We start from the raw sequence: 72089 nt of genomic DNA on the forward strand, positions 1-72089 counted from the left end.
AAAACTTTAAACGTAAAGCTCGTGTCAAAGGTCTTTTTAAAACCTAAAAATAGAACAATTCCATCTATGTTTAATGTTTCTGTGTAGTCTATAATATCTTGAATTTGTCTAATGTTATACCCTATATATCTGTTTTTATATAGCCTTGTTGGTCTAAACTAACGATTGTTGGGAGAACATGTTGCAATCTTTTTGCTAAAACTCTATCTGCTATTTTATAATCGACACAAAGAAGGGAAATAGGCCTCCAATTTTCGAAATTTTCTGGATCACATTTCTTTTAAAATAATGAGAATTCACTTTGTCTTTGGTATTAGATAGTCACCCATTTTCATATCGTTCGTTTAAGGAATGAGTCACTAACTTTCCAATTAAGTTCCAAAATTTTAGATAAAATTTGACGGTTAACCCAATTAAACCTGGACTTTCATTAAGTTTCATATCTTTTAAAGCGAATAACATTCTTCGTGAGAACATTTACCATCACATATTTTAGCTTGTTCATCTTTTAGGACATTATCAGGCATTGCGTTTTGCAAGTTAATATCAATATCGTTATCTTTAATACTTGTTTTAGATACATATAATGACTTTTAAAAGTTGACCTCTGCATTTACTATATCTTCTGTTGTTTTTTTGCTATTGAATTATTATTAATTTAAATTGATGGTGTTACCTTTTTCGTTTGTCTAGATTTTTCTAAGCTATTGAAATATTTTGAATTTCGTTCACGTTCTTCAAGGAATTTTAATCTTGACCTTATTTGAGCACACTGTTTTTTCAGGCTGCATAACAATTCAATCTCGATTTCTAGTTTATTATTTTTTCTCTTCGTATTTTCCTCTAGGTTTGCATTAGGTATAGAAAGTAATGTTTTTAGTTCTTTTTCGAGTTGTTATAGTCTGTTGTTCCTTGGTCTAGCTTTTAACTTTGAGAATCTTATTGAAGTCACGTATCTCTATCTGGCATAATTCCCATTTTGTTTGAAAGCTATTTGTTTTAAAGATTTTACAGATTGAATTGATAATGTTAGTTATAATAGTCTCATACTCTGGATCATTTAAATGAGCATTATTTAATTTCCAAAAGTTTGTACATTTAAATTGCCATGTGATCAGTGTGCTGAATAAGAGCTGGGCGAATTTCGGTTCTGAAAATAAGAGGCATTATCTTTTTTCATTTTCAACAAGCCAAAAATCAAACCTACATTTTTCTACACTATTTTTCCTTCTCCAAGTAAATTGAGATTATTATTATTTTTATATTTCCATATATCAAGTACATTTTGAGACTTGATGATTTTTTTTCAAATTTGTTACAGGAACATTCTTTAATTTATTATTATTTGATTTATAAATACAATCATTATGAGATAAAACATCATAATTTTTGCCCGTATAACTTTAACTCTTTGGCATGAACTTATCAATAAATCGGTCATTTCTCTGTATAATGAATTTCTATTCCTTAGGTTACTCGACAATGCCACAAACGATAACTGTTGAACGACTACAAGAAAAAAGACACAACTTTGGTAATGAACAGATAAGCCAAAACACAATCACAAATGTCTCTTTCCTGTTTTTCCTTTTCAAATTTTATAGAAAAGCACTTAAATATTTGTACTGGCGTTGTACATATATAGCGATTGTTTTTTTCATATTGCCTACCATAGTAATAATTACATAACATTTTATATATCACGCAGCTGTTTTGTTCACTGTCTTTTCCACTGTCTTTCGGTGTAAAACATAATCGCATCCTTTCATGATTTAGATATAGAACAAAATTTAGTAAAATAATATTTTAAGCAATTCGTATTAGGTTTTGATTGATAACTCCGAACATAGCTCATAAAAGTTAATCTGGCTTTCATCGGCTGAACAAATTTTTCTAATACATCTATTAATTCTACTTTTAGTAGCAGTGTTACTCAACTGTAGATTATCACTTGCTGTTCAAGGGACGATAATATAATATATTTTCAACTCATATTGAAAACCCTACTCTCGTGAAATAAACGAAGTACATTTAGTGTAACTGAAACCTATGTTTTCTTAATTGCTTAATATATTACCTTTATATACCACAGGTTACTTTTATATCCGATGTTACACTTACGGTTATCTTGAGTACAACGTATGGAAGAACATTTTTACTTGCTATATTTTTCATTCATATAATACTACAGGACACTGTTTAACGTGAACAATGTAACATTAGCTGAGCCCAAAAGCTAATGTTACAAACAGGTTAATCGTTTTTTGCATACGTACAACAGCTTGATAGCATGGTAGATTGATCTTTTATAAAAATAGAAAGAAACAATATGCTCTAATCCATATCATGCTGTACACGATTGTTTCTGCCTTTGCGACCAGTGTAGATCATGATCAGCCTGCACATTCGTTCAGTCTGATCGTGATCTGCACTGTTCGCCATCCAGTCTGTATCTTTTTGGTATACACTCCTTTTAAGAGTTAATGGTACTGTCCAAATTCAACTGACAATTTCATTATAGAAAGGTCTTGGTTCACTAATATATGAAAATGGCACCGAATTTAGCCATATTATACAATACTTATTCTACATCGATACATATGCTGTCCGTAACAAGTAAGCATCGTGCTTCAGTTATAAGTAAATAACTTTGAAAAATAATGTGTTGTTGTGTTTATATATTACTCCAAACATGACCCACTTTTCAAAAAAATGGGAATTTTCTATGAAATTTGAGCCTTTATTTATGATTTTCGCCTTGGCGGCATCCTTTACCAGTCTTAATATTTTAACCACTACTTTGTACATTAAAAACCAACAAAGAGTGCAAAAATCATCGCTGGTGAGCAATGCCGCCATATTCAAAAAACGAAAAAACGTCCGTTTCCGAGACAGATTTCCTTTCCGCTCTTTATCTCTTTGTGGTCAACAAATGGCGTCTGTAGCAACTGTCAACGATGTAAACAACGTAGAATTATCGTCATTTTTTCATTGACAAGGTAGTCTTTTCTATCATTATTTAAAAGAATAAAGTCAGAGAAGGTAACCTTTAGTTACGATTTATTTTTTCAATGATAATATATGTTTACTTGGCATAGAATCATATACTACTGCACCGTTGATGTTGCGGTTCACAAAATGCAAGGCAAATCTCAAGCACGATTTTTGTAGTCTAAGAAAGTACGTGAACCGTTGAAAAATAATCAAAAGTGCTTAAGTGGCATGAAAAGGTACAAAGAAAAAGAAATTAGACAAAAATATAGTAGAGAATCGTCTGCAAAGTCCTGATCGTAAAGCGTTCAAGTAGTGTTATTTCACCATTTCATTATGTGTAGGTGCAGTGGCCGAGTGGTTAGAGCGTTTGCCTTGTAAGCTAAACTTCGTGGGTTCGAAACCTTTCTTTACCATTTTTTTTTTGTTATGCACAATTGTGCATCTTTTTTTAAAAATAGTATCTCATTATAAATCTAAATGTTTACAAATGACGGAGTTTATACATGTACAAAAAAGGTTGTTTACGATTGTTTTCTTTTTCAAACATAATTTTGGTATGGTGATGTGTTATCTAGATGGAATACATGTAACATACCGTAATTTATAAGCTCGGAAATATATTTTTTACAGATGCCAGGGATTAGACTTCCCTTCAATTGTGTAGTCTGTAACATACGAACAACTCCAAAAAACAGACGTAAAATCAATATACAGCTTAAACAGCAAATATTAAAACGCTTTCCAGTTACAGTCAAAGAAACTGATGTTATCTGCAATAAATGCCGATTAAAGCACTTCTGCAAATCGCCACCTGTTTCTTCCTTAAGATATGAAGAAGTAATCAGTGATCTTAATAGTGATGATGACTTTAATCCTCCAATTTCTAAAAGATGTGCTATTGCAAGCCCACCGTCTGTAAGGCTGAGCATTTCAGCTACACCAAAGTCACATTCAAGGTGCTTTATCTGTAAAAGGCCGGGACCAAAATTAATAGTCGTTCCAGCTGAGGCTAGATTTTCAGCTTTTGCTGAACATAACTTTATGATTAAGAGTGGTACGCGATGTTGCCCAGTACATATGGATGAAAGTAAATTAAAAGATGATGCACTAAAATCAGCAAACAAGGCAGAATCAGCTTATGTAAATCGCGCTACCGTTCTTGAACTGTTGACAAAACTGAGAGAAGCATGTAAGAGATGTACCAAACGTTTTGATTTTTCGTCACTTACTAATGACGAATATGTAGATTTGACGGGAATAAGCCAGACAGCGTTCGATGATATTTGTTCTTGTGTCGAAGATCACATACGAAATACACCGACCAGAGATGTTCGAACAACTCTTGGAATATTTTTCTTCAAGCTGCGATCTGGTCTATCCAACAAACTGCTTTCGGTGATATTTGGCATTACAAAGTCAAGCATACGGAGAGCCATCACTTCCGTCAGACTGACGTTAATGGCAAAGTTTGTACCCCACAATCTTGGTCCGCAGCATATTTCCAGACAAGACTTAATAGAGAGGCATACACGTCAGCTGGCGACAATACTATTCACAAATGGATCTGGCGATTCTTCACGTCTAATTTTAGTACTTGATGGTACATATATTTACATTCAAAAGAGTCAAAACCACCACTTCCAACGAAGATCGTACAGCATTCATAAAGGCAGACCACTAGTTAAGCCGATGGTTATCGTTACAACAACAGGATACTACCTTACAGTCGTTGGTCCTTATCTTTCGGATGGGAAGAATAGTGATGCTAAAATCCTCAACCATATACTAAATGGGAATATGGAGGACATAAAATCATACATACGCCCGGATGACATATTTGTTGTCGACAGAGGCTTCAGAGATTCCCTTCAACTCTTAGAGGTATAAATATTTTAAAACATTACTTTATAAATGCACAGTCACGTACATACTATTTTGAAGTGCTATTGGATCCAGTAATAAAATGTATTTTATTTATCACCGCACAGAAATAGCTCTACTGGTTTTAATTCTGACATGTATACGCGAATAAAAATCAAATATGTAAATAATTATGAGTTGCTTAATTAGACATCACAAAATATTAATTGTATCGGCAATGCATAAAGGTTTGGGTCAGAATTCTGTAATAATTATGTTATTCGGCGGTAACGGTAAAAAGTTCAAAGATAATCATTATAATATTTACAAATGAAAATTACCAACTATTTATTTGTGTTTTTTTATCTTCAGGACTTGGGAATACAGACAGAGATGCCTTCATTTTTACGGAAAGGTCAATCACAGTTTGATACGGAGGTAGCCAACACTAGCAGACTAGTCACAAAGGTATTTTCGTTATACCAGTATGTCTATCAGTTTCACTTAATTGTGTCGTCTGCTAGCAGAAACACATATCTGGCCTAGGTTTTCGTCTGCCTCATATTACAACCAGCCACCACTTAAAAGGTCGTCTGCCATTCTTTGTTTTGTTAAAACGTTTATGTCATAAAATATGTTCACATTAATAGGAAGGGGATAAAATTATTTGTTTATAATCATAGTGTTGCTATTGCTGCACATAATAGAATTAGTATTTGGCGGGAATCACATGATCAAAATAACTTCTAAACAATTGTAATAATGAGCCGTGCCATGAGAAAACCAACATAGTTGGTTTGCGACCAGCATGGATCAAGACCAGCCTGCACATCCGCGCAGTCTGGTCAGGATCCATGCTGTTCGCTAACAGTTTCTCTAATTACAATAGGCTTTGAAAGCGAACAGCATGGATCCTGACCAGACTGCGCGGATACGCAGCCTGGTCTTGATCCATGCTGGTCGCAAACCCACTATGTTGGTTTTCTCATGGCACGGCTCGTATTATCTTTTAAATTAACCTCTCAGTTGAACTTTAATTCTACATAATACATAGCCTATAATTTGGCCGAGAAAATGTGTTGCATGAAATGTGCAACCATTACAAACTTCTAATAATTATGGACACTTTCAAGTTCCATGATGTGCTTCAAACAATCAGACTTAATCATTGCTTTAGTCTAATTGTAATACATCTACACGTGCATATTATAGGCTAATATTTTTCCTCTTTTTGTATTCTAGAGATTTTTTTCATCATGTTATTTTCCACAGTGAAATTAATATTTGCATTTTATTTTTTTCCAGATCAGGTGGGTAGTTGAGTCAGCAAATGCTCGAATTAAACGATGGAAGTATTTTGATCGAGTGTTGCCTAACAGTCAGGTACCATTTATTGGCGATTTCATTAAAATCATTTGTGCTGTTTGTAACAAATATCTACCGTCACTTTCATCCTCTACTGAGGATGATGAGCTCCAAGCACAGCATATGTTGCAGTTGGCAGCAAACGTAAACGCGTTGCAGTCTGAGATTGAAGACGGTAACCTAGAAAAACACCGTGTTGTTTGGGTACCAGTGCACGCAACAGAGCTAGAGGAATTTCCACGGTTGAGCGAAGATGAGCTTCGAAACCTTACATGTGGAGTCTACCAGCTGAAACTGAGCCCTGGTTATATTCAGGAACATTTGCAAGGTGACGCAGACATTCATGTTCACAAGGAATACAGTGGACTTATTCGTGTACGACTGCAAAGTCGCCACATCTCTGCAAAGCAGTACACGCTCTGGATTAAGTTTAATCCGTCTGAAGTGATTGGATGGTATTGTAAATGTCGGTCCGGGGCAAGAGTTGTAGGCATGTGTGCACACTGTGCTGCTGTAATGTGGTATCTGAGTTATGCTAAACAGCGTTATGTGAATGGGATTGGTGTCCGAGATTGGTGCGAGTACCTTGATGACGCCAGTGTTATTCCGCCTACCATAGACAGCTCAGATTCGGAGAGTGATTAACTTGTACATATTAACTGCTTAGCGGAGTATACAATACACCTTTGTTAATCATATGCTCTGTAATTGTAAGATATATGGTGGTAATGTACATTTTTGTATACCAGACGGGGACTTCCGGTATTTTTAACGGTGCTGGAAAAATCCATCTTAAACCCGGGACTCCCGGGGTGTAAATGACGTATTACGAAATACATATATGTAGAAGATTTATGTAGTAAGTTATAATTTATTTAAAAACCGGAATAAAAATTCAATACCTTAACAGTTCCTACAAGTTCCTGATAGTATATTTTTTCGATTCAAATCACGTTATTTTATCAAATATTCATAACGTTAGGCTGCATCTGATAAAACAAAGCCGGAACTAAACGTTGTTATTTGTTTTTAAACGTCACGACGTCTTTCCTGTTTATGGGCGTTGGTTTCCCGCGCTTTGTTTAAATACACTGCTATAAGAAATAGTTCTAAAAAGAAAGCCGTTCGATTCATTTTATTTTTATTATTATTTCTTGAAATTGATATGCAGGAAAAAGATACTTTCACTGTTTATAGGTGCAGATGGAAATATCCGTCTCTGGGTAACTGTTTAGGTGGTAACTCGGCAGGGAGCCTCGTTACCGCATAAACAGTTACCCTCGAGGCCGGATATTCCCATCTGCACCTACAACCAGTGAAAGAATCTTATATTTTTGTCATTATGACAGTAAGATTATATAGATCTACGAATATTTTCTGCTGTATTCAAGCTGCATGTAATCATTTCAGTCGGCAGTATCAATTTCATACATTCCCTTTTCGTGAACAATTAAATTAACTGTCTGAAATCACAAAATATGTATTATCTGTAAAACATACATTGGATTATTGTAGAAACAATTAAGTGTTTGTATTATTATGCATTATTGCAATTAGTATCATTTAACTCTTTTAATACGACTAAGACATTTAATAAGGCAGTTTTCTAAAACTAGTATTGTGTTTTAAATGAGGTTATGTAGTATTATGTTTGAATTAACTGCGTAACCATGGTAACATATTTCTGTTGTTCTATATTATTTTTTGAAAAAGTAAATATTGTTTGCAGATCACTTTTCAGTGATGCATTTTTTTTTAAATTTTTACATGTAATGGTAAATGCTGAAAGTGTTCTACAATTATTTACCAGAAACGTCATTGTTGTCTCATTGAAGCATATACTGTAACTCCATTGTAACCATAGCAACAGAAATATATTATATTATTTATGAATAATGATCTCCACAAACAAAGTACCTATGTTACTTTTTAAAAGAATGATATAAATTGGACTTATTCCATAAAAAAGCAGACATAGCAAATATTCTCATTTTTATCTCTGTTTCCATGGCAACCGTATTTTTTTGGCCTCAAATTATATGTGTTGCTTAGAGTTATATCTTGACACATGTGAATGTTAATTATACGCTCTGATATAATTATTATAAGCGATTTTTCTGTTTCCATAAAAAAGATCAATTGGTTGCCATGGCAACAGCAGAATTTCAAATGAGTTGAAATACGAGATTTTGCATTATGAGTTGTTGATCATTCATTATAATAATATTTCAACAACATTTGATGTTGTGCCATTTTCACCTATAAGTGAACCAAGCCCTTTAGCAGCTTAAGGATTGGTTAATTGATACGCTTTTAAGTCCGTGTACTTATTTCTGGAATTTTATTAAGAAATAAATGGCATGTTACCCCGCTAATGAGTTTAAGCAAAACCCAGATGTGAAACTGCATGAATAAAGATATTTGTCCAGGCAATCGCACATTTCAGACGTCTAAACGAATAAGTCTCATAGCTTATGCTATTTGTTATTTGTTGGAACATTTTTCTCGGGAGCAGGGATCAAACAATTTCGGAGATTATCTATATGCATTGCTTTATCACGTTGCTTAAATTTAGAATAAATAATTGAAGATGTTATTTTCCCCGGTGGGATTATTGTTAAATTCGTTCTCTGTATCTGGGAAAACAATATCTCAGACGAATAGTCCGGCCAAAATTGACCTGATAATCAATACATGAGCAATACAAAAGTAAACATGCATAGGTTGCATAATAGTAAACGACGAATTATATTTATCAGAATAATTTGTATATTTGATATATAGATTACTTAACACATTAAGCACAGATAGTGCTTGACTCCCTTTCCATGCTATCTTTGCTATAATTATTGTTGAATTGTTGTTAATAATAGAATTTGGGTCATTTGTGGCTGATTTGGGTTCATTATCTGAATGAATGGGTCCCAGCTTCACACATTATATCATATACAAAAGTTAAAGGAAACCAGGTATTTGATAGAGCAAGTACTCGTTGTAAAACGTTATGTTTAAATTTGGACCAATCAGAATCAAGTTCTAAAAATAGCAAGTCTGCTGGGGTATAATTAGGTAGATGGATGACAGAGAGATCATTCGGTATCCAGCGGTCGCAGAAGACACATGGCGGATTCAACTAATAATTTATCCCAGTACCTTGATAAGGAGACTATTGCAGTTACCCTGTCAGGGCGGATAAATTATTAAAAAGAAGATTTTGGAAGTTCGTAGACTAAAGAAGAGTTGTAGAATTTCAACCATGTTTCGAGCTATAGGGCCAGCGCATAGAAGTTTTACCTTAAGGGTAGTTGAATGCTGTATACGATAGCATATATAGGCTGAGCATCGGGAAGCTGAGACAGAGACCCAGAGTTAAAGAATCTACTGAGATAGTAGGAGAGTTCCAGTTACAGACGGTTCAGCGTTATTGGCGAAGTATGGCCAAGACATCGGGGATATACTTATATAGTAGTTGAATGCTACATATGATAGCATATAGGCGCTGAGCATCCAGGAGTCAGGGCAATCATATAGAGTTTGAGAGGACAGAGGTCAAGCATCTATGCGATAGGACTCGTATGTTGTTAATTCAAAGACATTGTCTGATGGGAACTTCAACAAAAAGACCAGTCAAGTATAGAGTCTCCAGCTTATAGGAGTTTGAGCTAATCATTTTTAATTGAAGATTGCTAGTTTGAAACATTTAGTGATTTGCCTGATCCCTGAAATTGTCTAGCTCATAATAGAACTCATTTACAAATCATTGGTACACGAATCATTTAGGCAAGGTAGCCAGAGGAAAATTCTATATATGAGATATTTGGTCTCACCAGCTATACGTTTTAACGAAGGACATTCTACATCGTTTATCAGTTAGTCTAAGACATAGTCACCTTAGCGATTGGACCCAAACCATTGTTCAAGATACTAAAGGCGTAGGCACTTCTCTGTGTCATATAACCAGTATCCTGACAATATTTATTATATTTACAACATGAAAGCATCTGTGTGTAACCCGAATTTATTTTCTCTTCCTATCTGCATAGTGACATTCGCCTGCAAATTTATAAATTTAGAGTGACAATAACGACTAGATGATCAGATAAATGTAAAATCCCCTCTGTCAGTCTCTCAGTACCAAAATTTAATTCTGGTTTATGCTGGCTTTTAAAAAGAAAATTCCTTAAACATTATAGACAAATCGTCTGAAAACTATTCATTAAATAAAGTCACAGTATGGTGCTAGGTTCATTTCTTCCAGAGTAAACGAAACAGGAATTTCTCGATTACCAGATAACATGCATCCAGTGTATTTAAGTACATGACATAATGGCGGATGGAATAAGTTTGATAATGTCTGTAAATATGTGCTTATTGGTAATTGCTTCATGATAATAATTGTTGTAATAATTACTCGTATTATTATAGTACTGGAGAGGTAAACACACGCACACGTGAAAGTTAATCATACTTTTTTGTAAGTAAGTACCAACCATAGGTAAATTGAACTTAATCAAAAATGTTTATTAGTACATTAATTTTAATAATTCACCCCCTTTAATAATGACAATATATTGCATCAAATAACTGTCTAGTGTCAATATGATATAAAGTTGAATTCAAATCATAGGTTACAAAACAAACAGGAAGATTTTGAAAATGAATGGTAGTAATTAAAAATAATTATTTTGAAACACAAGTTTCCATCGATTCATGTACATTTTCGATTCCAAGGTCAAGCTTGTTATACATTTATATCAGACGCATCTGTGGTTCCAGCTGTTGTAGTTTCCAGAGAAGAAAACATTATCGTTGTTTACTGTAAGTCAGTGTAAAAACTAAGTGACATCCCTAGAGGAAATGTCACTTTTGACCGCAGTTCATGATTTGTACAAAAATTATAAGGTAATGGTAGATTTCCCGGAAGCACAGATCATATCATATACGATGCCATATTCAATTTTTTTTATACAAGATTGTCTATTGTAAAATACAATCCCGCTGGCTTTGCTATGTCTGAACCCAAACTCGTGATTTGTACAAGTTTTGTTAATGTTCATTAGATGATAAATGCTTTATAACAAACATATAAGGTCTGAATATAATTATTACTGTTGTTATAAAGAAGAATGCTTTTCCTTAAATTTTCCGGTGCTGCAATAACAATCTGTCGGAAATCAATTTGTACAAAATTCAAAAGAAGTAAACCACAGAGAAAAATTCAAGAATTTGGTTCGGTGACATTGGAGTAGAAGATCTAGATAGTTTTGTTAATTAAACTTTAAGCTTCAGAATTTCATTCCCACCTCTACAGTCGTGGAGTTGCAGCGATGTTCCATCCCCACGCCAACAGTCGTAGAGTTGCAGCGATGTTCCATCCCCACCCTTTTAGCCGCATAATATAATCTGAATCGGATCTTATTATTTCCACGTGATCATACTACCTATTTGAAAAAAAAAAATACATATACCACCTGATTTACGCAGAACTGTCTGTTTTCTGGGCTGTTTTAACACTTGGTAATTCTTAAGATTAAATTCGTTATATTTGTCTATTTGCATTCTGTACAATAAAAGATATCGAACTTATCCACCAAATCTGTGAATTCTTGGTAGTTAAATTAGATTTATTGCCGCATACATTTAAAGTACCAATATTCAGTATTTTGCGAGGAGACTCGCTACTTGAGTTTAGGATAATGTTGAGGTTCACTGGCCTCTGACTGTCCTATGTAGCTATTGTATCCTGAGCCGTATCTTTCGATCGGCTGCGTGATGTCCATGGCATTGGGCTATGAATTTGCGACGTGGTAGTCGTCTGCGCAGAGCTTAGATTTTCATCAGGACCAGGATGTTGCGCATGGGAACTTGGTAACAGTGAATGCAAGAACGAGACCTATCCCTCCTTGCTTGATTGGGTGGTGATGATTTCAGGTTTGGAGAAAATGAACGTTTCGTATTATCTTCCGATACCGACCATGAAGTAATAATTTGTTCGGGCTCGTTTGCGGAATCAGTCATAAATACAGGCAGGGAAAATGGTTTTTGGCTGCATCCGGTTTTTCCTTCAGGATTTCAATAATTCTATGTCTAATATTTGTAGATCTTGACTAATTAAGTACTGAGTACCAGTCTTGAAAGGACCTTATATGTGCGACCTTTGACAATTATTACTGCAGGAAACACTAGTTGTACATGTTTAGCACCATGGATTTCGCGTTGACGTTCGAATTCGCTCCACAATGATTTACATGCATCTGAAATTTCTTTTGAATAATCACGTAAAATACCTGTTTGTGAACCTTTTAACCGAGTTGCATTGTTTAAAATAAGATTCACCTGAGTAGAATTTCCAAAAGTCACAAGTATTTGACGGTGCTGGGGCTTAGATGGCCGCTTGTCACCTGCATGCGGTCTGATTGTTCTACCTAACCTGAATGCTCGCAATATTTCAAATGACGATTTGACCAACTTTAACGTTTCAATACGAATATTGCTCACTATAGACGCTGTGTCTTCTCCAACAACCTCAGGACAACCAGAAAATAACAAATTTGTTTCCATTTGACGGGCCTCAATGTCAATTTGCTTGTACTCTAACACCTTGAGCCTCTAATCCGCAACTTCATGTGCCGCACTATTAAAGTATACATACGACTAAATGTTATCTATTCTTCATTGCAGAAGGTTAAATCGCAACATACCCTTTAACAGCACATTCAACTTTTCGTCTGTCGGCAACCGTTTCAATACGTCCATATCCCGGTCTTGACCCTACCCCACCCACTGAGCCGGTAGACTGGCAAACACGTTTGTTTCTCCGTACTGGCTTATAATCATCGGATAACACAAAGTATTTACCTGTATATGCTGCAAATGTTTCAGCGCTATCATTTGGTGCAATTGTAGCCATGATAAACTGTTGCTAATAAACTTCAAACAGTTTTTACGAATTTGGTTTGCCACGTCTACAAAAACACATCCGGCATGTTAATTTTAATTTTACTCATTTCAATATGCTAAAGGCAATCGCTGTAAAGATTGGCCAGGTGCGCAAAGGATATGTGAGAGAGCAATAACAAAATAATAAGAAGTCACGAGTACAACATTTTTTCCCTAAAACTCTCCAGATTTAAATATTACCATATTATAAAATTAGCATTTTAATAAAAAATAATTATACAGTTGAAACTCGCTATCTCAAATTCCATATGCGGTTTACTTCAAGATAACCGGAAGGCGACTTACAATGATATTTTTACACGTGCTTTTCAATCGGGACTTGAAAGTTTCTTCGAGATAAGCGGACTTTTGATGTAAGCGAGTATGATATACAGAGTTTCAACTGTAATTCAAATGACATTTTATTGGGATTGATCATTAGAAATGTTAGCTAAATGTATATATCTTTTGCTCCAACTATCTAATAATTCATTGTTTGACATTAACAGACTTATCGTTAAAAATTTCATGCATTACTGGCACGAGAGCTATAAACACTTTTCTGATGACGTGTGCAGTTATACATTACGATAAATTTCATTTGGAAGTTAAGTTTCTATATTCAGCTACACTGTATGTTATTTTTTATCTTATCATTCATTGACATTTCATGAATAGTAGTAAAATACACGTTGTAATCGCATTCGTATTTATTTTAAATGGAGTAACAACAGTTTTTTTTTATTAAGGACGGGCACTGGCGTTTATATCAGAAATTTAACGAGCTTATCACTGTCTGTTATTGCAGAGTTATTCGCTTTTAATGTTGAAATGCCTACTTTCGTATCAAGACGGATAACACTCATTCGGCAGCTACAACTTTATTATTCTATGTGTAGTTATAAATTGGTACTCACTAAAGATATGATATCAAATTAATTCTTTGAAGCTCGTAATATGCTGTGCTTAAAATGCGTTTTCAACACACAATTTCGATTTTGTATACAGACTGATAGAAATTAAAACTGGTATTATCTAAATAACGAATAAATAAGCTTGGCTAAAATATTTGTGAAACCATGTAATGATGATATTGTAATAAATCGTAAACAGGCATAATTAAATAACAATGTATATATATCAGTGTTTTATTCATAATATTAAATAGTCAATTACGAAACAACTAATAAGCTGTTAGAAACTTGACAATAATAGTTCAAGTTTCAATTACCAGTCTAAAAAATAGGACTGAATTCACGTCTGTTTCTTAAAAGGCTTTTTAATTTCTATTAGTAATTAATAAAGAAAACCTCATACAGTTACCAACAAAAAATGCAACATCAGTAAAAGTTACTTCAATGCTGCAGCTTTCTGCTTCCGTTTAAACATAGAGTTATTATTCAAGCAGTGTGAAAAATGCCACATCATTACAAAGATTTGACCTGTCAAATCTAAGACTTGACTTATATTAAACCACGCGTTAGCTTTAAAATCGTTAGCTGATTTAATGTCAAAAACCACAATTTCTTCACATAATGGTTACCAAGAAATGGTTGCCACTTATTTAATCAAAACGGGGTTTCAATAGAAATCTGAACAGTGTCGGTATAACTGAGTAATCTATGATTGTTCACAATAAATAAAGCAGGAATCAATTTGCGAAATAATGAGCTTGTGCGGACAATATTTGATTATGAAATATGTAATATACTAAAACAGTTTCTCCACCAACTTATCTTCCACTAGCAACATTTTTCGAAAACGCTAGCTCTTCAAATATGTAATATGCTTGTGCGGACAATGATTATGTTTTTTTATGAAATATGTAATATACTTGAAGACAAAGAGTTTTTAGACAAAGTTTGTCCAATAACTTATTCGCATTTCGCTTGAATCCTCTAGAAGTTTTGTTCACTGGCAACATTACTCGAAAACATAAGCTCTCCAAAAATGTAGCGTACATTATTTTTGTTCATAAAACGACCACACCGGTGATTTTCTAATGCGTGAAATTAATTGAACGTGGCATGTTATTGTGATTGGCTTGCATTTATAGGCTTCAAACAACATTAATTCATTTCACACATGAATTCATATAACTGATAAATCTTTATAAAGATATCCAATGGCTATCTTTCACTAAAATATGAAAATGTTTTCCCAAGATAACTGTAATAAAATCAGCATCTGTGTCCAGTATTTATAATCAAGAAATTCATAAGCTTGCTTATACATTTTATTTGATATACGTGTGTGCAATTTTAACGAGTTGTACGTATAAGTTTTGTAACCAACCCGGGGCTAGAGGGCGTGGACGGTAGCATGCATTTCCACTACCGTCCACGAACAGGCTCAATCAAACCGAGCCTGCAAACATTTTCGTGTTTGTTGTGTTGAGCGACCTGTGGAGTAACTACTTTTTCTATTTTTGTATATATTCTTTCACTCTTTTCTATTGAACTAACTTTATATATGCAATACCTGATATCATTGCAACTATTACATTGTACGTATGCTGCTCATGCTTGCTAAGCTATTCATTCCAAGTTTTCATTTATTTCTTATTATCGACCTTTACTTTACATATTTTTATCTTTTGTTTTACAGAGGTTTAAACCTATATAACTGAAATGTTTGAAACACCGTAAGTGCAGCTTTATACGACCTTCAGAAGCGAGGCATTAGTATAAGCTCAAAGCTTTCTCCCCAATTCTGTGAGCAATAATGAACACCATTTGTAAATTTGCTCTGTTATATTGCACAGCTATAACTTTGTAGTGTGTATATTGTATGAATTGCATGTAATGCATTTGAAAAATAAATATTGTTTAAACCAACATAGCATATTTACATAATAATAAGACACTGCTTTGACAAGTTAACACCACACTTTGACAAGACAGCATAGCTTTTTTACATATTAACACGCCTGGAAGACCAGATCACATGATACTTTGACAAGAAAACATAGCTTTTAGCATAGTCTTGTTGACAAAACAAGACACTCTCTGGACATACACTATACAATACCACGCCTTGATATGATATCATGATAGCATTTTAACATAAGACTCTGTACCGACAAGTAACCCTAGCAATTTGACAAGATAACATAGCTTCCAACAAAATAGCACGCTCTGTAGACAACATCACGTGACATTTTAACAAGAAAAATTAGCGTTTTAACATAATAACGCGCTCGGTAGACAAAATCACAGATACCTTAACAAAATACATAATTACACGTTCTGTAGACAAGATCACACGATACTTTTACAAGATATCATAGCTTTTATCACACTATGAAAACAAGATCACACTTTGACATGATAACTTGGCTAGTTAACATGATAAGACGCTACTTTGGCAAGTTAACATCACAACCAGACATGAAAATATAGCTTTTATACATATGACACTGCGTCGACAAGTATACACCACACATTTGACAAGATAGTATGGCTGGTTAACATTATAAGACACTGTTTTGACAAGCTAACACCAAACATTGACATAAAAGCATAACTTTTTAACATAAGACACTATTTTGACAAGTTAACATCGCGCTCTGACATGATAACTGATATGGTAAATTCAATATTCCCTGGTAAATTTATACATATATATTCTGACAAAATATATACATATATGGTTTTTACTTTACATTATTTGCCAGCTTTAATTTTTTGGAATTAAAATGAATTAAAACAAATATTTAAAGACTTAGTGTTTGTTTATCTTACATTTATTATTATTATTATTATTATTATTAACATACCAGATTTATATAGCGCCCTTTTCATGATAAACACGTTTAAAGGCGCTTTACATATACTGCAGCCACACAGGGTGCGAAATCATCCTCTACTACTACAGACAGAGAGCGATCTGACAATAGGGACAGAGTGAGATAAAGCCCCCAGAACAGACAGAGAGAACTTTCCAGATACAGACGTGTGCGGCTAACTTAGCCTAGCTCTTTTTGAATAGACAGTCTGGTTCTTTAACGTGCCCGATGTACAGCACCGATACGCGCGAAGCCGTCTTTCCTGGGAAGAACCAGTACAGGCCTCTAGTTAGGTGGGAGACACTCAAGAGCATCTCAGAAATTTCCAGTGCCTGGACCGGGATTCGAACCCCGGACCTCTGGATTGACAGTCAAGTCAGATACCACTAGACCATCGGCCCACCTCACATTTCCTTTTAACTTTGCAGCTGATATTTTGCAATTCACTTATGGTTTTCGTGTCCTGGATATAAAAGAGCTACATAAGATATCAATCACCGGATCATTCAGAATATTCAAAAGAAATGTAAATTCTGACGTGGCGGAGTTGTTCATGAATTGACACCTTAATAAATTGAGTTCGTCGACCTTTTTCGTACACCATGTATCTTGTTCGTTTTGAGGAAATCTTTTATTGTTGAGAATGATACATGTCGTATTAATACAGAAACACATATATTCCTGTACAGTTCATCAGAGATAAATATAGAAAGTTCCAACCATAAGCCATCTGTCTTAATTCTATACTAACAGGAATATTGCCTGTCGTAAAGACTTTCGTGACTTTAGTAATTGAAAGGGAAAATGACTCCATACTACACTGATTCTTTTTTTCGTTTAACATGTCGATCTATTATTTACTTATGGTTATGTTTCACTGAAATACTTTGAAATAAGTGCTTATGGTAATATTTTAGAATTTAATGTTACGGTCATTTTCTGTTAAGTCATTCCTATTTGAAACAGTGACCCTTACATGTTGCTGTATAATAACTATCAGCAGGCACACAATTTTGAATACATTGACAATTCCGCGAAATGTAGTAGAACATTACATTTTAAGCTTTAAATTAAATACATTTTAATGAAAACTTATCTATGCCTTACATAAAATTGTATTGTCATATTCAAGACGCCATAAAATGACGCGTCAATAAGGATATAGTCTTCATCGGACCAGACATTTCAGACATGTCATACTAGTATTATGTGAAGGGTAATCACAGGCAATGAAGAAATCAATAAATTCGGTCATCTTGAAAAGAACTCATACGATTCAGCTGTTATGACTGGCTGACAAACTTTCCAGTTAAAAAAACTCGTGTTTCTTAATTTTTCAATTTTTCTTTCAGACGCCATTTTGAAAACAGTTTCAGGATATGAAGATACTGGTACTCACTCCTTTAAGAGTTTAGTTTTTAATCTTGTTTGCAGTTACTGTAATATCATCAGTATGAGGACATTACATTCTAGAAGACGACAGTAAATGTTGTTTCAAAATTGAGACATTATATAGCTTGTTTGACTGTCATCCATATTTAATTTTGTGATTCGTACAAAGGCAATGTATATCTTACATATATTAAAATGCCAGTAGTTTTTTCTTGTTTTAATATATGATGTGTGATATGGTACAAATAATATTACATAAATATCTAAATTTCAGCTTAAATAATGGATCTAAATTTATTTCATTTAACTTGAAACTTCTTCTGTTGTCATGCAATATGCTTTTATCTTACAACTTTCTTGCTTTGAGATAAGCTCTTCATGCAATAATCCAGTTATAACTGGGGATTAAATATTTATCAATGGCTTGATAGGTAGGACTATCTGCAAGAGCGGCTACATTGAAATTTATTAGAAAGTTTCTGAAAATCTTAAATAACATGCCTCAAAATGATCAAATCAAGACTTAAGTATTGTACTCGGTCTTAAATGTTAACTAAGCAGCCTGTGTTATTTTTAAAATCTTTTTTCATAGTTTGAAATTTTAGGAGCCATTTCAAAGTAGTTATTTAATTATAACCTTGTAGTGATCAGATCCTCAGCGAAATGACAAGACCATTATGAAATTGAATTATTATCAACATTTTCCTATTATGTAATCAGTATCATGTAATCAGTAAACTATTTAAGGATTTAACGTTGACAGTTTTTGTTCAACAGCGTCATTCTAGTTGACTTTTCATGAAATTAAAAATGAAACAAAGCATTTTACCATGACCGTTTATAATTCAGAAACAATTTTTGGGTTCGGCTAAAAAAGTGTATATTTACAAAACCTGGTTATAAGCTTTATCTAATCAAAATAAAATGTGGAAAATTCCCTAAGTAATTTTCAGTAAAAGAGAAGCAAATACACATTCATGTATCAAAGCCTATTGTTCTGCCTTTTGAGCAAATATTCTATTAAAATCATTCTTTAAGTTTCTGTTAGGTAATATGAATTTCAGCCCGATTTAAAAACTGTTTAAAAAAGAGTTGTACACATAGCAAAGAAATTGAAACGAACAAACATCTCAAACATCTGCACATTTTTTTTCTTTCAAGATTAATAATATTTACATCAAACATATACAAGACACGGTTACTAAATTAATAAATCAATATGACATTGTTGGAGCATTTTTCAGACTGGATTATAATAAGTTTTGAAAGTATTAAGGTGACTGTGAATTTTTTGTCAACTCGGATTACTTAAATTCTGAAAATTATCAATGTTGCTGTATGTTGCGAAGTTTAAGCAACTGCCTTAATTTTCATTTATACTGGTCCATCTTTTTAGTGAACCTTTGGTAAACCAGTGGGCAGATCTAAACTATTCTGTTGTTAGTGCGCACATTTACAAAGACGTTGGTGCACCATTCGAAATTTACAAAGCTTAAATTGAAAGCATCTTGAGAAGAAGGTTTCGCGCAAGCTGCATTTCTGCTGATGCGCAATGATTAATGATGTTTTTATATTATACCTGTAAATAGCAGCAGTAATTAACGCCATTTTTTATCATGAAATTATCTTATTTGAAAATAAAAGAAAATATTTAATAAGTAACCTATGTATCTGGATAAAGGTTACATTTTTGGACACGCTTCCTTTCTCTAGATAACTAAAATGTCATAGAGGAGTTATCTATCATCATCTTCAATTTTCCAAATAGACGCAATTTGTGTTGGAGTATATTTTTGCTTTAAGCATGTAAAACGAATTATGAAATCTAAAACATTCAAAAATGAGATACTCTGGTATCAAATGTTCAACATAAAACAATATCGGATGTAATTAGAATTTTAGGTACAGTCTCTATATCAGCTGAAATTTACCAGGAATGTAAGTTTGTAAATTAGTATTATAATATTCTTATTGCCTGTCTTTACGAAAGAGCATTAATGCCAGGTGCGTTTTATCTATTAACTCGAAATTTCGAGTTAATAACACAAAATTTCGACCTCGTATCTTGCCCTTTCATCCGCAAAATTTGAACGTCTGTCCATCTGTCAATGGCCAGAAATGTAATGGACGACTTTTGACTCTTCGAAGTGGAATTATCTATCTACACATTCATATATTGTACCCAATATGTTGCGACTTAAACATATACTACATTACATCAAAGTATGATCTATCCCATAGCCTCTAGAGCTACTCCAGATTTCAAACTGTATCCAGAATGTATACCTTCATTTACATATATAGTATCCTCAGGTAGTAAAGGCTCGAACTAGGTCAAAAACCTTCCAGATATGGTCAAAATAGTGAAATATTCTAAGTTTGAATACTTTTCATTCACATTTCATGACCTCTCCTCAAAATCTAGATCTATCCAGGTACCCAATCTAGGTCAGACTTATTACTACACGTTGGTGTAGGTTATGTCAATATTTCCTTGCCATATGGACTCAAATTAGGTTGAAAACCTTCCAGACTTAAATATGGTTTAAATACTGATATTTCTATGAGCAAACGGTCATCTAAATCATATGACCCTGTAGGGCTACCCGATGGAAACACCAGGTACCTAATCTTGACCAGGACCTATATATCAGCGTAAACTGCTGTAGTATGTAACTCGAAATTTCGAGATTCGTTACTCGAAATTTCGAGTTAAGTAACTTGGAATTTCGAGACACTTGCTCGAAATTTTGACTTACTTATTTCAAAATTTCGAGATATTAAGTGGACATTTCGAGTTATGTAACTCGAAATTTTGAATTAATAACACGAAATTTCAACTTCGAATCTTGCACTTTTATCCACAAAATTTGAACGTCTGTCTGTCTGTCAAAGGCCAAAAATACAATGGACGACTTTTGACTCTTCGAAGTGGAATCATCTACCTAAACATCCATATGTTGTATCCAATATGTAGCGACTTGAACATATACTAGCATACATCAATGTACGGCCTACCCCATAGCCTCAAGAGCTACTCTAGATTTCAAACTGTATCCAGTATATGTACCTTCATTTACATGCATAGTATGATCAGATGGTAGGGGCTCGAACTAGGGCGAAAACATTCCAGATATGGTCAAAATATTGAAATATTCTTAGTATTTTTTTCATTTACATGACTTTTTTGTATAGTATGTTCAGGTGGTAAGGGCTCGAACTAGGTCGAAGACCTTCCATATATGGTCAAAATGGTGAAATATTCTAAGTTTGAGTATTTCCCATTCACATTCTATGATTTCTCCTCAAAATCTAGGCCAATACAGGTACCCAATTTTGGTCAGACTCATTAATACGCGTTCGTGTAGGGTATGTCTATGTTTCCTTGTCATATGAGCTAAAACTAGGTCGAAAACCTTCAGATTTAAATATGGTTTAAATAGTGATATTTTATGAGTAAACGCTGCCTGGTCATCTTAATCATGTTACCCTGTAGGGTTACCTGATGGATACACAAGGTACCTAATCTTGGTCAGGACGTATACATCAACGTAAACTACTGTAGTTAGTTACTCGAAATTTCGAGATTTAGGCTTAATAACTCGAAACTTCGACTTAGTAACTCGAAATTTCGAGATACGTAACAGTTAATTTTACTAAAAATTTCGAGAAACGTAACTCAGGATTTCGAGATAATAACTCAGATAGCATAAACCTGGCACTATATGAGCCGTGCCATGAGAAAACCAACATAGTGGGTATGCGACCAGCATGGATCCAGACCAGCCTGCGCATCTGCGCAGTCTGGTCGGGCTCCATGCTGTTCGCTTTTAAAGGCTATTGGAATTGGAGAAACTATTAGCGAACAGCATGGATCCTGACCAGACTGCGCAGATGCGCAGGCTGGTCTGGATCCATGCTGGTCGCATACCCACTATGTTGGTTTTCCCATGGCATGGCTCATATGCTCTTCCGTATATGCATGTACCTGTAACGCATGTTAAACTGAGTAAACAAAATCAGTAATAACTATTACAATATAATACAGAAGCTAAATAATGACACTATAAGAAAAAAAACTTTTCGGTATATATATTGTGCGTATTTAATTTGATTATTTTACACGAATTCGAAAAAATCAGTAAAACATCTATTTTCCCACAAAGCCGTTGTCATTCCAAATATTTAAACATCTTTTTTCTTACTTTGTTTTTAACGTTGCAATCTTCTTCCCCAACAAATTGCTAAAATGTATTAACTTTGTAAACCTTATGCATAATAACTTTAGGTTTGATGATTCCATTGGCATAGTGAAATGCGAAATGTTGAAAAGTATTGTCGTCAAACTTGTACGAATAAATTACTCAGAAGTTCCCTGGAGAGTCTTATTTGTTCAATATTATTAAAAACATGATAAAAAATATTTTAAAATTAACTAAAATATACAAAGAAATTTTGCGCAAAGCGCTGACTGTTCCAAATATGTTGCCCGCAATGCATTTTTATTTGGAAAAGAAGAAAAAGTCTGAAACTAGCAAACAGTTGCTTATTTAAGATTCCTTTACGAAAATGTATTCCATAAATTATCATTCAATCGGGAAAATAGAATACCCTTGTTCACGTATGAAACATTTACAAAAACGCCCACCATCCTTTAAAAGCTTACTGCCTTGTCAGAAAGTAATTTGGTACATTCAGTCAATTAATTTCCTGATGTAATACCTGATAGCACTTGAAACACAAGTCCTCGTCTATTATACCTCTGAACCAATTAATTTACTCCGATTACTTAATATAAAATATGAAAAAGAATTCTACTGTACATAAATTGAGAGGACAAGTTCGTTTTCTTTTCATTGGAGTGAATTATAGGATAAAGAACTTGCTACTTCAGGGAACATGTGACCAAGTGCATCAACTTTAAGAGGGCGTATTTAACGTATGTTCTTTTTCTAGAATAAAGCATAGGCCCGATGTGCAATACCTCACACCTTGCGAACAAACCAAACTTCTAATACTGCTATCTGAATGTGCCAGAAACTCCAATTGTTTTGTTTCTCAGATTTTAATTAGCAGTAAAAGTGCATTATGGTGTTTAATTTTAACATTGCATTCACGTAATATTCTCAATTCGCATCTGACTGTACTTAACACCTAACTTTTGTTATTGATAATTGGACAATCATTTTGTAGGAAGAAAATACACTACAATAAAAATATCAAAGGAACAACCTCTCCAAACTATAATAAAAATAGTTTTCTTATTGTGTCAAGCGATGCTACATCAGAGACGTTTACGCATGATGATTCCATTTGTAATTATTTAACTCGATAGAAGTTCCAAACACTTCGATGCTTAATATCACATAAACCTTATACTGTACAAATCCATGTTAAACATGAAAATGATAAGGTTTATTTAAAGTCAAGTAAAACAAGCAAGTGCAACTGAAAATAGTAGTAAACATCAATTATCAGCATTTGCTGCATCATGATGAATGTACCACATACTATAATTCTAATATGTTATTTGTTTCCGATCCTCTGTCATTATGAAGTCATTTACATAATCATTACAAATTGTAAGTGTTGTATTTTATGGGAGCTATATATTTTGTGTAATTATAATCATAGTTTTAACCCTTAACCTGCTATATTTCTATAATGGACTGGTCCATCTTTCAAATTGGACAGTACCACTTATTACTCAAAGGGGTTTTCACTGAAAATTTACTGACTGAATAGCGAACAGTGCAGACCATGATCAGACTGCACGGATGTGCAGGCTGATCTTGGTCTGCACTGGTCGCAAAGGCAGAATCATCTGCCGCCAGCAGGCTAAGGGTTAAAGTTTCAACTTTGTGTTTCGTGCTTTATTATCTTGATTAGCGGTAATTTCAGATTTTTACGACTGTTATCATTAGCTAGCATTAGAGCTATAACTAACTTTATTATCGACGTGATATTGTTACATTAAAGACGAATATGCTTATGATGTGTGTGTCACGGTATAGGACTTGGATATTAAAACGGGGATAAAGTATGTAAGCGGCCGACTAGCTCAGTCGGTAGAGCATCGGGACGGAATTCCTAGGCCCCGGGTTCGAGGCCCAGTCTGGCTGCACATTTTTCTCACCCTGTGACGTTTGGCGCCCAACATGGGACCATGACTGAATATACTTCAGGATCACGTTTAGCTTGTTCTCAATCCCATATGAAATTCGAGTTTCATATACCGTGGGACTATGTCACGGTATAGGACTTGGATATTAAAACGGGGATAAGGTGTGTAGGCAGCCGACTAGCTCAGTCGGTAGAGCATCGGAACGGAATTCCGAGGCCCCAGGTTCGAGTCCCAGTCTGGCTGCACATTTTTCTCACCCTGTGACGTTTGGCGCCCAACATGGGACCATGACTGAATATACTTCAGGATCACGTTTAGCTTGTTCTCAATCCCATAAGAAATTTGAGAACGAATTTCATATAGCGGGGGACTATGTCACGGTAAAGGACTTGAATGTTAAAACTTGGAGAAAGTGCGTAGGCGGCCGACTAGCTCAGTCGGTAGAGCATCGGAACGGAATTCGAGTCCCGGTCGAGTCCCGGTCTGGCTGCACATTCTTCTCACCCTGTCACATGTGTTACCAATAGAAAATAAATAGCAAATGCACTGAGCGTTATTTAACATATTATGCTATGCACTGCGATTACGTTTCTGAATTTTCTTAGTCTATAACAAACCTAATCAAAATAATCAGCTACTTCTTCTTTTGTGATATAATTTATGCAATGTCAGCATAATCAACGCAAAACATAACGTCATTAAAAGCGCATTTTTAAAGACTTTTCTGTTATTGTCCTATAAAATGTTAAACACGGTAACCGTGTGCGGCGGCTGTAAAAAAAGTATTCACGTGACTCCAAGAAATTCTGTTTAAATTGCATCCCTCAGGGACCGCATTCATGGTTCATCATGTCCATGTCTTCACTTCCATGTAGAGCGCTGTGTGAGTAGCTTGAATGTTTCCTGTTGGACATTTACCCTCTAAAATTTTCTGTTTTTCATCTGTGAGAAACTCTTCAAATTGGTATTCATACAATCGAAATAATTAATATCGAATTACTGAAGCGTTACTTTTCTTCACAGAATAATACGAACATGATTGTGTATGGTTATTTCCTGCATGTTTTGATTTGTATTTCATAATTACGAATTTCCTTATATGTATAAAGGCGTCATTTTACAAAACAATATTATTGGCGTCAGACTTTTAATAGTGAGATTTTCTGTCCTGTCGAGTAACTTCTGTTCAAGGCAGACATAGGTTAAGTTATATGATAGTTCGATGAGATCCTTGTCTAGCTGTTGCTCACGCTAGGGTCAGAAGCACACAGCTCTGACTACGGCAAGAATGTCATCAATAATAACCTTTAAATTGTCACCGATAGTATTTTTCTTCTCCAAAATAAAAATGAATATCAAACACTAATAAATTTACAGAAATATGACTGCATATGATTTGATATTGTTTTGATTCAAGAATGAAAAAAATCAGTAATAAGCGCGAAACCACAGTAACATTTTAATGGTGGTAAGTGTATATGTTGTTTATATCAGTTGCAAAAGCTGAAGTTATCCAAATCTGTAATCTTTTCGATTCGACATTTCATTTAACAAAATACGAATTAAAACGATGCTATAAGACATATGTACATGCCCAAACTTTGGCTCTGCAACGAATGCGACTTCAAACGTTTTGAGTAATTAAACGGTCATTGACAAATGACAAAATGTGAAACTCAGTTTAACAGTGAAATATAGATACTTAAAACTGAAATGTATTCATCCTTAAAGGTGTGCCTTCTATATTTTCTATATATGTTTCCCTTTCAATTTAAGTCTGATATTTCGCAATTCACTTAATGCTGTATTTGTGTCTCGGATGTAAAAAGACAGCTGCTTATACTATCAATCACCGAGCCATTCAAAATATTCTAAAGGAAAGATGAAGTTGTCCAAGAATTGACACGCAAGTAAATCGAGTTAGTTGACCTAGTTTCGTAGACCACTCATATACGGTCTGTTCTTCTTTAGAATGATATATGGCGTATTAATATAAATTCACAAATGTTCTTCAATATATTGTCATCATATAGAAAATAAAAAGATGCAACGTTAGCTCCAATCTTAGTGTTACTTTGAAACAAGAACATTGCCTCTCTAATGTTTCTTAATCAATATTCCATTTTGAACAACAGTTTATTTCAGGACTTTATTGATTGAAAGTAAAATATGTATTCATATTTCTTTCAAATTGATCATGCATGTATATATGGAGCCGATCTATGATTTCCGGTTGGCAGGTTGTTTTTTTCAAAAACCTTGAAAGAATTGCATGGATAATAATTTAGAATTCCATGCTTCCAGTCATTGTCTGCTTGAGTCCTTTCCTGGCCACCTTAAACAGTGATACAATGTAAAACAATACTTGCAAATAGGTATACACATTATTATCTGACATCGTTACTACATGTCATGTAGTAACATTTCCAATATCATATGTTTGAATTAAATACATTTCAATAAAGTTATTTAAAGTAACTACAAAACTTACTGACTTGATATTGGCGCCGTTAAAATACACATCTTAAATAAATGGTTACACATAGAGTTAGGTTATATTGTTTTCATGCTAGATCACAGTCAATGACCGTAACAGTGCCTTTTTTTTCGTAGTTTAAATAAAAATGATTTCTGTTCACCTGTACAAGGTGTACAGTGTGTATGTTTTCTTATTTGGAATTAGTATAAGACTATCCAATTAAGGCTATAACTCTATAACTCTAAAATGACGTAAGCATCATTGTTATCAAAACGCGATATACTAGGTGAACGTCTTTTTCAGTTAGCGCCGAAGAAAGAATATTACTGTGTCCAGTAATAATTTAGTGACAACGTAACATTAACTTTGCGTGTCCAGCTTCTTTATAATAAAATCTGTAAGAAGATCCTTTGGAAGCTTATAATGTAACCAAGCACAATAATAGCAGACACGGTATGCTTAAATCTCTTCACGCAAGGTAATGGAAAGTACAACACCTATCACGCCTCCTAGCACAGGCTTAATAAGAATTCTATTACATAAATATTAACTGGACTCCATGATCCAAATGGACCTGAAAATATAACAAAACTGAATCTAAGTACAGGGAGAATTGTTACGGACGTCAGACGGAACTTAGAGATTGCAAACAAAAAACTATTAAAACTAAATCATAAAAAAATGTCAAGTATGAAGTATAGCAAAATTTTACCTTCTTGTAGCAAATACTTGTTGCTCTATCTATTTTAGATTACGTAAAATCATTCTTTTGATTTTCTTTGAGTAACATGATTGATTCTCCCTGTCAAACAAACATCATCATCATGAGCTAAGATCAATGCCGTGTTGCTAACCATACAACAGTTTATCTAACGCTTTGGTAATCAGTTGTGAATACGATATGACGTCTTTCTTGCTAATTTCTTTTTGTTTAACCATTATCATACCAGCGGGCAGCTCCAAAATGTTTTGTGTCTCGCACAACTCTTCAAAGGTGTTTACACTTTTGATATCTCATGCGCCATTGTGATGTATAACAATCAACACTAAAATAAAACATATCTCGGTTATTTCGGATTAGAAATATCAGAGGCTTGGCGTTTTTCTATTTACTGCAGAACTTCAGTGTATTGTTATGTGTTTTATCGCCTAAAAGTCACAGCAAGCATCATATTTACACCAATTATAAGTATTCACAAACGCTAAACCGTAACTACGCATATGGTAGTATATATTCCGCTCTTCATGTCTCTGATAAACGTATTGGATACTAATTTATAGACTTACGAGTTGGTAATTTTCTATTCGTTTATTTTCAGTCGATTACCGGTTATTTTTTCAAGTAATTATCTTAGATTAACAAGGAGGGATGCCAGACATAATGGCTATTAGTAGCTGTTTCATAGTGTTTAGATAAACGTATTTGGCATAGGTTAAGGAAATAAATGTTTTATGAGCAGACTTCAAACAGCAATTGAATGTATTTCTTCCATAAAGACGTCTGAATTTATTGCCAACAGCCACACATTGGGTGCATTACCCTTAAAAGCAAATATTACTGAGAACCATAAACCAGGGGACAAAACTTGGACTTAACGTGCAATAAATAGCAAATACCATTTCTCTTCATTACAGACTATCGATAATTCGAAGGAATACAATTGAAAATATTTTCCTTTTTAAGACCATGTTTAAAATCCGTATTGGTTTTCAGTTGTGAACGTCAATAATGTCGCGTTTTTATAAAAATATCGGTATAAAGAAGACAGGAGTCTATGGAGTTTCAGTGCAATCTTAAAATAGCAATATATCAGAAAATAGATTTAGTTTTTTTTTATCATAACCATGGTTAAAGAAATTGATATTGATATGTGTTAGAAACTTGTAATAGAAAAAGAACAAGTTTTTCATATTCTATTTATGTAACGTTTGGAATTCAGACACATCAGATCAGTTCTGAAAGTTTTCGATATTTACCGTATTGTGTAAACAGTTTGAAATCCGGGAGTTATAAAATTAATTCTATTTTAGAGAAAGTGTGATTTAAGCATGCATCACTGCATTAGAAGAAACTTTTTTTCTTATTTATCTTATTTTAGTAGCATGCCCTATCCGAATGTCCAAATAATCTCAGCCTGTTTTAACATCCACTGAGACAGACATTTAAGAAATAATTTATAGTAAAAGAGTGTTTTAACACTATTTATGCAAGATGGGCGGTTATAAGGCGGGCGTAATAGTTTGCGCCCGAGTGAAATTATTTGTACGACGTATTACCACCCGAGTGTATAAATAGTGTTAAAACACTCTTTTGCTATACATTATTTCGATTCTAATATGCCCTTAATCTAAAACAGTAGATAAATACGGTAGCGCTCTTTCTTGATCGCAACAAAAACATTGACGTCACCGCACGTTAACGTGACGTCAGTCAAGCGTAAGCGTGTTTTAACAGAGACAAGCATATTAGAATATTAATTCTAACACGACCAGCAAAATAACCTACATACATGTTGAGCAAAATCTATCTCGGGTTATTCTGCAACAAACCACTCACGTGCAATGACGTCATCCGATCCAGGTGCGTAGTACGGTCGCAAATAGTAGTTACTATATTTTCTAACACTTTTGATACTAGTATGTCGTGTTAGAATCGAAATAATAAGTTCCCAAGTGTGATTTATCGTAAGATAACCCGACTTTTTCAAACAGAAGATCTAAAATTAAAGCTTTGCTACCTTCTTTCAACATTAAATTAAGCAGGATGTTTGGTAATTGTTTTACGGCAAAATTCAAATTATTTCTATGGCTAGATTCGCCGTAGGATAAACCCAGTTTTATACACCTATTTATAAATATCGTAAGAAAGCAAACACTTGGAATGCACTCGTAGAAAAAAAAAGGTAGGTTTCCGTTCCTTAGGGTATAAACGCCATGCATCAACATATTTCTGCGTTCAGTCAATTTATTTCCCGGTAGTAAATACGACAGCACTTAAACCAAAGCTCCTTTTCTTGAATGTCAATGAACTAAATAGTTTCCTCGGTATAACTGTTCCATTACTAAATATAAAATATAAAACTGATTTCAGGGTACATTTATTAAGAGGACCGAGTTCATTTTCTTTTCATCTGAATGATTAATATTAACAGGATAATAGAACTGCTACTTCAGCAAACATGTGACTAAGTGTATGAACTTACGAGAGCGTCTTTATCAATACTTATTAATGTTTACCATTTCCCAGAATAAAGCAACCAGCAGAAATGAACTTGCCGGTGTGCAATACTTCACATATTGCGTGCAAGTCAATCAGTTTCTAAAAACGATGTCTGAACTTCAGTTTATCTAAAACACTATTGCTTTCCCAGGTTTTAATTTGCAGAAAATCTGCAATATCATTCGGCAAAACGTGTCAAATTAACCTTTTAACTGTGCTTTGCGTTTGATAAAAAGGCGATTTTTCGTCTAACATACTGAACAATTATCATTGCACTTTACTGCGCAAAAACCTGTTTTGCATTCAGACCTCTTATAGACGAACACTACGCTTTTCATTTTGATTGTATCTAGTGGAACAGTACTAGGTAGTAACTATATAGCCCACTGGAATTGAACTGCATTTCTGTTTGTCAACAAGTATGTTTTCTCACAACCCTTGCATTTCGCAAATTATTTTTGAAAAAAAATGACTGTCCAGTTTATGAAGGTATGCACTTATTACTGAGTCGATTTGCTTTTGAAAGCTTAATTCAGTTTATCTTACTGTAATTGCCAACTCACCGCAAGCATAGTTTTGAAAAAGAGAAACAAAACAAAAGACGGGAGATCTTTTTCATAGAAACAGTGAACGTTTCTAAAACTTGTATTGGGGAGATTTGTATTATTAATACAAATATAATAATAAAATTTTATGATGTATATTATCATGTGTTACTTTCTCCGTATCTGTTTCTTTCGTTAATTTCAGGGTAAAAAAACAAACATTTATATTCATTTTTATGCCCCCGGCTGTATTATCTTACAGTCTATTCTTTTAAGAAAAGTTTAATACAACACCGTTTTAGTATTTCTTGCGTGATAAAGTGTTACATAGCAACATAGCAATACAATATTTGCAGATATATGTCTTTAAAATGCAGCTGTATTGCTGGGTAATTGAAAAATTGTGTACTTTCATTTAAACAATTGAAACTTAATTAAATGTTTGTGATTTATTCAAGATAATACCAACATCTTTGAAATGTGTACATGCGGCATGTATATAAAGACACTGGCTATGAAACTGTTTACCTTTTTCAGATCAAGTGATAAATTTAGCCGATATGGAGTTACGAATATCATGAAATTTCGTGACTTTTTATATTTGGGCCATAATCATTTGCAACAGCTGAACTAATCGCATTTTGTCCATTATTTCTGTTGGACGCACCAAAGAATTTTAAGTTAAACTGCTTATGACTGGTTTTTTTCGGGCCTAACATTTCAGATATTAATTGAAAATCCGTATCAGAAAGAAAAATGAAAATTTTCTAACATAATTTGCTACTATGACTCCCGTATCATTTACAAAATATGTAACAAATAGATGCAAGGCAGCAGAAAAAACTTTTTGAAATGGTTGATTTAATTATGTAGCGGCATTATTTTGATTTGAAGAACTAAACTGTCTCTCCTCATACACGATATTTTAGCAGTCCTATGTATTCGAAATGGTTGCAGTAGTGTTCATTCAGTGAAACATTCGTAAAAATGTGCTCTATTGCTACAGACTTGTTCCTTTAGCAGGATGCAGAATTAATATTATTGGAGCTCTGTTAGCACCTCTCAATATCTGCATAACTTTCTTTGCAAAACTTCTTGATAGAAACTCACGTATCTTTATTTGCCTATTAAAATAATTGCCAGGTAAACAGGTCAGTAAAACATTCATAAATTGATATAATTATCGTTTTGGCACAGTTTTGATGATTTAAAAAGTATAATGCTACCTAATAGAATATGTAGTGCCAATTAACCAAAAGTAATTTCTTGATACGTTTCCTGTGTAAAAATACATGCTAGCAAGGCCTAAAACAGCATGTAGCTTTGGAATTTATCTATTTTCAATATAACTTTAATGCGCAACCGAAATGGGCAAAGGGAGGTAATAATAATTTTATAAACTTGCATTCTAATGCATTTTGGCAAAATATATACCTGCTAATGAAAATATTTTACAAATTTAAAATACAATAGTGCTTATATTCATATCAATTTTTATGCAAAATATGATTATTTAATCTATACTCATGTTGAAATTACGTTATTTTGGTTGGGCAACCAGGACTGGAAAATCAAATTTTAAAAAATACTTCCAGTGAACTTCTAAGAAGTCAGTGAACACAAATAAGTGTAAATGATTAGCTGTTAAAGTTTTAAACAAATCTTTTAGTTGACCAAAATGTGATTAACCACCTTTCAAATATATTTCGAACAATCTTCTCTAAATCTTTCTCTGTAGGTTTTGTTTATGTTGTTATTTCAAATGATATTTTTTATAAAAGTTATTACTCAAAAATCTTTATAAATGCTTCATGTAAAAAAGTGACGAATATAGCCTTGTTCCAAACCAGTCCAAATTAGGACCGATGGTCTAGTGGTTAAGAGTTCGGCTGCTCAGCCCGAGGGTTGTGGGTTCGAGCCACAATGGGGTCACGACTACATCATTTCATTTGAAACCAGTACTTTTTTAGGATGTACACTTAAGAGATGTTCAATAAAGCTAAAAGTTTTCATCATAACTAAGCTAAGATGATTCAGTATTACCTAGACACAACGTCCTGTATAATTCCATGATATTAGTAGTAATGTTCCGGTGGAAAATTAACTTAAAATAATGCGTACCATAACAGGGTTTAAGTTAAGTAGAATATACTGTATATACTTAACATATATGATTATAGGGAATTCTTATGCTAGGCACACTAGTAACAAGATGGTTAAAGCATTTTGGTTGTGCTAAAATATTTAATTTCACTACATGTATCGGCTTTCTGAATTATTTTAAAATTGTAAAGAATTACTTTTCGCAGGATGAAAAACTCTCCACCTATTTGACTCATGAAGGATACGGAAGCACTTCCTTTTCGCTTATTCTTACACTCAGTAATCACGTGAACAGTATCCATCGCTAATGCTTCAAAATAGCCTCATGAATGTATAACTTATTTCATCAGTTTTATTAGGAGGACATGTGTTGCCTTTGCTGAAAGTGAGTACAGCATAACAGTAAATATCATCTGGTCGTCCAGCTGTCGAACGTTAACGTTAGACTTATCGTGTTATTGGTACTCTTAAACATTTCGGCCTGGGTGGTTCAAATATTCCCGCTTTCATAGCTTTGTGTATAGTATAGTCACCCCTTTGGATATGGTGCCTGCTTTTTAATTTTGTCTTTTGTTCCGGTGATATGCAGGCTCCATAACTTCAGATTCCCTTTCTAAATTCCAATTTGTTTAGTTCTGCCCATTGTTTTTTCGTTTGGGGCAAACCCATTATATTAATGGGGATCATACGCCGCTTCTCATGGAATTACACGCTAGTGTGTCATTGAGGGATCGTATACTATTCCAAATCAAATGAATAACATTCCTTCACACATTGCGAAAAATATTAATACAGTCATGATAGTATATAATACCTGCGAGAATGTTGCAGCAAAAAATGTCGTTAAAATACTACCTCGGTGTAGTTACAGAGGACTGCAGTTAGTATTGTATTGATAAAATGCATATTGCGAAAAGTATTAATACAGTCATGATAGTATATAATACCTGCGAGAATGTTGCAGCAAAACTGTCGTTAAAATACTACCTCTGTGTAGTTACAGAGGACTGCAGTTAGTATTGCATTGATAAAATGCACATTAAATACCTTCTCCAGAGCATTGATCCAGACAGTTGTATCGAACGTTATTACTGAAACAAATAAATTCACCTCGCAGACAATTCCAGTCTCATTTATTGATACATTTTTCTGTCAATTATATATATCAGCTGTATGTCGCGTTGGAACACTTACGTCAATGTTAGCGCCGCTTTGAATAGTATTTCAGTTACATAATGACTGGAAGTTAAACTAACCAGTGTGCCCGGATTCTGTATCAGTACAAACTGTTCTGCGCAAGTACTAGACTAGCCACTAGACTGATAATAATATATTTCTACATTTTTCCTTTTTTGGTGAATTTAATTTCATAGAGACAAAAGCCAGTCTATTTTAGAGATTTTCACAGAGGAATGATGTTGAAATCATCAGACTATGATATGGACTATGATATGGGACATAGAATATAGACTGGCTCAGTTCACTACATTTAATCATAAAAATGTAAGATAAATCATAGTCTAGGAGCTAGTCTACGTAAGTACCTGCCAACTTCTCCGCATGGATCAGAAGTGGAGGATAAATTATGTCAGACACATCATCTTTTAGCAACATAAGCCCGCCTGAGAATCCGTAGATCTGCGCTGTCTCTATTGGACTAGTGTGTCGAAATCATGGAATAAAAAAAAATTGTAAAATTTAGTAAAATAAGTGGGATGTTCTAAAAGTTGTATTTTTTTTATAAATAATGTGCGCAAGATACATCAACCGAAGGATATGCTTATCATGATATCATGTTATTGTACGTTATAGCAGATATATATCTCTATTTTGCATCAATGTTTGAAGGTACAAATATGGTACTTAAGAATACACTGCCAATTGGAAAAACGGTTTCGATAATTACAGATTTTCAAGATATATAATGATACATAACTTGCGATGTTAAGCAGCACATCTACAGTATCGGATTGTCAGATAAAATATCAAATTATGTAGATCTCTAACATGTTTTGTGTTGTTTTACTTACAATTTAAAGTTATAATAATTCTATTCTAAGTTTATTACTTATTGACTTTTGGAAGGTTTTTATTACTGACGTCATATTATTGTAATGTTTTACAATATCGTCATAGTATCAATTTAAATTCTATGCAGAAAAGTTAACATTTAAAATTCTGATAATTTTACTTTTACTTGGATAAAGCATACCCTAATTGCAATTCATGCATTTTTTTTTAAAATTGTCTTTATATGCACATATTATCAAATCTACTATTGCAACTATAAATTATGTTCCTAATTTAAAAATAACACTCTTATAAAACATACGCACTATAAACTAGAAGAACGTCTAAAGTGTGCTATTTTATTAACTCCTATTCGTCTATAATCAGAATTTATTTCTTTATCTGACAGAAAAGTGTTTAAAAAGAGATTTATGTAGGAGTTCGTTAGCGTTAAATCTGCCAAAGAAGGAGGATCACGGTTAATTGTATTTCAAAATAAAACAAATTTTATGGTTAAAATTTTCATATATATTTATTTTGATACACCTTTTTGAAAGTTTATTGATGTGATAGCTCAACATTTGTAATAATTAATTACCTTATAAAAGCGAAAGCAACATTCCCCCCACCCTTGCTGTAAGCAATGGTAACATATTGAAACCACCTGCACATCGTAAATGTCAGTTAACTAAATACTTCAGTTCATTTACTTGATCCATTACCATATATCAAATATGAAAACTTTCTTTGCAAAGATAATTTAGTGCATGAACTTTTACCCGAACGCCTACGTCGGTATTTTACGAAGTAATTACCATGTGGAAAACATTTTATTCTGTGAATAGACGAAAAATTAGGTAGTACTACGCTGTTTAAGTGTTGAAGTTAGACCGTATCAAAATATCTACTCATGGCTTGTTATCCTCTCTATCTATAAACAGTGCTGTACCTCTCGTTTTTAAGTGGCAGGAAACGTTTATTTAGTAAGGTCTGAATCACGACGGAAACTCACGTTTATATTTTTGTTAATATATATTTATATAATAAACATCTTCGGGTACGTAGAAGTACAGTGTTTTTCGAAGAACACATTTCAAGGATAACGTATGGGTAAAGACAGAGTTTTGTGTGTACTTATTTGTTATTGAGCATTGAGATTAATGACGTATACACATTTCACTACGTTTTAGTTCTGTAAAACCTAGTACTAGGGTCAAGTCAGTATTAAAAACCGAGAGCATCAGGGTGATAATTAGATGTCATATGATTGTAAGTCTAACAATATAAACACAAGTAAAATTTTGATGCAGAGCATCAAGTCGCCGGAGAGCTGTCGGATAATATTTTGAAGATTGGATTGGAAAATTGGGAAAATTAAGATTAATTTTTTATGGACTTCTTTCAACTACACCACGAAAGCACATCACGAAAGCACATTTTCGACCGAATTACTGACCTTATTTTTACAAATTATGCCCCTAGACCGTGTTACTTCTCATGTCTTACATGCGCTCATGTAGATTTGTTTTTCGTCTGCAGTAGTATATTCTTAATATACGCAGTGTGACGTATACACAGGTAAAGGCTCAGCCAATCGTTGCTCGCTGGAAACCTCTACAAGTCGTTAATTTATTCATAGGGATAAGTTCTATATATGTTTTTCCTATTTTCCTAAAAATGCTATCTTTTGAAATAATAAAAATCTTATGCAGTTTTCAGCTCTTAATTCCTTTATGTAAGCATTTCAGTAACTGCCTTATATTTCTTTTATTTACGATATCATTTTTCCATTGTCACATTTTAATAACTTCTCTATACCAGTGGCAAAATCCTAAAGCGTATCAAATATAGTCGACGGTTCCTACCGGCGACAAATAATAACGACAAACATACTGTCAAATCTCTACTTGTGATTGATTCAAAAGTGTTTAAATGAGTATATAAAGAAAACTTTTAAACTAATTCCAGTGAACATAAAAGCTTTGTCCCCTGTCAGAGCGGCAGATGTTGATAAATTTAGTTAAAAATTAAGCTTGAAACATAATTATTAATCAACGTTTTAAGACTGGAATAAAAAAAAAAAAAAAAAAAAAAAAAAACAAACAAACTTTATATACAGGAAGTCCCGATCAATCCAATTATTTACGGAACATATCAAGACAGAGAATGTACTAAATACAAAATAAATTTTAGATTAAATAGGTAAAAGCAGTAGACATTCAAGATACTATCAAGTGTAATGTAATTCAAACGATTATTAAATTGCGCAAAACTAACGTTTTGTACTGATCGGAATTCAAGAGATGTAGATGGCTTCCAAGAATGAGAGTTTTGTCACGTAAACATTATTCAAAGTGATTCACCTGTGTTGTATGCCTTTGTGAAATTTGACAGTGAGTATCTAGATGTAAAGTACAGGTAACGTCTAACCCTTCTGTTATCATTTGCATTTTTTTGTCCTTCCAAAGGATCTTCTTAGATCTATTTTTACTTTTACTTAATGAAATTTGTTTTAAGAAATAATTCAGACAGGTATTAAGTTGTCTTGTATGAGAGAGTGGAAAGGCCAGATTTAAGGAACACATCCTATCATAATCATACACACTCCGCATGGAAACGTCGGTATGTATAAATGCATACACCTGCACATCGACAAACATATGCATATCACACTTAAATGAATGAAATAACAAAATGAAAGAAACTAAAACACAAACATACATGAAGAGACACATGGTACCGCCTTGGAATTTTGAGTTGCAAAGTCGTCGCTCGGAGTTTAAATTTGAAGGGTTAAAATTAAGTTCTCGACGACTATGCAGATGCCAGAGTCCTGGGACAATTCGCATTGGACAACCTTGACCACATTAAGGACAACCCGAACCACTATTCGGACGACCTAGCCATGTTTCAGAAAGTGATAGTCTAAGATCAGTATTTATTATATATTTTGAGGAATGCATAGAGCCCAACTGTAAATAACTGGCACGTAACATTCAGTGTGTTTAAGAACAACATGCTCATGGTCTATTCCAATAAAATGTTTGATAAATTTAATAAGTGCTGATGGGAAATGGCTTGCCAGAGGATTCTATGAAACTTGTAAATAACATCTCTATAAATATCATGTTACGATACATTCTGTCAAAGAAATGTTTTTACTTATTTTCAAATATCAAAACAACTGTTGTAAAATTTAGCAATGAAACAATATTTTCCACATTATTAGCCTGATGAAGACTGATACGAATGAGTTTATCTCGTGGACACTTTCGATCTCTTTTGTTGATTCATTTTTCTCTCAGCAGTAATCAAACAATTACAAATAAAAGCTTAATGTCGCGTTTGGATATGTATGCTAATGGTGGAATGAATACAATAGATAATGTTATCAGTATTTTCCACGGGAAGTTGCTAATTTAATCGTCTTTTTTACGTTCTATTATGACAATTCATGTCTATTTTGATAACACATGCTGAATATGACTTCACGTCACCCTATCTATAGCGATGGAAACAAACAGTGCCACAGTGATTGGCGTACTTCTACTATTGAATCTAAATAATATATCACAGAAGATGGTTCCGAATTAACAGGACGCGAAACTTCTTCCAAAATTACCGAAAACACGCTTCTGCTATATATTGTTTTTCAAATGGAGTATAGGAGTACGCATTAACAATAATTATGATACATGAGTCAATCAGATGTATATTATATTTGTGTAACTGCAAGCAAACACACATCAAAATATTTGCCCGTATCATGGTTGGTTTCGCCATATATTTCAATTTCTTGGATAGAGCATTAGTTTTTGATAAATGTTTTTGAAAATTCCTTAGGATTTCTTGAGGTATAATCGACTCTTAAACATTTTGCATAACATACTTTCATTCATGGATACTAATCTGATGTTCACTATTATTAACATGCGTGCTCTTTTAACACTTTACAAGTTGGTGCACAAGGGATGTTTCCAAATATACGTTTCAATACATAGAATATTACATTGTAAGAGCTACATTATCTATTGAAATAATTGTTCCACTAAGTATATAATTGGCAGACTCATCTGTTCGTTACTGGTTTGGCACTAAAGTAGATAGGTAACAATAATAATTATGTAATTACTGTTTCCTAGTTATCGCCGGATAATTGAACTCATAAGTTATTTTTGAATTGTATCTGTATTAAGAAAGTGTGGTTGTAGGACTTTGCACGACCCGAAATACTTTGGCATTTGTATAGTTGCAACATCATCTCTACAATTAACGGCACTTATATTACATACAATCACTGTAACATGTCTGAACAGTCTGGACGTACACAAGAAACTAAATACTTTGAGAATGCAAACATTTGTATCTAGCATCAATGAAATTTTCATGAATTACGAACTACCACAGATAAAAATATGTTATTTTTCATTTACAACATTTAAAATTTTGTAACTACCGACAAAATTTAATTCAGTATGCATAAACCATTTGAGAGATAATTTCTTATTTCCCCTGAAGAAAAGGATTAGTTTATGCCAAATAACAAAACAGAAGATTAGTAGAAACTACTGTTACTATTATTATGTTAATTAAAACAAGTAAGTTATTAATGCACATTTTAGCAAATTCAATATTCTCTGGCTTCTTTACATGACCTAGGCATAGAAAATAGAGATCAATATAATTGCACTTTTACTAATCCTACCAGGTGTTCTGTATTACAAAAGTGTTTCTATTGTGACATTTTGATACAAGCAAAACTGTATTATCTGCACTATAAAATATTTCCTGGTATTTCATTTTATTATAGGCTTGTTAAAAGTAAGTTGACAAAATCATAGGAAGCAAGTTTTGCGGGGTAAATCAAGCACATGTGAATAAATCCTAAATGTTTTTGTTGTGCAAAAAAAGTATGATATTGTGTCTAAAACCGTTTTCATTTTCCACTCAATTGTATAATTGCAAGGGAAGTAAACTAATAGATATCTCTGCTTATAAGCACTATCCCAAGGCAAGAGTTGTTATTCTTTGCGGATCACAAGTTTAAATAAAATATTAAAACTTCTGTTATTGATATTAACAAAACTATCATAAATTCCACACTTGTTAAATCATTTTTGGTTAATTCAAGGGCTTGGACATCAATTTATAGACTTTATTTAATGTATTTCTATCATTGAAAATTTTAGGGTCTGTCTCTACATGACCTTTCTCCCGCTAGGATAGACTTGAGAAAGCTGACTCCTAATCGAACATCATATCTCTCAAAATGAAATATACTGCACAAAAAAATATAACAATTCGTTCGATTGAAAACTTGTCCGTCTGCAGATCTATATAATTACACATTTAATACTCCTACCTGTGATTTATAATATGATATATCGATAACATCAGAAATGAAGTATTCTTACTATAAAGTACTGATTGGAATGTTTGCAGTAACACGCGTTAATGTATTTGAAAGTTTAGACATTCGTTCAGTCTATCAAATCAATGGCCTATATCAGATCATCACGTCATTTTGTTCATGGTATTGTGTTTTGACCAGGGAAAATCGCTATTACAATTTATGTTGCAGGTCTGAATTACTATAATAAACTTCACGACTTTCAAGACATAACTAATGTTTTAGGCTTCGAGCTACGGATCGAAGACATAGATTGTTTTCGGCTCTTTTGCGTCCCTGAATGTAGTTAAGCGCATTAGGAGAAGCCGGAAAAGATATAAACAAGGAGGAAATATTAGGACTACACCGATTATTCAACACTACCTGTTTCGGTTCAGTGAATGGTTCACTTTCAACTAAGCATTTTATAAGGACATCCGTATTCTGCGTTCATGAGGCAAACTATCGGCCAGTACGGGGTCACTGCGGACCATTTATGGTAAGAGTTAATTGATATTTGGTAAGATCCACATCTTTTGTTTTATACTGCTTGACAAGACAACACTAGATTATCTGATATCCTTTTTATGACAGTACTGCGTGAAGCCTTTTCTTTTTTTAGTTGTAATAGGTTACCGAAATATCTAGGTTTTAATGTAAAGTATCCAATCCCTGTTTTATTCCATGTGACACAGTTACACGAAAGCACAATAAAGAGGTTAAGGCTTGATATATCTGTCACTTTTGCAAAGTGATAGAATAAATACATAGTACATTGTATAATTCTGTTTCTCTTCATTAAATTGCGTTGTTCTTTATTTATACATTTTTGATTTTTTTTGTTGCGTTGAATTGTTAATACTCTGATATGATGTTGTAAAATATCAGGCCCAGTGGTTAGTTTGGACACTTATAACATATCTTTTTTTTTATCTCTAATAAAAGATTTTATTAATAGTTCAAAGGTGTTTTATGAACAGCAACATGGCAAGAACAGATAAGTAATTTACATGTACTTAATTGGCAGTAACGAGTATTTCATTTTTATTTTGCATACATCAAAACAATGAAAATTTGTACTGGTTATTTTCCGCTTGTTACTATGCTTCTGTTGAAGCTGATCCTATTATAATGGAGGCAGTAAACAGTTTTCAGAGCGTCTCGGCCTAGAGTCGCCTACCCAATTTTGAAAACCTCACACAAAAGTTTGTAACCACACACCTGAAATAAAGATATTGCAACATTAACATGTCTGTATGTCTAGCGTTACAAACCATCTGCAATACATCCCTAATATCTAGTTTTCTGTTTACAAGACCTTAATTTTGTGCTCTCCCGGTCGCGGAAACTGATGACGAAAAAAGCTAAATTTGCCAGTTTTCAAATCACTGTAGACAATTCCCTGCAAATGATAGCCCCAACTGCTACATGGTTTCATACTCGGGTAACACTGTAAAATCTGAAAATAAGCTCAAATATATGTGCCATCCGTACCGTGTTTTCACTATTCCAGTTTTCCTGAGGCCCCTGCTAAAATAACAACTCCACTTTAAGCTAGCTCAGCGGAGGCATGTATTCGCACTGCAAGTCATTACGTCATAATATCAATATCAAGGCTACTCAACTATTTTTTTTTTTAATAAGTGAAACTCAATTCTAGCCACTGAAACTTCGATTCTAGCATTTATTAATATTTTGAAGTTCAAATATGCACTTCAATCCGTAAATTGCCTCTTATTTGTAAATTTGACCTTGGCCAATTCGACACTAACAGCTGAAAACTGTTTACTGCCTCCTTAGTGTGTTTATCGACAAAAAATCTTTATAAAACTTGAGGTAAAAACAGTTTTGTTTTTAGGATATTGAGTACACTTACTACATTTTCAAGCACCGGGCACTCACTTGCCTGAATCAAGAGTCTTCTTTGTACCATATTTACTCAATTAGCCAAGAAGAAATTTTATTTATCATTTTAAGCCAATTTTTAGAAGACTGTCGTAGAAGTCGTAATATCCGTGAAAAAAGGAACCCACTGACTATGTATCTTTTGGTTTCGGTATGTTGATTTGCTTTAATATCTACGACAGCTATTTAAATTATGTATATAGTTATTCACGCTGGCCAACTTTAGTTTGTTCCGGTTCAGCGACCCCATCCAGTTTATAACTAGATATAATGATATGTTTGTCCGGTTTGTCATTTATCGGTCAAACAGACTATACGGTATTCAACTCAATTGTTTCAAGACAAATAAAGTGGAAAACCATTTAACAAATACCTAAAAAACAAGGTTATTTATATCCCGAAAGCGCTTTCACTTCCTTTCATCTGTCAGGCCTAATATATAAGGTCCCCGTTTTGTCATAGAAATGAGACACCAGTTTCAATTGCCCATTTTTTTCAGCTGTTTCAGTTGTTTGTATCAATAGTTTTCGGTGCTCGTTACAAATTTTATAGTTTTAGTATTGGCGGGGCTAGAGATTTGGTAACTACCGTCAACGGTAATAATCTATTTAGGCAGGTGGATTTACGGGTCTTATAGACTTCATATCCGGCCATAAACATCAATACAATTAGCCATAAGGGTTGCCTTTCCTTGTCACTTTAGTAATGCGAGTGTCTTTGTGATTAAATATTAGGGTCCTTGGCAACCTTATCCCTTTCTGAGATGAATAACGGCACAGGAAAGCCGAATATTCTCTTTAAGAACATATCAATAGCCTAGGAGTATGTAAGAAGCCTGCGTTAGAGTCCGTTCAGTCACTCTCTTTTTTTTCTTAACCTGCCATATCTATTATTTTTACATCTTGGAGGAAAATATTTAGTTGACTTACCAGTCATAGACTATGAGGATATTATCCAGACAGAGATTACTTTCCTTCTAGATGTTTTTTCTCAGATTATTTAGGTAGACATGAGATTCTTGCAGGTTGGTAGCCAATGAAATCGAAACATAAAAACATTAACAGAATCGACCACCAATTACTCAGCTCCTCGGGCAATACCAAGATATTGACACTAAAACTGCATTTTTCACCCTTAGCGGATTCATCTAAACGCTGTTGGTCTAGGAATTATTAAAATTATTCCTGTCTATCGATAAGAATTTAGGGATAGCAATTTAGTATATTTATTGTGTCCATGGAATCCTTTCGACCAAGAGGTAATCAGACGTGATTATTATGAATAAGTTTGCATTACAAAAATATGATCTCATTTCTCCCGCCAGGGTATGCCGACCTATGATTAGGATGTTTATGGGAAGGTGTATCATACAGTATTGGAAGTATTGCGTTGTTTGGTTCTTTCTTCAGTCTTTGGCAATGTCTGCATTGTGTTGTGGTGTATAGTCTTATCGTTCATTGTCTCTGGTAAGGGTTCCTATTCATGTATTTAGGGTACCCATCGATTAATAGAATCTTCAATATTGCTGTCATTTGCGGTAATTTGGACCGTTGAGCACTGCGTAGTTACCGCTGTTGAGACCAGTATTTGCTGATTCAAGCACTCATGCAATTACACAAAAAACAATACTAAGTCTTGCAGTCCATGTGATTTATACTATTCTATTTTAATGAAACTTGTTTTGTTAATCAGCTATCTTACCATTCTCGTGTTTTAGATAAAGAAGCTTTTACACTCAGCTTTATTAGTAATGGGTCAAATATAATTAATATTCGTTTCTCAGTTAACAACTTGTAAAATTGAAATTTGTCGTTAATGTGTGCATACAAATTAAGGTTTACGACACAGACTAAAATCATAATCAAGGTTATAACCTAATAAAATGTCACCAGTTACACGACTTACACATTGCCCTTTCGTGACGTCTACATAAATTGGAGGATATTACAATATTAGCCCATAAACATGAAGTATGACATTTACATTCCGTGTCTGAATAAGTTTTAATACTAGTAAGTAGATCTTTTGGAAGAATATAAAAAACGAAGTATTATGTTATGAGTGGGAACTTCTGCTAACTCATAGACTGAGTGGTAACTGGTCCAATAGAATGCCCATAGAAAGGGATATCCTTAATAAAAGGTAAAGGTAAAGGTCTTGTTTATTATAATGTCACCCTTATTGAAAGGGCCAGCCAATCTGGCTTATGAGACACCTTTATTGTGCACACCAATTACCTCCCAACTCTTACCACTATCCCAGGCGCCAGGCGGATAGAAGTCAGTAACCATTAATTTAACTGGCTCGCGTTTCACGAACCGGCCTTTTCGGAACGAGTCCCATGACAAACATCCCCCCTAACGAACGCTCACCATGGGGCTCGAACCTTCGACCTCCCGATCCTGAGGCGGACGCCTTAACCACTGGGCCACGGTAACCGGCCAGTGTTGTTAACCATACTGCTTTACTCAGTGTAGTCATAAAAAAGGATACCAACTGTATGATGATATATTGGATTCCTGAGAGGGTGATATGAAAAATGTTCACCGCGAGATATATGAATATTGACCGAGGCGCCAGCCGAGGTCTATATTCATATTTCGAGGGGTGAACATTTTTCATATCACCCTCTCAGGAATGCAATATTTATTTTATTATACCGAAAGCTTATAAGGGTCAAAGCATTAGCTGGAAAATCAACATAATGATTTATTTAACATTAAAAAGTAATTACTAACCAAATAATGAAGACAGAATTAACGAGTGTTTACTTGTTAGGACTCATAATTTGTGGCGACTTTGCTGTGTAATAAGACTTTTTGATAGATTTAGTCGAGACGTTTACATATCGCTGACACCTATATTTATTCTAATATTTCAACATTGCGTCAATCAGTAGCATTCGAAAAAGGCGATAGCTTTCTTTTTCTAAATGAAACATATAAGTGTCAGCACTCATTTTCTTAGTTAGATCATTTCCAAACTTATTGTTGAAGTTTCGATTCAATATTTGATGAAAAATTGTTTTCGAAATATTTTTCACGTAGCATAAAAAAGAAAATCATCAATGCGAAAGTATCAATCTCTCAACGGGTGATATGAAACAATAATATCACATGCGCAGAAAAACAAAATAACGCTATTGCGCATGTGATATGAAATTATGAATCATATCACCTGCGCAGAAATTGAAAATAACGATTTTGCGCATGTGATATAAATCGCTGGGGAATATGATATAATATTCAAGTTAAACTAATGGGAAATTTGCATTGGACATTTATGTGAGGTATAATAACAATAAATATCCAAGTCTCTGGACCTGTCAAAGGTAATATTCACCTCGGCTTATCGGCGTCAGTGAATATTACCTTATTAAAAGTATAAATATCAACTAGCAGTACCACAACGATGGAAATTTAGGGTACTGTATAAAGTTAATATGCATAACATAGATACACTTTATCCTACCTCCAAGCGAAATAAGGGGCAAAATCTAAGGGTATAATACAATTTGCTATGCTGTATTAGATCAGTGACTAAATAAACTTTTGCCGGACTTCTTTTTTTTATTATTATCAAAAACGACGCCATCTTTTTGTTTGTTTTGTTTTTGAGACCAACTACTAAACCATAATTATGCAACGTTAAAGCCTCAGCAGATGAGACCGGCAATGTATATTTGCAATTACCACGAGAAGTTTTTATAATAAAATCACTCAAGGAAACGCAAGCTGATTCACCAAATGCGTCTTTGAAGGATAATGTAATTTCTGCACTTAAATCAAGGAATATTGCATTTGGAAGGAATTAAACAAGAATTAATGCAATGTTAAATCAAAAATGTTTTTCCAGGGAAATATGCAAGGTGAGAACAATGAAAAATATGTACTTGTGTGTTCTGTTTTATAACATCATTTTATTATCCAATGTATAGGGTATTTATGATTTATGATCATAAACAGATGTTCAAGAGATTAAATTGACATATAATTTAAGTATTGATACATTAAAGTTCTTTAAAAGTTACATTTTGTGTGTGTGTGTGTGTGTCTCGATCAGAAAACATTTTAACTAGTATCAATTTCCAGGAGAGCGACATTTCCATACAGTCCATTGTGTAGTGGCTAAAGGTCATCGTCATTGTATCTATCTACCTTTACCCACCCCTTAATTGGGTTAAAGAATCTGTTCATGCCAGGAAACTATTCGATTCACTTATGACAGATCGGTGGTTCTATAAATTTACTCAAATTTTTAAGTGCTAGACTGTACCAGACATAATATCCAGAAGGTCACAGTGGGTCTTCCACAAAAATTAAAACCGAAAAGGAGTCAAAAAACAAAACCTTACAAAACGAATTAATACGCTTATGTCCTCTTGAACTAAGAGTGTTGGAGACAGCAGTTTAAGCACCATTATAAACTAAAACGATGACGTGTATATTTGAGATAGTTACGAAACAAAATTTTCAAGCATAGAGAAGCCAAAAGTAATAGATATCCGCTGTTATTGTTATGGCGTGCAGACTTGTTTACTTGGCGCGAGTGTAAGAAAATAAAGGAATAACGATCCTGACTGAAAACCCAAATTAAGGAACTTACACAATTACGACGGCGATAATAACAACCAAACAGCGATTTAAAGCGTGACATTACGTTAACATTGCCGTTAAACACTCGACAAAATTGCAATTGGTCGGAGATTCAAAAGTTTCAAAGCATGTCTTGAGATCGAATGTACAATATGTCGTGTTACTTATCAAAACAGAAAAAAGTTATTCCTTTATAAAACAAGAACAATTATACAAAATTTGAAATTTGGTTTACTGTATAATTGTTTTATCAGTTTATATTATGACTTTATTGATAATAGCCGCCGGTTTCGTTTTGCCACGCCGGTATTTGGCAAATTCAGCCTATATTTATACGCGCTTTACAAAAATGAAAATTGCCTTAAATTGTTACATTAACCCACCTATTTTAAAGTTAGTATGTTTTGATATGATATCATTACTAGTTTTTTGTAAATCAGTACGAGAAAATTACATTTGCCATAGCAAAACCGGATTTGACATGGCCAATCGGTCTTTTGCCATGGCAAGAAAATTCATGATTTTGCAATTGTTTTCATTTTTCTTAAAATATTTCCAAAGGAATGTATTGGTAGAAATATGTTGTTTTATATCGATAACTCGGTTTTTTTTTTATTTTGCCATGGCAAAAACTGGCCATGGCAGGTTTGCCATGGCACGATTCTGCCATGGCAATGTTCTGCCATGGCAAGTTTCTACCATGGCAACTTTGCCATGGCAAAATCCCACCATGGCAACTTTGCCATGGCAATCAATTTGAAGGAATATTTTAAAGGAATTTTGTATTTTATTTTTGCAACTTAAGAACAAAGTAATGCCAACATGTTGATTTACATTTTAAGACGATAATTGTTATGTTAATACTGAACATTAGTCATAATGTATGTAATGAATATTGTGACATTAAAGAAAATGCCACTTTATAGGAAAACTAAATTATTTATCTAGGTCTATTTAAGGTAGTAATAAATACGAATTTTATTTTACATGTTATCTATTTCCGTAGCAACGAAAGTTCAAATTCACGTACACGCAATTGCCGTTTGCAAAACAGCTGTCTGATAAAATGTAAATAAGGTAAAGGTTACACACATTTTCAATCCATTTTGTCAATATTAGCCAGTATTACAATTATATACCGATGGAGAACAGGAAAAGATATATTTTTGCTAATCAAGTAAACTTGGTTTTTAACTTGCTGTAAGTCATTTTTACTTTATATTATGCAACAAAACCTGGGTGAACGATGTGACCAGTTAACCAACTTCAAAATGTTCAGGCATACTGACTTTCAATTGGACAAGTTTAGCTCAAAGGCTAGAATCCAATCAAAAATTATAGTATCTATCAAATTAAAGCTTATGCTTTTATAGGCATTTCCTAATGATCACGTACGTGATGATTTCATTAAAATTCGAATTTAAAAACAAAAGGTTTAAGAGATGAAATAGATATTTCAATTGTCGTTCATCATAAAAAAAAAAAAAAAAACAACAAAATAAACAAATAAAGAAACAAACACTTGAAACTAACAGACTTTCGACGGGATTACCGATCCGTGTGGTGCACGAAATCCCACCCTCACTAAGTTAGACTAAGGCCGACAAAATTCCACTTTTGATTTGTTTGAATTTCATCTTATTGACAGATATAAAGAAAGAAAATATTACTTTATCGAAAGTAAGGAATAAGTTTACGTCTGTTTCTGTAAGTGGTTGTAGTTTGAGATGTCTCGCGTACGGGGCGAAAATAAGAACGATGGAAGCTCCTCAGAAAAGATATAACTGTTAAGATCTGTCTCTGGAAATAACACAATTTGTGATGCAAATTGCAAATTTAGAGGATTGGCACGGAATGTTTGCTTATCTTTAATGGAGGCGTTTTGTCAACCGTAAAGAACATATACTTATTCAAATCAAAACGTCTGATTTAACAACTGATTTAACTGATTTAAATTCGCCTTTACTCTGAAACGTACATGCTAGTTGATTGATCTGTTGATTTTATAAGTCACATCGATATTATATAGGTAACGCGGCAAATTTTCAGCTGAAAGGATGGAAGAAGAAGAACAGTCTGATCTCAGGCAAGAGGGCATATTGATCGAACAACATACCATCCGTAAGCCAGCTGTAATGCTTTCAAGCTGTGACGGTGCTAGCGGCATTTGAATCCACAGTAGTTACATGCAAAATACACAAAATAATGCGTTTGATTGATCGCATACTGCCTTTTGATTTAGCTATCGATGTAATTGCCATTAACCCAAATTTACTCAAAAACATGATTCATTTCCTGATTAGAATATGAACTTTGTTCCCTAGCATCTGTTCATGACAGTTTGTAATCGTTATACTATAATGCAACTTGTAATTTTGCGATCATGATCGCGTACTAAAGAGAATGTTACTTTAAAATTTCCATTCCGAAGCCAGATAGGTTGAACAGTCTTTTACTCACGTCAGGTAATATTTCATAAAACTGTGCGCAATTTATCACCTTAATCAGATCATTCAAACATGTCTTTATTTCCAATTAATCTTTTGGCCTTTAGATGTTTTTTTCAGCATTAAATCAATCAAAGTCGCATTCAAATACTGTAAAAGGATAGTTTTTGTGTCAAATCCTCAAGGGCCACGTCTTCATAATGTTGAAACTTTTTGAAATTATGAATAAGAGCTTCGCAAAGCGTGGCAATATACACCACATATCAGAGATGGAGAAAGTAAAACTGGCGTAAAAATGTGTGACGGATGGGGATGTTATGTGGCGGATAGTGGTGTGTCGGGGGTTTTGTGCTAGGGATATGGGTGGAGATGTGTTGATTAGGTTATCTTTGCAATTCCCAAATCGTCTCAACACACACCCATTTACGAGTATATTCTAAGTTTAAAGTTAAAACTTAAAATAGTCTTGAAGCTCCGGACACAAACTAGGGACACATATTACCTTTCAGCTCCATTTGTGAAATTAAACTTTTGTTTACCGACCTAGTTCATGCGCTGTGCACATCGTCTCATCGCCACCTACCTATATGCTAAGGTTAAATCGATACTTTAAATGGTTATTGAGACATGCTCCGGACACGAAATATAACGGACAGACAAACCGACACTCGTGCCTTCACAAAAAATTCTTGTGTTAATACTTGTAACTGTAAAGAATGCACATTTTTTAAAAAAATGAATAGGCACCGAAATGAATTGGTAGCGATAATGATTAATGCTTACCCTCAGACGCTAGGCTATTTAACTGGTAAGTACATAATTATGGACTATTTTCTGGTACTGGAAGATCTGGGTTTTACCCAAAAGGGTTTGACATATGTATAATTACAGAATTATCTTTAAAACAAACGGTTGCTGATTATGCCATAAGATTGGTTTTATTTCGAAAACATTTGCATACCTTGACGATGCATATCTAGGATTCAAAAGTTAACATGTATTTGGATAAGAACTTAGAAGTTAAAAATAATGTATTGTATTTTTGCTTTTGTAAATTTGAACTCTTTAATCGAACCTATTTGCACTATTGTAGAGAAATGGGAAAAGTAACCAAAACTAAAATTGAATTTCATCGTTTATTAAAAGATTTATGGTAAATCTCATTTTATGCCAAGTTTCCGAGTAAATTTATTGATTACAGAATAAATCTAATTGGTCCAAATATCAGCCGTTAGGTAAAATAATATAATAACATAAATTGTATCATAGCTCGGTGATTTTTCTTAACAAAGTTGATGCATGTAAATCGTATACACTGAGTACAGGGTGCGGTAACTAAAAGTGTGCAGGTATTTAATACCCGCACGCTAGTTACCGCACTGCTGGATAGGAAAGTATGCCAGCGTGTCTGGAACAGTAGACAGCGAAGTGTATTTTATTGATTTTCTGCTCTCGCATTGGTTTATTTTACCTGGGCTTTACACATTCATTCACTTGAACTGCTGTATATGGCAATGTGGAACGCCTACAACTACCATATATGGATGGCTATGATACAAAACAGAAAGAACATTAAAACTCTCGGGTAAACGAGTTTTACTCGGGGGCTACGCCCCCTCGTACAAATCGTTTACCCTCGAGTTTCAATGCTCTTTCTATTACATATTTACTATGTACCTTACGTGGAAAATAGCTTCATTTTCAAAATTTATCGATTGTCGGAGTGTTCTAATAAATATTTTCTGCCATTAACTTTTACTATGACAGCCGTAATATTAATTTTGAAAGATGAAGCATTTTAAATTAGAAAAGTGCAGTGTCAATAAAAGAAAACCTAAAGAACCAATTACGCGCGTACATGAGCTACTTTTCTTTGAAGTTTCAACACATCACTTTTTACTGATACAAAATTCTTACTTAGATTCAATGTTGTTATATTTTCTATTCCTTTGGGATCATGGAGTTCATTTAATATATGTGTAATAGAACTTTGATTAAGCCGCTAACAGAAAAGAGCATACCCATATTTTGGGCACATGTTTCCTTATAATAAACTATTGTATTGAAGTAAAAAATATGTTTCGAGTTTTCTATTTCTTCAGTAAAACTACGACAACGTAATACTTGTATACTTGTACTCGGCTTTTGCAGATATGCTATAACGATGCCACTGTTGAAATGTATACTTGTACTCGGCCTTTGCAGATATGCTATAACGATGTCACTGTTGCAAAAAGTATCATGAATTATATTTGTCTGGAATAAAGTCGGAATAAGTGTTTTCGAATGTAAATGACAAATTGCTACATTTCTTTGTATATTGTTTTTATTCTTCCAGATACCTAGACATATATATCTTTCATCAAAGATATAACAATTTTGCGACAAGGCAGACATGTAAAAAGACTAATATATTCACTAATATACTCCATTTTAATGTGACATATCATGACTATTTTCAATAACAAACACACACCAAATAGACCCGCTACAATATCTTATAGACTATCAGATTAAAAAAAGATATACGTTGCAAATTGTGTGTTTTTAACGTTCGGCATTAGTTAGACATTGCGAGGAATAATTCAGTTTGGCTACGCACTCGTGGACATAAAACTTAACATTTATTTAGGTTATGATAGCAACCGAAACTATAAACGTGGAATTTTATTTCAAAATATCAAGTAATTAGCTTTGTACCATAATCCTGTGAAGACGTTTATAATAGCTTCGTATAATAAGTAAGTCAGAATATAAATGAATAAATGAATTATAGAAAACAAATAGATTCATTCGTTAATTATTAGCTATTTCGAAAACTTGCTGGATGGTGTATTTTTTTGTCAATGATTTACATTAAAAATGATAAACAATCTTCAAGTTATTTGCCAAAGACAGTTTTGTTATCCAGTGCAGATGTCGTCGTCTTGATACAACTGCGAGAAAAAACATTAGCATCTAAATTTTAGGTACATGAAAAGTCAGTGACATATGAACTCCTATTGAACGTGTTGTTTTGTAAGCACTGGTCATTTTGGCATGTTCTCTAAGATCTACAAGTAATCATACATTATCTCTAAATTCGGCGGAGTGATATACGCCAGAAAATAATGAGTGGAGCGGCAGAAATTAATGTCATGTAGTCAATTCAGTGTACCTAAAGATAAGAGAGTAGTTTTTGCCAAATACATGAAAGAATGCCAATGGAAGCTATTGTTACTAATGTTTTATTAATTCAAACACGTTATTATAACACACCTTAGCTGAATAAATACAACTGGCCTAGATACATGACCACCATTTGTAATATTTTGACAAAACGGAAAATATGAGCAAGTAGGCATATAATCAAACATAAAACAAGAAAGAAATCCAAATAGCTCAGTACAGTGGAATTTAAGAACTACCCATCATAGAGTCTCCGCCTGTTCTGTCAGACACAGTCGAGTAGCATCCAGCTTTAAAAGGGTGAGCACTAACACGTGGCGTGTCTCATAACAATTTGGTCGTAACCTCTTTTAAGAGAACGTTTAATATTTTACTCAATACCATTGAAAAAATGTCCTGTCCCGAAACCCACAACCTCATGTCTTCAAATTACTATAATATTTAAACCAAAATCCGAATTACAACAAAGTATTCACGTAATATTTTATAAAACTGTAACCTTATTTGCATTTCATTGAAATCCTCAACATGACTACATTATCTGGCGAACCGAAATAAGTTAGAAATATATATCCCATAAGATTTGCCTGGGCTACATTCGCATCCAAATTGTTGGTGGGCGGAGGGGGGTTTCAATATCAAAAATTATCCCTCTTGCCATAAACGTTTGGTATGTATAATATTGTCATAAACAGAGAGATGAAAATCTAGAAATGAAGCAGTATTATCCCAGTTATTAGTTGTACTTCGTGGAGCTCCCGGGGATAAAAAGTATCTTGTTTTTTTTAGAGGTGGTGGGGTGGGGGCGGGGATTAACGTCGCACCGACACAATTACCGGTAATGTGACGACTTTCCAGCTTTGATGGTAGAGGAAGACATCATGTGCCGACCTTCCGTAAGCCAGCTGGAAGGCTCCTCACAGAAAGAATGCAACGCCCCAGGTGAGGCTCAAACCCATATCAGCGAGAGGCAAGTGATTTGAAGTCAACGACCGTAATCACTTGGCCTCGGAGCTCCCATAACAGTTTAGCAAATAATGGATTATCCATATGAAGACATCACCAAGATAGCCTGATGTTATTACTTAACTCATTAGTATCACAACTACGTTCATCGTAAGCTTAATTACGTAAGAAGAAATCTATTCTGGTACATTATACTGTAAATTTGCTTGTCAAATTTGGATTTAATACAATTTTAATATAGATAATAATGTAAAACTAATTTCATTTTCATCGTAGATGTGTAAAGAGATATAATAAAGTAGTAAAAATGTCGTGGGATGTTGTGGAGACCGGTATTGATCATCCACGTTATTTCACTAATACACACAGAATTTGTAATAAACTTTTAGAGTCAAAATAATTATCACAGGAACAAATGTTATTAATACTCGTTACTGATTTAACAACGCGTCGACTTCCTCATTTTTCGTGAGTAAGGGTATTAAAATTGAGTTTTTACGACTCATACCGAAGTCAAAGTTAAGATCTTAACTGATAATGCGGGCAATGATCTCCAAATTACTACAACTAGCAACGTGCCCTTTCGTGACAGCTATCTTTTAAAGGATTGTTATGACTAAATGTAATAGCAAAAAGTGGTTAAAATATTGCTTTACATTCCGTGTCTGACTAATTATAGTAATCAAATCTATACGAAGACATAATAGAAATTATGTAATATATTAGCGGAATGGAGGTGTTTATGACTGTAGTGATCTCCAACATCCATTATACTCCTTTGCACTGGCTGAAACAAAACTCGTTGTATCATTATGTAATGTCTTTTTGTAAAATCCTTGATCCAAAATTAATGCCAAGCATATGAATTTGCAATGCTGGGTAATTACAGCAAAGGTCCAACACCTGCCTTGATCGTACGATGCAATATCATAGTATTGAAATTACATATTTTACCATAAACATATATGTAAATGCTTACATCAATCACAATTTCTTACATCAACGAATACTGTTTAATGAAACCGCTTTTCCAGTCATGTAAAACGTCTTTTTGGACAGTTTAGATGATCTGTATTAACATGAAATTAAAGACCATTTAGAACTTTAGATAAATAATATATATAATGAACTACTATCAATGTATTTTTAAGGAAATAATATACTTATAAACTTTCATAGTTGTTTATGTGCTTTTTGCTAAAGTATAGGTCATATGAAGACTTGTAAGGTGTAAGGGGATGAGGAGGAGGAACAACCCATATGCCTATCTCGGCATTATCTCAGACACAGGCGAACATATTGGTTCTGTCACATACTTGAACCAACAATGGTAAAATGCAAGTGATTGAAGCCAAATACATTTACTGCTCGCTTACAAATGTCAATGATTATATTAATGACAAACTGTATTTTGTTTATTTTATAACTGGGTAAGCCACCTTGAAAATAAGTATATGTAGCCTTTGACAGGAAACAATCTCATTAATAGGTTTTGGCCGTAAAAATAGCATTTTGTGAAAAATGACCGACTTTGATAAGCAGAAATAACCATGAAGAAATTACGAATTAGTTATTGATTTTCAATTTTTTATTGACCTAGTTGTAAATGACAATTGCCCCATCTTACTCCATGTACATGATTTAATTTCTGCTATCAATATGAAAATTACCTCCTAGTAATAATTACTGAGTTTTTTCGGTTCATTTCTTTTCATTAGACTCTATCATCTTAAAACGAAAACGAAATGTTTAATGTGGCGAGTACTTTCCGAAGCGCATAAACATAATGAATAGATCTTATCAATACGTCTTGAAGTTATTATCCTGTGATGAACTGTCTTGTAAAGGTTTTTTTTTTTGTATTTTATATTAAATTGTGTGTAATGTATTCCCTTGGTCAGATCATTCGAACATATGTCTAAATGTTTAATTTACATATTGGCCTTAAGACCTTTTTCCAGCTGTAATAAGATTAATCAGAATGCGGGTTTTAATCAGTTTCAAAAGGACACTCCTCGATGTTTGTCACTGTTCGTTTGTTACTGCAATTTTAATAAGTATATATTTGTTGGGTATTGGTTTGGCATGGAAGTTAATTTGTAACAATCAGTCATTTAGATTTTTACTAGTGGCGCCTGATTATTGAACTGACAAGTTAATATGAATTGTGCATGTGTATCGAAAATAAGAAATGTTTTTGATATTGTAGAAATTTTGAATGACCCACATTGGCTTGACATGTATAACTGCAGCTTAACAGTAACTATTTATTCTTTACATTTTAAAAAAAAAATATAAAAGGGAATACTTTTAAGATCCATATTAGTATATGTAGCATCTAAAGCATAGCTTATTTTAGTAAAGTAATAAATTTGAGCTTTTCAATAGAAGTCCTGTGTCACACATAGTTTGAACAACATGCACAGTCTGCGATTCAAGGAACATATGCCAATATCTTCTGAACTCTTAATAAACATGTGATGTTGTATATGTACATACTGGTCAGCTGGCATGGTTTCCATGTGGTACAAGTGATCATACATCATGTTTAAGTTGTGTTAAGTGATATATGCCAACATAATCAAGAAAAAAACTGGCAGGAAGTAATGGTATGTATTTAACTTAAACACGGTGTTCTTCAAGATAAGAGAGAAGTGTATGTCAGACAACAAAAGAGAAGGCCGATAGAAAACAATATTACTACTAGTTAATTAAAACATATCGCAGCATCTCTTCCTAACAATGGCATCCTTGCCCTTGCAGTATAAAACTCCGTTTACTTAGACAAGAACAAGTTCTATTTAAAGAAAAAAATGAACACATTATATTTCTGATAAAAGATGTAATATTTTATAAATTAAGATGCTTAGTTACATCATATTGGTAAGAAAACTAAAACTAAATTAAAACTAAATAAAAGAAAAATACATAATTTGTATACATTGATAGAAATGTAAACAAACATAAGCCACTTGTTCTGTTTGCTCATTAGTCCGGGAAACATTCATTATTAAATTATAAGTTATTGTAATGTTTCTGAAGAAAATATCAATTAATAAAAATACAGCCCATACTAAACAAAAACCACATACAGAGTTTAGAAAAATCTATTTCCATATGCTTTATAAAAGCATTCTTGCAAAATACAAAATTTTTTGATATATATCATAGTGAATTTTAATCTACGTCCCAAAAGAACAGGTCAATTACCCTTACTTGCTTCATGTGCGAAATTAATTTCCTGATACAAATACGATACTTCAGTCCTGGCAAAACGTACTGAGACTACTTAGTTCATTTCTTTTCATGTAACTAGAAAATCGGCAATGACGCGAACATTTGCCCAAGAGCAAGAACTTTATGAATGCGTCTTAATCGATACATCCTAAAGTTATTGCCATGTAACAAAAATATATTTTTAGAGAACAAAATAGAGCAAAATATATGCCAAAGAAAGTTGAACTTTCAATATACTATTGATTTTCCCTGGCAATAATACATACATTTTTTGCAATATATTATTTAACTGAGACCATTCGTACGTAGTTTATGTTTTCTTAGAAGCCAGGTTTTGATTGACAGAAAATGTTGACCCACCGAATACTGAATCGAAAATATAATTGATTTACCAAACGAAAGGAACCATGGTCGTGTAAACACTCTTGAAATTTAAACTTCTTTTATATAACTCGGCTCGTATGTCTTTTATTCTTGCCGAAGTTAAAACAAATATCACATTAACAGGAGAGTGACATCTATAACATCTGTACTATAAATGTTTATGGATTTGTGAACGCATATTATTATGTTAAAATTCGTTTGTAAAAGAGTAAAAAAGAACTACTGTACAAATTAGAGAATCAAAATTTGTGCTCTGTAGCCTTTACGTACAATGTATGATACTATTCTACTTATAACAATTAAGTTGATCATAGAAGATAATTATTCCTCGCATACAAAAGATATACAGCGATAACCTGTTGAACCTGTGTTGATTGATGCTAACAGAAGAAGAACATAGACTTTTAGAAATACCGTTTCATAAAATACACCGTACACAGTCAGTAAAACTTGCTTTAACAAGACAAGTAAAAACTCTGTGCTAAATTATACAGTTGTTTTATGGTTTATACCGTCGTTCATGTCTGTTGCATTCCGTGTTGGAGTCAAAGAAAATTGCTTTAAAATAAATACCGACCTTGGTGCACCAGTCCAGACAACCATAAAGAACTTGATGGCTTATAAAAGCATATAAACCGTATCGAGGCAATTTATATCAGATTTGCCTCTACTTTTCCGTCTTCAAGATAATTTTAAGAACTATGTAGTAAGTTATATATTTTGCAAGGCCTGATTTATATTAAATGACCTGATTCATTGTTTTAATTAAACAAGATATGATTATACAAAATATACTGATGATCTTGTTAAATATTGTATCTAGTACATGTTACTCAGAAAGTGTTAATATGTATTATGTAAAAGTGATATGTTTATACCTCTCAGCTATAAGAACTATAAATTTGCCCTCGGTCAATCTATCAACAGTCTAGTTATATTTGCAAAACAATTATAAAACGTGATATATTTGTTTTCAAGAAGTTTGTGCCAACAATACCTTTCGATTGTATTTTATCGCAGATGATTTAATACTGACTTAATTTTAGGAGATCATTTTATTCAAATTGTGATATAACATATGGAAAGGGACGAAGTTAACCTGTTTTTCAACCAACTAAACAAATGTGTAAAAGTTATAAAAAATAAAACAATCGGGCATATTCTGTTTTGCTGTTATGATTTTATTTAATTCTGTACACGGCCGCCATGCATTACATACAGTGTGCCGTGCGAACTATATCTGTTGTCAATTAAAATGAGATATTTTTAAAAAGCAACATGACAGAGGGTAAATTACATAGATAATAATATATGTATTGTATCCTTAATGCTGCAATGTATTTTATTATTTTTTAATTGTATTTTTCATGTTTCTAAGACGACCGTTTAGGAATATGTATAAATATAAATGTAGATTGGGTGAAATTTAATTTGATGTTCTGACTATAAAGGTCTCAGAGTAGTCTGTTAATGGTAGGGTTTCAATGATAAAGACGCTAAAGTATCGCTTACAAAAGCATTTAAAATCGTTAGTATGAATGCAATACAGACTAAGTAATGGATTATGATCCATTCCAAGGAATATCTAAGCAGCAAAGTTATACCTTAATAGATAATATGAATCGTATCAATTTTCGTGTTGCCATGATGTTGTCAAGTGATACAGCAAAGATAGTGATGAGACATTCTTGAAGTAAGTATGAAAATTCTGCTTTCTGAATAAGATGGTAATTCATCTATATACTGAAGAATATTTTTTTTCAGCAGACCGACGGTACGAAATAAAGGTTCGCACAACAATTGTTATCTAAGAAAAATACACATAATGGCCTTTCGTGACCAAAATCGTATAACAACGGATATCAATGTTACCAGATACCAATAAAATACTTTGTACATTATCTTTTACTACGAGTGATACTGGACACGCTGTTGACTGACTAATACAAGGCACAAATGCACATTGATGCTAGTACATGTACATTGCGAGACAGTTACATTATAAACCATTAACTAGAACTGACAACAAATTGAAAGATGATACCTTATGTTATTACAAAATGGATATAATAGATTTACTGCAAGTTAATCAACCTTTAGTAAAACGTAGAAGCCTCTGTGGCCGAGTGGTTAAGGTCGCTGACTTCAAATCAATTGCCGCTCACCGATGTGGGTTCGAGCCTCACTCTGGGCGTTGAATTCTCCGTGTGAGGAAGCCATCCAGCTGACTTACTGAAGGTCGGTGGTTCTACCCAGGCCCCGCTCGTGATGAAATAATGCGCGGATGGGCATCTGTGGTCTTCCTCCACCACCAAAGCTGGAATGTTGCCATATGACCTTTAATTGTGTCGGTGCGACGTAAAACCAAATAAAAAAACGTATGTATTTAATATATCATTAGTATTTACTTTCTTCATTCTGAATAACAAGTCTCTTTGTTTTATTTAAGCAAAATGGACCTTTAAACAGTCACTTACTGGACTCAAATGTCTTCAACAAATAAAATTTATTCATGTAATAATTGATGTGAAGATACAAATTGTAGTCTTTAGAAATCATTTATCAAAGCATGGTTGCTTTCTATTAAATAGGTGTTATTGCTACTACTTTTTGTTTGAATTAAATAACAGTAACTCTGTATATAACCGTCAATTTTGTTCAAAACGGCACATTGTATTATGTAGAAAATAACGCCAGTCTTATTATATCGTTGCCAATAAAATACAAAACTATTCTCATACAAACTATTTTACTGGTTAAAACACCACTTGAGATTCATAATTCTTGCATTTATGGATGCTGTCCAACCAGCTAACATTCCACAAATCCATTAAGGTGAGAAAGGGCACCTAAAGTCTTACACCACCGTTAAACCTGATGCCATATGTTATACTTTTGGTTGGTTTGACGTAAATCAAAGCGATCAAGACAAAAGATATCTTTGTATATAAATGTATTTACTGGTACTGATGATAAACCCGGACAGATGATAAAGTCGAACACCGTGGAAATATTCGATTGCAATCAGTTATTTATAAAATTGAACACACCATCTAATAGTTTCCACTTACAACACCAACTGGTGTAAACAAAAACAAAATTGGTAAATATTCTGTATAAATAAATGACTTTGTAAAATTTGTATAAAAAATACTTATCCAAAATTACTAGGGAAGAGGGTGTTTTTTTGCGCATGCTCACTGTCGAAACATGAAGGCCTGACATTTGTTAACTTTTCATTACTTGATCAGGAATGACTGTTGCAGCTTTTTGGGGAAAGTTTCAATATAATAATACTAAGGAAATTTTGTAAATGACAAAGGGTTCGAACTTATCATCAGTCAACGTTCATAAAGTCCCCTTTTTACATACCCCTTTCAGGCCCTCAATTCGTGTGAGTTTGCTTACTAAATATAAATTTGAATTATGTAAAGTTTTTAGCAAAGGTTTAGCTTTATTTTGATACCAACCATTGATTTCAATTTGCAGAAATAAAAAAGTTACAGGTAAAAGACCTCATTTTCTGTTCGGGTTTATCATCAGTACCAGTACAGTGGTTTTGATAAATCGAATGAAATGAGTACTTAAAAATTAACATAATAGTATAAAAACACGTTCATTTGTAAACAGTCAAACATTTATTCATAAAATACAAATCCCATTGAACAAAACCGCATATTGAAATATTTGAAGTTACCGTATTAATTCTTGTTCTTATTCGAACATTGTTTTCATTTATCAACTACGTACTTAAATTGACTGTTTGCCTAGTGACCTGATTTCTCGCTGCGTATACAAATTAACCAGATTTACACCACGGAGATTAATAGTTTCCTAATACAGGTATGAAACAACTTTCCTAGCAAACTAATTGAATCCACTAATTTCATTTATTGTAATCATTTTATAAAATTTATCTAATTTAATGTCGCGATCATGTGTCCAAGTGCATGAACTTTATGACTGTAGCTTTATCGATATATCTCAAGATTTCTTCCTCTGATATTAATAATATTGTTCAGAAAATTCCCGTTATAGCGAACACTACGTCCGCTACAGAATGGCAAATTTTCTTAAACTATTCTATGTGTGCTGAAATAATTCATTTTTTTCGGCGACGCCGTCTAAATTCGTTTTCGTTACCTGTGCCACGTGACTTCAGTTTGCGAATCAAACTACTTGATAACGCATTATAGATAATTTATCAAAGTGGAAGATTTATGTAACACTCTGCCTGATTGGACGAGAGTGTCAATTTCTTTCACTCTGTTGAATGTGCTACGCTGAGTTAAATGTAGACAAAGCGTTTATCCTAAACGACGCTGTTCACAGTTTTAAAACTTTCGCTCAGTATATTTAGCAAGAATATTGATATATCTCAAAATGATAAGTAAGTTTAATAAATATGATAAAAACCTGTTTAAATACCAACATATATCAAATTAAAGAAAGAGCTGAATACGGTCTGCGTATCACATGAATAAGGGTGTGATAAGAGTCTTTTATGTAGAGAAGTGCACATTAAAAGATTTTCCTTGTTACAATTGTCCTCTGTATATGAAAATGTTTCTTGCTTTTGTGACTTATTCAGATTGCATATTAAATGAGTACTTGTTTGCTTTGACATATTTGTTATATATTATTTAACTGATTTATTATATATGAATATTTTTCTTTAGTATGGTATGCAAATATTGAACTCAGTTGAAATCTGTTTTATTATATATATGCTATATAATGACTGAATCTCATCACACTGATATGAAGGTACGCTGCATACAGTTTATCTATGTGATATGACTACGGTCAAACTTTGCTTGTATGTTTTGCTTGACCTTCACTTTTTTATAGGTGTGACGTCATTGTCCAAAGATTCATGAATAGCGAATATGCTATTTGTTAAAGCGGGATCAGTTGGCCTATTTTAGAAATAAATAAAAATAATAAATAAAAAAATCCTTTAATTGATTTTTTCTCATGTATTCTAATCAAACTTGATCTGTAGCATCTTTATTAGGCCCGCAGCCAACTTTGTTCAGCTGGGACATTTGACCCCTTTTAGGGGCTGCTAGAGCTAAAACTAGAAATGCCTTTATACAGCGTCTCATAAACAGTTTGGTGGATCTTTGTCATACTTGGTCTGGAGCATCATTATAAGGTCCTCTTCCAAATTTATTTATATAGGAACTTGGGCCCTACTAGGGACCACTATAGCTAAAAGTAGATAAGCCTTTCTTCACATTAAAGGTGGTCAATCACATTTAAGCAAAATTTAGTGACATTTTCTACTATTTGTATATTCTGTTAGAGATTTATTTAAGAAACAAAAATACCCATTACTTAGAGTTAGATCCCTGTTAGAAATGTATACTTTATTGATTTTCATAAAAATTTGTAATTACTCCCCTTTAATATGAAAATATTTAAAATGCTTGGTATTTCTTTTTATTTCCATATAATTCCGAGTTTTACATTTGCATTGGATAGACATACCAAATATTTAACAATCCGAATCAAAAGGTGGGTTTTAAAATGCATGTAGCTTCTTAATTTCATTTTTTTCCATTCTATCTTGGTTGCGCCACCAAGATAGGCAAAGGGAGGTAATAATAATTTTTCAAACTTGCATTTCTAATGAATTCAATCTATATATTAATTGTTTAATGCAATTATTTTACGAATATAATACAATATATCGGTTAGTTATACATTTTCTTAGGTAAAGTATGTTTATCACATTTATACTTATGATAAAATAACTCGATCTTGGTCGGGCAACTGCAATAGGAAAACCAATTATTAAAAATATCTCCAGTGAAAACCTTACTTGTATTAAGCGCTAACTGAACATAAATGAGTGTAAATGATCAGATGTTAAAGTTTAAAACAAATCCGTTACTTAGCCAAAATCAGATTATCCACCTTTAACCACTAAAATGTAATGGATTTTTATCAAATTCGATGTGTAACAATATTGTACGGTCTCCTGATATTTTGTTACAAATGGGGATAGGGACCAATTTAGCTAAAAATATAAATACGTTTAATGACCTCTTCTCATGAACCGCTTCATGAATCTTCATCAAACTACTGTTGTAATTATTCGTCTAAGGATAAACGAAACAAAATTGCAACCCTACGAAACCTTTGCGAAAAAATTAAAAGAGAACCATTTAAATTGTTAAAGTGCGGTGTTTAGTTTTGTAATTTGAAAAATGTTAGATGAAAGATGAATGTTAGATGAAAAATTCATAAACTTCTTTCCTTATTACAATTCGCCGACTATCATTTTTAAAGATATTTCTTGTTACTTTTTAATTAGCATGAAATGTCAAATAGGTAAAGACAGAAAGGCAAAATTCCAAACATGATACAGCAAAAAACATCAATAAGACTGACAAGTATGTGCAAATCAACATATTATAATTTATTTGAATGAATTATCGGAGTAACTGTGATTAAACGAAAACAAACTTTAGTTGATCGATTTCCTGGTATTTAGTACATTGGCCCTACCTTATCGTCGTAAATGTCAATTTCTCTAATAACTGACTCCGCGTACATGATTCATTTCCTGGTATAATGATTGGAACAACTTTCACTGCTAATTGCATATACTCAGTTAACTTTCTTTTCATGTGAGTCTTTAAATATTTTACGATAATGAATTCATTATAACAGCGAACATATGACCGAGTTCATGAACCCTGAATATGTATTTGTTGTTTTCTTCTTAGTTTAAGTATTTAAGATATCAGAAAAAACCTTTCACGTGGGAAATGAAGTGTTTTTTTTGTATTCAATGCATTTTATTTGACAATTCTTCACAAATCGTATGCAGTATCAAACTTTTCACACCGCACAATTTATCTACATGTATTGGCCTTTGAACGGATTTTCGTTTTCTCAATATTAAAATGAAAATTTCAGATGGACAATAAGGAAAACAATTGTTAGATGTTACACAAATTAAACGTGTTTATATAGTTTTAGACGAACTTTGTGTAAGTTAAAAAAATGACCGTCGTTATAAAACTGAAATACTGATTTAATGATTTGATATATATATGTCCTTTGGTGAAAACGGTAGTGCATATGCGTTAATAACAGCCCCTTTATTCAAGTTATTCCGGTCAATTATCAACCTACACTTTTGATGACTTCCCTTCAGAAATTGTAGTTTAGATCTTTATTAATACAAGGTAAATGTTTACTTATCCAATTGTGTGACTTAATGTCGGCTGCAGAGTAAATGTTTTAAACTTCATGTAAATTGCCAACATATTTATTTTAGTAACATCCATGATAGAAATATACTTTTAATAACAGACATGTTTTCTGACAATATTGCAAAATCATTACGCGAGGATAAAAGCAACTCTTTTGATGTTTATAAAAGTATTCAGACTGTGTGTGAATTTAAGTTTGCAGTGCAGATGGACACTATACAATTAAGCAGATACTTTATTTAGAATAGTATATTCTAAATGAACTGCCTGGGGTGAAACATTATGTAATGCTATTCACAAAGATGACAGTGTAAGGCACGAATACGGTAACTTAATCTAATATAACCGTGGTCCGACGGAACGAAGGCCAATAGTGTTGACTATGTTGCGGTTTATTTATTGTGCTACATAAACTATTTATTTATTGTGCTACATAAACTATTACTATCCTCTCGTCCAAAAAATATTCGTATCTAGAAAGTTTGTCACTGATGTTTGTGAATATTACGCATATGATCCTTTTATTTTTATTTAGTAACAGAATTCCCCGAAAGGAACGCACCTGGTTGTTGATACATAAATACAGTTGACATGTAGAAGGGTGTTTTAGCAGTGTCACATACAACAGAGTAAAACAGTTAACATCCCCGCCATCCCTCCCCGAATTATAACAGTATCTACCCATGTGATCGCAAATGATCGAAATTATGCCTGTCATCAAAAGACCCTATCATAAGTAAAGCATAACGCTTCTAAATTATTCGTGTAGTAAACAAAAAGTTGGCGACAATGAGAATAGGGTATTAAACATGGATTTTACTTACTACTGCAGATGTATTTAGCGGCACTAAATCCTATCATGCTAAATATGGAATATGTGCATGGTGCTGTTACCATTTAATGCATATCAAGGGAACCATTTATAATATGAAGAAAATTGAAACAATCATTGAAACGTCAATAAATTCTAGTTTTAAAACTTTAACATTTAAATAAATATTTCAAAAGAGAATGTAATTGAATTAATTTTCAACTCACTGAAACAAATATGATTAGGGGACCTCTTAAAATGACGTCAATTAAAATATTAAATAGGTTTGTGTGTAGGTACGTGTGATTAAATTTTAGAGATAATATGATTCCTGATACAATCAGCAAATATAGGAAAGCAATAATTTTCTCTAGTGAGCCCATGTGATTGAGAGTTGAGATTAAAGAGTTAAAAGGTTTGAATCAGACGATACATATATAAATATTTCATAAATATAAATAAGATAAAATATATTACCATTTTTCTGGCAAGTATTTTAAGCTTTTTCGTAGCAGCAATTGTACTGACACGTTGATATAAAAATAAATAAACAAATTATGTAAAATGTTACATTTAATACAATTTCCATGACTATGTCTAATATTCGTTTTAATTCTTAAGGCGACAGGAGAATGGCACTATTTACATATACTAGTAATTAAACAGGTAGACTTTAAGGATACCAGATTTTTTTTTAAATTTATATAACCGTGATCACATTTTATGTATGTAGTTTATTCAAAACTTTACGGAGTTACCGGTATTCATGTTTGCTGCAAATACTATTAGGTTATTTAACATTGCTCTGTACAATACGGAGATATATTTGGCCTAGCGGCTCGTCCAATATGGTTTTCTCAGCTGGGTACTCATCCAAATATATCTCGTATTGTACAGTATAATTAAAAATGTTTCACTGAATATTGTATTCCTGCCTTTTCTAGTTTCTCCCAGCTTGGTACGAGTGCAAATATATATAATACAGAACAATGTTAGACCTTAAATAACCTATTTATTCTATATTTATTTCACTTTATACGTAATATACGCAATTCATTGAATGTTGATTTTTCTGCGTATCACGATTAAAAAAAAGTATATGGTGCAACCTCTCTACAACAGCCATTTGGCGATTTGGGTGATAATAATACTTGGCCGAGATATTATGCCCACAAACATTGTCAGCAAGTTTGGTGAAGATCGGATGAAAACTGTTCGACTTAAAAGAGCGGACATGGCTAAATTCCCCGTTTTTCGAGTAATTCAAGGACTATAATCAAAGAGTGTCTGGTACAATTCGGCTGGTTATCGAAACTGGCCGAGATGTAATGCCCACAAACATTGTCAGCAAGTTTGGTGAAGATCCGACGAAAACTGAATTATAGAGCAGACATGTTTTGGATGCTGACCGCCCGTCCGTTGCCATTCATAATCTTCTCTATTTTGTTTCTTAATCGTTAAATAAAAACTGCAGAGGTAGCTATTCAGACAGTCAGGGCTGATACCAATCTCTAGGTTTCGTCCGGAACGGCTTCTTTAAGCCACTTTTCAAATATTCCAACATCTGATGATCCTTTTTACTGTATTTTTAAGTCTTTGATTATTAACGAACGTTTCAATATCTAAATCAGATAGCATTGTTATCTATTGAATCGATATGTGTGTTGTAAAAAAAAAAACTCAAATTAAATCCAGATTTCAAGACGCATAATCAAACTCTGTACATAGAGCGCCTACTTCATCCGATTTACATTCGGAACATTTTCACGCATTTCGGGCTTTACCGTATGTTTAACATGGGACTGCTGAACCGTCCAAATACAGAAAATACAGGATTTTTTGTACGCGCGTGCGTTAATACAGAAAATACAGGATTTTTGTACGCACGTGCATCCAAATACCGTAATATATTGTACGGTCACGTGTTGCAAATGAACGTTCGCGATTGGATAGATAAAACAGGTATAGAATAAAACACTTTCTTCACGTCAATTACATTTTATTTTAATGTATGCATTTGCATTTATATTTACAAGTACCAGGTACGTTGTGAAATAATATATAGTAATTGTGCAATTTAATAGCAAAAACTTACTTAGATTTATATTTTAAAAGCGTTACCAACACGAAATATTGAAAGCAAAAAACAACAAACAACAACAACAAACAGTCATTAGTCATCTGCAATGCTGTTCAGTGCACAACTAATAATGTCATTTTAAGAAATAGTCTTATCACTCAAAAGCTCAGAAAATAAACAATGTCAAGTCATTTCGTTTAAGGACATAAAGTATCAATTGCCTGTTTTATGCAAATTGTTTTAAATATTTGATGTACTACAGTTAAACTGATCATTATACATTCATGAAGCACTTATGGAAATGTTGCTTTTCCAATTGGATAATAATGCATTTAAAACCTATGGAATATTGTTTTGTCATGGTGCCAGCGATACCAGTTTTAAAAGCAGTTTATCGCCCACTGTTACTGCATAATCAATATAAAACAAGCTGTAATCATGGAAAAAGAGATTCATGTTTGATCCATATAAAAAGAAGGACACTTATCTAATAGGAAAAGCTATGTTTCAAGAAAGCACTCACCATCCCCTCTAATCAAACAAGAAAAAACCCAAACAAACAACGAATGTACTCCTCATAAAATAAACAAACGTGTTTGTAAACATCGACGGTTCCAAACTGAAGGGGATCCAAAATAATGACAAAATACAATACATATCGCATATCCGTAGCCCTGAACAACCTATAAACCGGACCAGTCTATTTTATAAGTAAAACAAAACTGTTGACCCATTTAAACGAGGAGTATGTATGTATGAACGAATAATATATTCACATGAAATATAGACGAATAAAACAAACAGAAAACAATTTTGTAAAGGACTTCGGACACTTTCTATATGAATTTGCCTACTCCAAGAGTGAAAAATAAACTACTAAGAAATAAGCATTTAATTACATATGCCATCAAAATACATATTTGAGATTATTTCTTAAAGTCAAATTTTCAATATTTGTTTCATAGAACAGTGATTTTTGTTCTAAATAGAATAAGTATGTTATATAGATATAAAAACTGTTTTGCTTTATACAACATTGTTCCCACCCGTGCATCAAAACCATATTTGGCCAGCATATGGAGATATTAATTATACGCATTTTCTGTGACTATTATGTTGATGCAAGGGGTGGAACAGTACTTTTAAACAAAAAAAAATAACTACAGGGTGTTCCCAAATGTAAAGTAACCAATACATTTTATATTCATTTTTAATAAATTGTTAGTTACATATTTTTACATCTGTTTGTAACTCAAATACTATACAAAGGTTTGAAAGGGCATGTTATACATGTAAAGTAGTGAAAGAAGCAAATTCTGTGAATTCATTATTATTTGTTGGGTTAAATTTCCATTGGCTTATCCTGTTTGTTTGTTGCAGTAGATTGACAAATATTTGCTTTAACGTACTTGCAACACACCAGGTAAACTTCTGCATGCCCCCATCCCTCCCCACCTCGGGACGCTCACGCCACTAGCGATGAGGATGTAATTTGTTTTCCATTTTGTTTTTATTATTTTTTGTATTTCTTATATATTTTTCATTTTCTTATTTTTTCATCTTCTGCGCGTTTATATTTATTTTTTTTATACACATACTAAATGTCACACGCATTCATCACTTCATGTTCTTCCTTCTGTGAAAACTGAATTGAAGACTGTTCTTTGCGGCGGACTAGGCCTAAATACCATAAAAAAGAGGCAATATGTGCACAGCAGTTAAGCTGATCCTGACTATAGTCTATTCAACAGAAATAACGCTTGGCATTGATATGCCTGTGATACATAGGTCAAGAACAATAGCTTCATGGCATCAGTGACGGTTTCACATTCAATGTGATGCCACGAAAGTGATGTGTCAAGTCGCTTTCCATGCAGATGGCATATATAAATACGGCTAGACGCGAAAAGTTTCAGGTGGATTTTTTTATGCAGCGACCTGGATACATTTTTATTACATGTTTAAGTCAAATGAACCGTGCCATGGGAAAACCAACATAGTGGCTTTGCGACCAGCATGGTACCAGACTAGCCTGCGCATCTGCGCAGTCTGGTCAGGATCCATGTTGTTCGCTTTCAAAGCCTCTCGGAATTAAACCAACCGTTAGCGAACAACATGGATCCTGACTAGTCTGCGCAGATGCGCAGGCTGGTCTGGATCCATGCTGGTTGCTATTGCATTATGTTGGTTTTCTCATGGCACGGCTCATTTGGCTTAAACATGTAATAAAAATGTATCCAGGTCGCTGCATAAAAAATCCACCTGAAACTCGACTGGACCTTTTAGTTCGTTTTCGCGTCTAGCCGTATTTATATATGCCATCTGTTGGTTTTCTCATGGCGCGGCTCAAATGTTATCTGCGCCACTGGTACTTATCCCAGACTGGAATTCATATATTTAAAACTTCCGTAAAGTGATGACATTATATTTTTACGGAAATTAAAGATTTTATTTTTTCAAGAAAATATACCCTGGCTCAGATAAAATAAGAAAAACATCTTGATAGGAACAGATAAAAACCAGTTTCTGCTGTAATAAATTAACTAACACATTCAATTTGGTTTATCATTGACTCGAAACGATTTCGGTATTGTTTAAATACTTAGTGGGAATTTTGCCTTCAAAATGTAGGCTAGAAGCATATGATAGTGTCCGAAGTCCTCCAAAGCATTGAACTGGTTAATAATTTTAAGAATGTTCTTAATAAAACTAATTACTGTAAATTACTAATTATTTCTGTAGAAAGTAGTTTAGTATAATATGATGCGCTATTTAGATTAACTGCTCGTACAAGAGCAGCCGAAATACGAAGAAACCTTTTGGATCTTAAAGGTGATTCTTTGTCCTGTAAGAGTATTGTAACAAGTCGATGTTTAGCCAGAAAAAACCTGCAGAAATACATACAAAGTCATATATATATATACATATATTAATGAATATAAATACAGATAACAATACCTGTTATCTGTAACCACATTGTAACTCTTTACAAATGATACTGATAATAATTCTTAGAGTTGCGAAGAATAAACGTAAACTAAAGAAGGTTACACTTGTACAAGACAGGCTAAATTAAGACGTTAATTATGTATTCGGCCTTTTGTGATCGTTACTTTACCCACGGCTAATGTACGGCTGTACAATCAGTTACAGAATTAAAAGATTGCTACATTTCCTGTTTTAAATTACATAATCTTGGTAAATAACAGACGCATTACATTGACAAATACACGAGAGCTTTATATAACAAAACGAAAATGTAACGATGACGCATAAAATACTTACGAAAAATTCGAGATGTGCACCTGCACCACTCCCATTAGAATTATTACAGTAACATAGTGTAAATCTTTAGGGCTTATATCAAACGTTTTGTTCAATTCTGTGGTAAGTAAGCAAGCGCTGTCTTTTTTTTATCTAGATTGGATTCGTTACAAATTAATACTAGGTAAAAACTCAATAAGCGCTGTCCCTCGAACGTACTTATCTCTTCATATCACAGATAAGCATTTTAAGTAAATATCTAAGGTTTAAATGGTTTAGTGAAATATAGGCCAAAGGATACCTTTAAATTGAAATAGGAACTTCGTCACAAGTGAAATAACGTGGATAATATGAAATCAGAATTGCTTTGACAATGTCCTCATACATAGTTCATATGGCACATTCTGTTTCTTATCATACAATTTCAAAAACGAATAAAAGTCTTTTATCTGATATTTTGCTAATTTTTTTTCGTAATTATAGACTTATACGAAAGTTAATTGTTATCTAACTCCATCTCTGAAAGAAATATCAACTACCAACGACGGAGTGTTTAGAAAATACGAATTCGTTACTTTTAAACATAAAGCAAAGAAAAGTAAAATGCACGCAATCTTGGATGATACAAAGTGCCAACAGTGCAATCTGACAAATATGGAAATCAACTTGTCATTAACAACTCTTGTTATCAAAATCTAATAATACAATTGTGGTCATTTCTAGTCTCAGAATGTAGTGGCCGAGATCTGCGGTGGTTTTCCCACTCAAAAACATGTGAAAACTCTTTTCATGGATTTTTTTTTAACTTGCCTAGAAAAAGCCCGCAACGGGATAGTGTCATATTTATTCAATATACTTCATGAAAAAGTACTGCATATAAAACACAAATAGCAGAACGTTGTGATAGATTTACTGAGACCTGCACACAAGACGAGAATGGTGTATTAAACTGCTAAAAAATCTTACATCAAGTTAAGGTTACCTCAAAAATGACAGAGTCAGGTACATTATGAAATAGACTGAGCTAATATAACGACAATAGCAGTGATTTAAAGAAATGCCCTGCAGCGAAAACGAAACAATTACTTACATTTACATAACTGTAGCAGAACTGAAACTGAAACTGTTTTACTTGATTAAACGCCTATTTTTACGTAAAACATATTCAATGGCGTTTTACAAATACATAAAAAATACGTCAAAAATTAAGACATTTTAAATGACATATGACATAAATGAGCATAAATATCATAGGGAATAAACTATTTAGTAAACATTAAACAAAAGATCAGGCATCAGATAAGATTAATAAAATATTAGAATATTAAGATACAGTAAGATAGCTGTTTTGTTATTAAGTAAGAATAAGTGGGTTATTGCGACATGTCCATAAGTTATTACAAACAACTGTATTTTTGTATTTGTTATAAAATAGTTCCTATTCGAATGTATTTACACAATAAAATCATCCAGTTCATATTACTTCAATATCTTAAAAACCACGGTCACAGTCTCTAAAAGAGTGCAAAGTAATTTCCAGAATAATGAGTTTTCAACTTCTTTTGAAAACATCTATTGTGTCTGAGTTCCTTATTTCGAGAGGCAATTTATTCCAACGTTTAGCTCCAACAGTACCAAAAACTTCTGTCGCTAAACGTTTTGCGCTTGTTGAAAGGAACAACGAAACACCCAGTAACGGAATTTGAAAACGGTGTTTGTTTTATGAGAAGTTCAGAAAAGTATTCTGGAGAGTTTCCAACTGAACAATTATACATGTAGGTGAGCATTTTGAGTGT

This window comes from Mercenaria mercenaria, chromosome 9 (assembly GCF_021730395.1).
Source record: "Mercenaria mercenaria strain notata chromosome 9, MADL_Memer_1, whole genome shotgun sequence".
In the NCBI taxonomy this organism is placed as follows: domain Eukaryota; kingdom Metazoa; phylum Mollusca; class Bivalvia; order Venerida; family Veneridae; genus Mercenaria; species Mercenaria mercenaria.